The sequence below is a fragment of the Ambystoma mexicanum genome, chromosome 3q (genome assembly GCF_040938575.1).
Source record: "Ambystoma mexicanum isolate Mex_15411 chromosome 3q, UKY_AmexF1_1, whole genome shotgun sequence".
NCBI lineage: Eukaryota > Metazoa > Chordata > Amphibia > Caudata > Ambystomatidae > Ambystoma > Ambystoma mexicanum.
Window position 1 is genome coordinate 504,918,465 of NC_090926.1, and position 72,089 is coordinate 504,990,553.

Consider the following 72,089-nt stretch of genomic DNA (forward strand, 5'->3'; position numbering starts at 1 on the left):
CTTAATGCCTGCAAAAACAAGGCGTTAAGGAAGGATCCGCAAAGGGAACTCGTAGTAGGAAGGTAAGGGATTACCGGCACCGGTGACCTTACCGGTGCCGGTAATCCCTTACCTCCCACCTCGTAATGAGGCCCTATGTCTTCTTTTTGGTTTTTACTCTAAGCCATCCCCCAAAAGAGGTTGCATCAGTACTTACGTAATAGTTAATTGAAAAGTATGCAATACTTTTAAGCTAAAATGTAAGTTTACTTTCATCTGTATTGTTGCTCTTCTTGGAGCCGTTTTCACCTAATATTTTAATAATATGCTTGCCTCTCCTGAAGTTGTCTGACACTGGTTGGTAAGTTAATACTTTTCCGATCAGTAGGCCTCAAAACAGGGACAGTAAAAGAAATAGATAGCTAAGAGAGGTGAATAATAGAACACATGTCCAAGATGTATTTTTCACATACTTACAGACCTTCTAAATTGTATCTTGCATCAACATGAGTTCATGCAGGGAGAACTGTTGATGTTTTATCAGGTTAACCATGTGGACCAACTCATGTATCTTTCTCACATAATCAAACTAATCATCAAGTAGGTCGATTTGCTATCTACCCAATATTGCAGTTCCACCAACTTCTTCATTAATAGATAATATTGATACCAGGGACTTGTTGCATTTTATTGTTCTGTTGCATTAGTGAATGGGTGTCAATAGCAGCAAATATAGAGATATCCCCACTCTGGGAGGCTGACAGGACATGTAGCTACAAGATCACTAGAGTCTGGTAGGCCTTAGAGCAGTTGGGGACTGTACAAGCCCTGTAACTCCCATTATAGGGTGTATCATTATTAACACCGAAGGTGGCTTCCAGCAAGTGGCTAACAAACAAAAAAAGCTGCCCACTCTTGTGGCAGATAGGAAAGGGAGTCAATGTAATACTTTCATGATAGGAGGTTAAGTCGGTGCAGGATTGGGGCTGGGGGAGAGGAGCAGGTAAGTAGTACTGGTGAAGAAGAGTTGGGCCTGAAGGGAAATATGGGAAGAATAGGAGGAGGCCAGGGAGGTTGGAATCGTTTTTCCTCAGCCTCAGATGTCTTAAATATGCTGATAAGTGTTTGATTCACTCTCTCGATGAACCAACGTGAGGATGGTATGTGGGAAATGATTTCACTTCACAACTAAGATATCCCACATTGTTGTAATCACTGTGCTAGTGAAATGGCTGCCTCTGTCTGATTCATTTCTTTGTTCTAAACCAAATCTTTAGGAAATCTGAAGTACAAACAACATTTCAGCCATTTCTGAGCTGCAATTGGGAGCCGGGATACATTCAATCTATTTCGTTATCATGCAGACTACCATCAGCATTCATCTATTTCCACTTGCTGATATTTGCACAGAACCATTTACATCCATATGGAGAACAGAACAAGTTAATGCCAGTCCTCTTTTAAGTAGTGGCACTCTACGCACTGGTGAACTAGGTTGGTATTGGGCACATACCAAACATCTTCTCTTATACAAGTGGTTATCTTGTGACATGTGTGGCCAGAATGCACATTCCATCAAAATGTCAAAAGTCTTTGCTCTCCCCTATGCCCGGCAGTAATGGCATCATCTGCATAATGCTTCACCAACCATCCAAATGACATGGGTACAGCTCATCAAGTAAATCCTGACATTGGTCTTGCAAATTAAATAGTTTCCTGGTTTTCATAATTACTCATAACTCTTCTTTTCCTGTGCAATCTGCTATTGAAATAGTATTATTCTCAGGATGTTAAACAAAATCCTAGCATATGCTTAGTATGGGAACTTCTCTTTGGGTGATTATTACATTTTAAGATTGAGTATCACAATTCCATCGCGCCACAGGCAGTTGGTTTTTCATTTAGTCTGTGACTGTGTAACAACTGATATATGTACTTCTAATAAAATATGAATTACAATAAAGTCTGCTTTTGGAACTACTTCGTTAGCCAATTGGTCAGCTAGATCATTAGCTTACTTGCTGAGGACTGCTATTTTGGAATCTCCCTTGATTTTCCCCCAGTATACAGTCATTCCAATTTCAGTGCCCAATTGATCAATTGTGTGAATCAATTGCCTGTGCTTCAAAGGTTCAGTGTAATATGTTAACATTCCACTGGCCTTCGATATTCCACAACATTGTTTCTAGCATCGTCTGAATGTATGAATGCTACTCATTATTGTATCTGATTCTGTGCTGATGTGCATAGAGGCTTACACAGAGCAAGCAGTTCAGCCATTTGACTACTTTTAGGACGAACATTGTGTCTAACAGTTTGAATCTGGTCATTACTGACTCAGATATGTCCTATAGCCGCAAATCATTATGTTTTCTTAGTCCTCGTTTATATGCAATGCACAGCCATCCACATACACAATGGGCAAGTTTTTGCACATTTCTTCATCGAAGGATGTGTGAAGGGATTTCAGGTACTTGTCAAGGCTATCAGCACACTCTTATTCTTTAACATCCTCCATTAGTGTAAGATCATGCATCTCTGTAAATCCTTGAGCAATTGGACTCTTTTTTTTGTGCTCTTAATTGACTTCTACTGAAAACCCCTGCACTGATAAAATCCAAGAGGTAATTCCAGAATTGGATAGATTTCTTAACCACATTTTCTTCTTATGAAGCTATTGTAAAGGCTAGTGTGTATGGCCAATTGTCACCCTTTCAACTTGGATGAATAGATACAAATGTTGTAGCGCTTTTATGATCATCCACAATTCATGCTCTTATTCTGGGAAACACCACTCATTTCGGGACAAGGATTTACTAGCAAAGACTTTCACATTTGTGGTTTTTTTGTGTCCTTTTTATGTAATGTTGACCGCGCATGCACACTCTATCATCAGACTTTAGTCATGTTGTTTCGATGCTTATGTCTGAGAACTTGGATTACGTTTTTCATGTGCTTTGTAACATGTTGGGAAACTGCTACATATGCACGTGTACCTGGACTATTTTATTCAGATACCATTGCATGCGTGTGTGCTATGTTACCTTGATATCAAGACAATAGACACATTACAGAACAAATGCATGATATGTGGGTGAAGACCCTTATATCACACACAGTACCCTGATGTGGCATCTTGAGCATTGGGTTGTCTGCAAATAAATGTGATGAAAGCAGAAGAGAGCATCACAGAGTCTCAGTAGGAGCATGTGTGTGCTTATTGTAGCCATGTGTGAATCTCGATGTATATTTTGGAACTCCTGGAATAATTGGAAATAGGAAACTGTCATATGAGTGAGGCATATAATTACAGGTGTATATTTTATTGGATTTATGATGCACTCAGTTGTATATGAAATGAAGTTTCACAATTGCGATGTCGAGATGCACACTGTACTCAATAGGTTCTCACCTGCCAACCCTTGTTTATGAATTGTGCATCTAAAGTCACCTATATAAAGGAAAACCGATGCCACCCAATTCGGCTTAGTACATTTATATTCTTTAAAGGTCCTTCTTCTGCTAAATTAGAGGCATCTAAAACACATCCCACTATCAGCTACGATGAACTGCGTTCTGCTTGATGTCCGATCACGGTAAATAATCGGTTCTCTATTCACAATTCGATTTTAGAAGAGGACTAAAATATGTTGTGCTCCACCAAGACAAGGCTAACACCCCTGCATTTCCGATTTAGTCCCCCCAATATCGAATCAGGATGCAGTCTCACTCCAAAAGACCTGGCTGGGGGAGAGAGAGTCACAAATTGCATATAAACAAAGGAACACGAATAGCTCAAACCAATCTCCCAGATACAAATGCTCTTTGGTAGGTTAATATACTATTGATACATATGCTCCTTAAATCTGAAAAGTAATTTGTGCAGATTTTAGCTGTGACTGCAGCAGCCATTCGTGTATCTAAACCCATGCGATATATTAGGGGATATGAAATTCTTGTGTGACAATGGCACTGATTCCAAAACCATGCACCTCCTTGAATGAATAACATCTCTGTAGCACATACAGGTATCTTCATCTAGGTTTATTTATGAAGTATGTTTGCTTTCATAAAATGGTTCTCCAATACGACTGGCATATCTTCAAACTATGAAATGAGAATGTATGCATGTTTACTCATGCTAAGACATTAGCACACGCCCATTTTTTTAAGAATGAATGCACATTTAAAGTCGAGAGTCTGTTTTTTATGTGTTATCTGAAGGTGCAACAATGGTGTTCACCGCCACCACATTTCAACTGTTTGCTGAGAAAATCCTGTTATTAGGTGGTTGAACGATGAAATGACTGGCTATCTCAGCTATAACAGATTTTTGTATTTGTCTCATGAAATATGTTGCTGAAATGTATATGAGGGACTATATGATACCATTGCCTGACATTGTTTATTACAATTCCAGAAAAAGTACCATTAAACTAAAAAAACATATTTCAAATTCATAATAGAGTGTGGGGGCCCTTCTAATGAGAACAAACATGAGTCAAATACCCTGTTCTATGGACTTTCTTCCACTCAGGAGGGTCTACAACCATGCGTTAGCTCACTGCACCCTTTACAGAGCAGAATATCCATTCACATATTAGTGTTTGTCCCAACCGCAAGGGTAGTCCAGTACCGAAATGCTAGGCAATTGTCCTCTGAACAGACACGTGTTTCGGCCTTGTTGGGCATACTCTGTATTTCTTCTCTGTTAAAGGTACAGTGAGCTAAAATGTGGTGGGAACCTACCCAGAGAACAGGGTATTTGGTTGTGTTTTTTCTCGGTAGAGGGGCTCCAGACCTTTTGTATATTTGTTATGGACTTGGGGTTTCACCCTAAGTTATCCAGGGTAAACCAGAGTTGAACCCATTGCTCACTGTGCTTAGAGAGGCACACCTTCACCTCACGAATGATGCCCGACTAGACTAACAGTGGCATGTTTTCTGGGTATTTTTTGCTCATGATGAAATTCAGTCTGTGGCCCTACTAGATTATGATAGATTATGGTTTAGTGCTGCAAATAGCAGCATTGACACTTATCAGACAAATAATGAAATCAGTTATCCTATAATTTCATCGTTCAACACTTTCATGTGTTTTTTTTTTATGTTGGTGTGGCTATGTCTTTTTTTTTTTAAAATGTTAATTACTTTTTAACCAAATACTCTCTCAAGATGATGAAACATACGTACATGCATTCTTTGGATTTTAAAGCTGTACCAGTTGAATCCAAGAACCATTTCATAAATGGACAATTACTTTGTAAATAAAAGTATTTGGAGAAATCACACTGCAGTGCCACCATGTGGTTTTTTTAAACTGTTTCTTTAAAACGTTAATGAGGGGCTGGCAGTGGAGGGTGTGTAACACAATTTCCGAGTGGATCATTTTTTCGGCACCCCTCCACCGGGAATATTTACGTGAGATAGTTCTTCCAACTGGGGTTAAATGCCCAACTCATCAGAGGAGAAAGCGTTCCACCATATATTCTCTTTAATCATGGATACAATAATGTGTAAGTCTTCTGTGACTCTATGGTATGACCATTATAGTATCCCATTCACTATGTATTTGGGGAAACTGACAGAACGTCTTTTTTTAGAATCCATCAAAGCTTATTCATAGTGATAAGTTACAATGGATACCATCAGGCTAAATACAAGATAATTGGATTTCTGTGATCAGAGCCCATTGTCATTTTGGATTCCCTACATCAGTGATCCTGAGAAATTAAAGATTGTCTTGCACCTCTTCAAAATGCGCAGCCGTAAATGCAGTAGACATGTATGTTTGTTGCAAGTTTTTAACTACAAGAATCCTGGAAACACAATGGAAGTATTCAATTAAATATTAACTAGGGGCACACACAGTTGTTATAGTTTAAGCTAAAGAGAATATTTTGAAAGCAGGAGCATCCTGCCTCTGATACTTCCAATGAGCTGTTTACAGCCATCAAGGATCTTGTGATACCTCACCCTGTCCTTAGCCGCTTTGATCACATCATCACAGGGGTTTGTTAATGTTCCTGCAGGCTACTTTCTTTTCAAAATTGAAAAGATTAGATCAGACCATACATGTTTATTTATGTATTTATTTTTATGTATTGCATTTGTTTTACACCCAAACCTTTGGGTATCACGGCGTAGGTTACAGATGGCTTTGCATTTCTGGTTACAATGGGATAAAGGTTACACAATAAAAGCAGGTGGATGATAAAAATATGAAGACAGTAAATGTTTGGACCATAACCAATGAGTATTTGCAGCAGGTTGTTTGTGCAGTCAAGAACAGTTTTTTCCTACTCTTTCTCAAGAGCCAGGTCTTTAGGGCTTTTTTAAATCTTGGGTGTGATGATTTGTTTCTCAGGGTTGCTGGGAGGGAGTTGCAGGTTTTTGGGGCTAGGACCTGAAAGCTCCTCCCTTCCACTCTTGTGAGTGTGAACCGTGGGATGTAGAGTTGGGAGCTGAAGTTAGATCTCAGTGATCTTGTTGATGTGTTGGGCGTAACTGTGTTGGTGAGGTATATGGACGCTGTTTTAGCAATACATTTGCGTGTGATGCAGAGCACTTTGTACAGAATTCTGGCCTTGATGGGTAGCCAATGAGCTTCCCTTCTGATCTTTGAGATATGGTTGTGTTTTTGATGCCGAGTGCCGCTCTCAGGGCTTTATTTTGTAGGAGCTGTAGTTTATCAAGGTTGGCATTGGTTATGCCTAGAAGTAGCACGTTGCGGTACACTAGTTTGGACAAGATTAATGCACGGGCAAGAGTAATGCAATTTTGAGGGGTCAGGAATTTTCGACTTAGCGCAATTAACTTAGCAGTGTATGCAGTGGTTGTAGAGAGTTTGTTGATATGCTTCGTTATGGTTAAGTTTGAGTCAAGGTAAACTCTCAAGGTTTTGACCTGATTGAGAATGGGGATGGGTGTGCCATCAATAGTGATAGAGGAGTAGTCTCAATGGAGCGATTTGATTTTGGAGGATGCTCCCACTATGAGGATCTCCATCTTCTCTTCATTGAGGCAGAGGTTATTGACTGCCATCCAATTCTGGATGATGGTGTAGATTGTATTTATTAAGATTGTGTCTTGCTCGTGGTTTCCTGAAATGGGTATCAGGATCTGGGTGTCATCCCCAAACGTAGAATAGATGACACCCGTAGCATCGAGGGCAGCAAGAGGAGCTTAGTATAGGCATTATACAGTGTGGGTGAGAGGCATGACCCTTTTTTTACGTACTCCAATGGGTACTGTAATAGGGTCTGCTGTTGCCTTGCCTCAAGTGACTCTGGAAGTTTGGCCTGCTAAGAAGGATTTCACCCAAAGCGTAGCATCCTGGGAGAGATTGAAATGTTCTGCCAATGTGGTGCATAACTTATCATTGTCCACCAAATCAAACGCAGCAAAAGGAGTAAGATACAGAGGTTACCTGAACCTTTAATGGAATCCATTTGGATTTTTAAGTCTAGCAGGGACGTTTCCGTACTATGACTAGCCCGGAAGCCTGATTGTCTAGTTCCTAGCAGTTTATTTGATTCTAGATGGGCTTGAATTTGGGAGTAGGCAATTTTATCTATTATTTTTTTGAGGAAAGGGACTGTGGTAATGGGACGGTAGTTGGTGGGGTCTGCGGTTTCCGGTGATATTTCTTTTCAGAAGTGGTGTGACCCATGCTTCTTAGATACTGGTGGGGACTGTATTTGTTCTGAAGGAGGCGTAGGGGAGAGTGTTGGTGCGCACAGTTTGATTAGTATGGCGGGAAACCAGTCTGATTTGCAGTTTGGAGGTTTGAGACCAGCTATAATCTCCTGGACTTGTTTTTGTTTACCTGTGTGAAGTTCAACTGTAATTCTGAATTGGCTAACTTTGTATACTGGGATGTCTTTGCTGGGCATTTTGTGGCAAGTCTTTTTTGTTTGGCTGTGATTTTATCTTGGAGCTTTGCTATTTTGGCAGCGAGTGCGTTCTAGATGGTCGTACACCATACTTTCCTAGCAGGCATAGTGTTAGTGATGGGGGTGGGGTTTTCTAATTCCCGTAGTATGGTGAAGAGTTTTTTCGAGTTGGATGCTGCGTTGTCGATACAAGAGTTAAGGGCGTTGGCTTTGTGTTTGATGACAGTCTTTTTGTAGTTTTTAATCACATCCTGAAGAGGGCTTTCGTCAGTGCAGGTGAGAAGCTCTCAAGTGTAAGGTTGCGGGTGTTTCTAGTTGAAATGGGGTTATTAAGGCTTGATGTTTCCCTGTTGTAGATAAAGTGAATCTGATTAGGTGGTGATCTGACCAGTTCATTGCTGATATGGAGTCAAGGGATAGGCAGACATTCAATGTCAGTATCCAATCCAATCTCCCTTTATCGTGGGTGGGTTCAGTCACCAATTGGGTGAAGTTCATGTCATACATTGCAGTACAGAAAGAACTTGCTTTCTCCATAGTGTCTCCATGGTGTCAAACCTTGGTTTCAAATTTGGATACAGCACTTACTTTTGTCCCTCAGATCACTCATATCTCATCTTCCTGCTGGTGTTATCTTGGCCTTTTCCGACAGATTATTTTCTTTCCCATGCTGCCTATATTTCATCGTCTTTGGAATTCTATATTCACATTTAGAGTATTGTGCATCGTTCTACGTTGGCCTGGATCACAGCTGCAGTGATTTCAAATTCTTCAAAAGTCAGTTGCCTGTCTTGATTTCGATCTTTGCCACTCTGCTTAGATCACTAACTCTCTTATTTATCTAAACTGGCTGCTGATTAAGTAAGAGGTGGGTTTCACAACTCTGCATACTGTAAATTGTTACCTATATAATGCTGATACTTACTTTGTTTCTAACAGATCAGTTAGAAAACCAGCCGTCTTTAGAGGGAGCTGCTAAGGGACCAGGGAGCTAATAACGGGCCCGGCAGGCGTGAGCCGGCCCACAACAAGGCGCACACTAAGGCGCCTGTTCTGTGCCTGAGCCATTGAGGCAGCTGCGTCCACAGGAGCAGGAGCTCCTTTCTCCTGGCTGCCGGAGCAGCCCACAGACAACTTCCTGCAGCCCCGTTCACAGAGGTGAGCGGGAGATCCTTCACCTCCGCTACCTACGAGGGTGGCCCCCACTCTTCAATCCTTTGCCATCCGCACTGCTGAGTGCATGATTCCCCTCTGCCTGCATGGCTGAGCATTTTTCTGCCGCTTGGTGTGTACGAAGAGTACACAACCAAAAGATGGCCGCCTGATCGCACCCTCGGCCCGGATACTGAACGCCAATCTGATTGGCCCACCCCGCCCAGCCTATCCACTACACCGATCCTGGGGCACCGGCAGGCGTGAGCCGGCCCACAACAAGGCGCACACTAAGGCGCCTGTCCTGTGCCTGAGCCATTGAGGCAGCTGCGTCCACAGGAGCAGGAGCTCCTTTCTCCTGGCTGCCGGAGCAGCCCACAGACAACTTCCTGCAGCCCCGTTCATGGAGGTGAGCGGGAGATCCTTCACCTCTGCTACCTACGAGGGTGGCCCCCACTCTTCAATCCTTTGCCATCCGCACTGCTGAGTGCATGATTCCCCTCTGCCTGCACGGCTGAGCATTTTTCTGCCGCTTGGTGTGTACGAAGAGTACACAACCAAAAGATGGCCGCCTGATCGCACCCTCGGCCCGGATACTGAACGCCAATCTGATTGGCCCACCCCGCCCAGCCTATCCACTACACCGATCCTGGGGCACCGGCAGGCGTGAGTCGGCCCACAACAAGGCGCACACTAAGGCGCCTGTCCTGTGCCTGTCCGTTGCCGTACGGGCCGTCAGCCAGAAACGCTGCCCAAAACAACTACTGTACACTAGTATGTAAGTGTGTCCCCCTGACTTATTTTTGTGCAACTCTCGCTGCCTTAACGCCTGCCCGCACTCACACTAACTGTGTTCCTCTGCCAGCCTATAGGGGCCCTGCCACTGTGTTACCATGCCATTGTGTTCCTTTGCAAGCCTATAGGGGCCATGCCACTGTGTTACCATTGTGTTCCTCTGCCAGCCTATAGGGGCCCTGCCACTGTGTTGCCATTTTGTTCCTCTGCCAGCCTATAGGGGCCCTGTCACTGTGTTGCCATTGTGTTCCTCTGCCAGCCCATAGGGGCCCTGCCACTGTGTTGCCATGCCTTTGTGTTCCTCTGCCAGCCTATAGGGGCCCTGCCACTGTGTTGCCATGCCTTTGTGTTCCTTTGCTAGCCTATAGGGGCCCTGCCACTGTGTTGCCATTGTGTTCCTCTGCCAGCCTATAGGGGCCCTGCCACTGTGTTGCCATGCCATTGTGTTCCTCTGCCAGCCTATAGGGGCCCTGCCACTGTGTTGCCATTGTGTTCCTCTGCCAGCCTATAGGGGCCCTGCCACTGTGTTGCCATGCCTTTGTGTTCCTCTGCCAGCATATAGGGGCCCTGCCACTGTGTTGCCATGCCATTGTGTTCCTTTGCCAGCCTATAGGGGCCCTGCCACAGTGTTGCCGTGCCAGCTTTACCGGCCCTGCCACTACGAGCGCCACCACGAGCCCCTAGCTGCCCTGCCAGACCTACAACTGCCTCTGCACATGCCTCGACCTACCCCTAGTGCCAGCCCTGTACCGCACAACACCACCCAGCTCAGTGCTCTAATGCATCCCCCTGCCACCCACCTCACAGCGCCCACACCCCTCCTCTCCTTCTCCTCTATCTCGCTCATTACTCTCTCTCTTTGGGCCATCTACAGCTTGCTCCCTGCATACCCAGACCTCCCTCCACCGCCCTCCATCATGCCTCACTCCTCCCCACCCGCATCACCACACACCACTCTCAACCACTGCATTATCAACCCTCCTGAACACCTTCTTAGGCGCTACAGACTAAGAACCCGCACCAAACCCTCATTTGTGTTCCGCAGCTCTCCACCATCTACCTTCAGTAGGAACCAAAAGCTCAGCTATCGCACCCACACAACATCTTTACGCTCACACCCTCCAGCCCACGCACATACCCTCCACCCCCATGCGCTCATACATGCACCCCTCCCTCCTTCACTCACAAGTGCTCCCACCACTTCGCTCTCACCGAACACCAGCGCTCAGGACCCACCACCTACCAACCGCTTCCTTAAATGCGCCCTCATTAATGCACGCTCCATCCATGCCCATGTCATAGAGATCAATGACCTCATCACCACCCACAAACTAGACATGTTAGCAGTATCCGAAACTTGGCTCCATGAGGCATCTAACCCATCCCTACACCTTGCCCTCCCACAGGACTACACCATCCTCAGGCAGGACCGCAAAATCTTTAAAGGTGGGGGCGTTGCCCTCATCTATAGAAACTCACTTGCCATTAGGCAGTGTAACCAACAGTGGGACAACAACGCTGACCTTCTCCACGCCAAACTAGCTCTCTCCCCTAATTGCACCATCAAGCTCTTAGTCACATACATACCTCCAGGCTCTCCTCCGGACGTCCAAAAGCATCTCCTCCAAATCATTAGCAACAACCTGAAAAGCTCCACCAAAACCATTCTACTTGGTGACCTTAACCTTGGCTTAGATGACCCCAAGGACAAATCTGCCACACACCTGGCCAACGATCTTTCCAACATGGGGTTCATCCACAAAATCACCAAACCTACTCACTGCAAAGGCCGGTCCATCGACTGGGTAGCAGATCATAACTGTTCATCATCCATCACCTCCATCTCAGCCGTCCCCTGGACAGATCACCATCTCATCCAATTCTTCATCCCCACCACACCCACTCGTAAAATCCTTACTCATGCACCCCCCGCCAAAGTCAGAAGCTCCAAAAAGATCACAGCGACCAATCTCGCTCCTCTTCTTGATATCCCTGAACTCAAGCATCCCTTTATCCAAGATCCCACCTCTCTTGCTAACATCTACAACAACGCCCTCACCCAAGCCATTGACTCTATTGCCCCGCTGGAAGACAAAAAAGGAAAAAAATCCATGCACTCCAACTCTTGGTTCTCAGAAGAACTATCTGTCTTGCGCACCATGAAGCGCAAAGCCTTATCCAACTGGCAGTCTACGCCCAACCAATCCTCTCTCAACGAGTTCAAAGAAATCTCACAGACCTACAAAATTGCCATCTCCGAAGCTAAATCTGAATCATACAATCAAAGAATAACCAAATCCAGTTCCAAAACCAGAGAAATATTCTCTATTTTCAAAGAACTCACCACTCCCGAGTCCAGCCCAGACGAAATCATCAAGGATGAAGCTTGGTGCACAGGCATCCAGACAGCCCTCCTAAATAAAGTCAAAACGCTTCAAGGCAAAATTGCATCCCAACGTAAAGCACTCAATACCTCTGCCACGCCTCCTTCTCTCCCCCCTCACACCACTCACCCGCAAACACCCCTCTTTGCCTTTAGAGAAGTTACAGAACTAGAAACCTCTGCTCTACTCAAAAACATAAAACCTTCCATTTGCAAGGGAGACATATGCCCTCCCACTATCATCAAAGAGTGCTCAGAAGCCCTCACCCCCATCATCACAGCTTTCATCAATGCCTCCTTCTCCTCAGGAACCGTACCTCATTGCCTGAAAGAGGCTTGGGTTCGCCCACTCTTAAAAAAACCCTCCTTAGATCCCACCTCCCCCAGCAACTATCGCCCCATCACCACCGTCCCCTTCCTCCTCAAAATCCTTGATAAAGCAGCCCACAACCAAATTCAGCAGTACATAGAGACCCACTCTATCCTAGGCAGAAGACAATCGGGCTTTCGCAAAGGCCGTGGGACCGAAACTGCCCTACTAGATTTAAAAAATGAAATCACCAAAATAATGGACACAGGCAAACCTGCTCTCCTCCTGCTACTCGACCCCTCTGCGGCATTTGACTTAGTGGACCATGGCATCCTCACATTTCACCTTTTTAATGCAGCCCACTTCTCCCTTAAAGCAACCTCTTGGATCACCTCCTTTCTAGAAGGCCGAGCCATGAAGGTGTACTCCGACCAGGCCAATGCTCCTCCGACCACCATAAATTGTGGAGTCCCACAAGGGTCATGCACCGCACTGACCCTATATAACCTATTCACTAAACCCCTCTTCGACCTACTGGACTCTCTCGGCTTAGCTTATACCAACTATGCCGATGACACACAAGTCCTCCTCCCCCTCACTGGAGACTATGCCCAAGACACAGAAGCCCTCCTTAACATTTACTCCACGATCCAAGCATGGATGGCGATCAACGGCCTCTGTTTTAACGGAGACAAAACAGAGATCATCATCCTGGCCCCCAGCGAAATCCTCTCCAAGCTCAGCCAAGACTATTCACACATAACCATCGTCAACACCAACATACCCGTCTCCACTGCTGTGAAGACCCTAGGAGTTTATTTAGACGCTACTCTCTCCATGACAAGACAGGTCAACGCCATCTCCTCCTCCTCCGCACTGACCACCAAACTCATCTTCGCAATAAAACCCTATTTTACCACTCCCAACTGCCTCTCCATTGCTAGAGCCACCATAGGAGCCAGGCTATACTATCGCAACGCCCTCTTAGCTGGCACTTCAACCAAAAACCTAAATAAACTCCAAACAGTGCAAAACAATGCGCTCCGCGCTGCCCTGCACATCCCCAAATTCGACCATGTGTCGCAGGCCAGAAGAAATGCTCACTGGCTCCCAGTTAAAGAAAGAATTAACTTCAAAGTACTCTCCCTCACACACAAATGTATCAATCATGCCGCTCCCTCCTACCTAGCAGAAACCATCACCAGGAAATCCTCCCTTCGTCCTATAAGAACCCCCCATGACAACCAACTCCGAGTTCCCACCATAAGAAGAGCTAAAGCTGGAGGCATTGGCTTCCCACACATAGCACCTAAGCTCTGGAACAACCTCCCTAACTCTCTTAGAGCGGAACCTTCACTGTTTTCCTTTCGGAAATCCCTCAAAACCCTGCTCTTCACATAATCACCTCCTACCCTCCCCTCCGACATGAACGACATATTTTTAAACGCCATGATGTCTGCACTGCTAAGTTTGTAACTAAAACATGATACTGTAAATCTAATGCCTTGTAAACGTATATATCTAAAACATGATACCGTAACTCAAAATGCCTGTAAACTTTAACAACCTTCCTTCTTTAACCAGCCAATTGCTTATATGTAACAGCGCCACGATGCCTACGGGCTGAGCGTGCGCTTTAAAAATATGAATAAATAAATAAATAAATCAGCTCCCTCCGCACTCCCGCTGAGCTCTATGGGGGCTCCAATGGGAATGGGTATTTTGAATGGGGATTTACCGGGTCCTCCAAGGTTGGAATGACCCGGTAAGTCTCCATTCAGGGAACCGGGACACGACTTTGGAGGCAGCCATGGCGCTAATAGCACTATGGCTACCTCCAAACTCGTAATGACCCCCATTGTGTTTGCCCCAACCTTTGTTTTCAAGGATTTTACCATGTAACCCTGTAACTTCAGCACAAGCCTGCACCACTTACGGCCAAGGAACCAGTTTGCCTGGAATAAATCACTAACCGTAGCACTGAGCTTTCCTTTTGCGCTAGTGGGTGTCAATTTGGTGAAACAGAGAGAAAACATATGGAAGAAAATACGCAATTCTGCCAAATTCAAATATTCTGTGTCAACTGCTTTGCAGCAATCACGTGTTTCAGTGTTTTATTTATTTATATTTATATAGTGCATAAGACGGGCCCATGGCCATGGTAGCACTAGACAAAAGTAACAAAGACATAAAAACACACGCGAATATAACGAAAAAGCAATCAGTCCGTGTCCATGGCAATCAATTAATTAAACATTAGGATTTTCAGTCTTTGCTGGACTAGCTCCATACAGGCATTTGTGTATGATACACTGAGTGCAAACAAATAGTAAGCCGGCAATAGTAAGCCAGTTCAATGCTCTTCTTGCTTGTGAGATTTGATCCTTCCTGGTCAATCCCTCTTCAACCCTAACAGAATTATTCTCGGCAATCTGGATACACATTATTTCCCCTTTGTTTATGCCTTGTAGCAGACTAGATCCAATGATCATCAGTGCAATTGATGCGCAATGTTCCCAGGACAGGAAGAGCCTCAGCTGAGCAAGCAATTTTAAATAATAGAATGTTGGTGAGACCAAGTAGCTTACAAGAGCCTTGATGCTAAGATCCTAATTAATCACCATACCCAGTGTTTTGACTTTGGGAAGAGTAGTAATGGAACAGCCAGCAATAAGACATTTCTTGCAGTTTGGGCTCAGTTTCCTCAGATGTGGGGCTGCGCCCACAATCATAGTCTCTGTTTTAGCATCGTTAAGTTTGAGGCCATTGTCCATGATCCAGTTCTGTATAACGAAATATACTGTGTTGATAGCCTCTGTGTCTCTGGTGTAATCCCGTAACTGGAGGATAAGACACTGTCATCAGCATGGTGTGTATGCAACACCCCTTTGGCGTCCAATAGCTCAAAAAATGACATGGTGAAAATATTAAAGTGGGCTGGTGACAAACACGACCCCTTTGGGACACCAGAGGATAATTCCTCCTTGTCAGCTTTGTACTCATCCACAAAGACTCTGGGTGTACGACCTGCAACAAAGGAGTCCACCCAGCTTGCTGCTATAGATGGAAAATTGACAGAGTGCATGAGTCTGGTGACCAACATCCTATGGTCAACCAAGTAAAAGGCTGCCGAAAGGTCGATAAGCATTAGCAGCGCTGTATGTCTACCATTCACTATTTCCAACATATTAGCCTTAAGGTCTAACAAGGCAGACTCCGCTGCAACTAAACCAAGACTTTCTCTGGCCAAGTATCTGATGTTCACCAAATGATTTTGAACTTGTAAGTAGGCAGCCTGGTCTACGATCTTAATAAAGAATGGAACATCAGAAATATGCCTGTAGTTAGAAACCAAGCCACGGTTGATGGATGGCTTCTTCAGTAAGGGTGAGACCCAAGTCTGCTTCATATTAGAAAGCACAAGACCTTCCTTAAATGAGGAGTTTATAATTTTGGTAATTATGGGTGTCAGCTGTTCCTCAAAGACTTGCACCACCTTAGATGGGCAGACATCCCCTTTCCATAAAGTAGGTTTAAGTTGGCATACTCACTTTCGGTAACCACAGAAAACTCAAACAATGTAATAGTCACGCTATCATCCTTGGGGGGGGGGGGGGGGGTCATTGCTTTTGCAACATCTTTCGTAATCATAACTTTTTGCTTAACACGGATAGCTTCCTGGATCTTGCTAATTTTATTTTTCATGGCTTCCTGGATGGAGTGGAACCACATTTTATCCTTATTAAACAGTGGGATTGAGGAATAAGGATCACCCAATTCTCTTAGCATCTCAAAGAGTACTTTAGTATTTGAATGTGAACTCTTAATCCTCTGGTCATAAGTAATGTAAGTTAGAGTTTAAAATGCACTTTGTGCTCCTTTGCTGCTATTGTGTATTTTAGTCTATTAACTTCAAGTTTTGTTGGCTTTTCAACATTCATATGCTTTACGCTTAGCCACTTTCATTTTTTGAATGTCATCTGTATACCAGCATTTTGTCTAATTATTCAATACATTTTTTTTTTGGTGCAAATAAATCTAGTGCCATTACAAACATGTCTTAGTATGTATTGGTTATCCTTTCAGCAGAGTCAAGATTTGGTAGATCTTCCGGTGTAGCTTCCAAAGCTAGCTTTTACTCTTGTGACAAAACCTCCTTTATCGGACAAGGCACAGTCACACTGTGTGGTCTTAAAGGCCCATGCTATCCCTCGTAGACAGGAGTAGCTGGGTCAAGAAACCTCCATAGAGTGGAGCTCCCTCCAGGTGACCAACCAGTGCAGAGGTACATTTATTTTCTTCCTTTAAGGGAACACAATTGCCAAATAATGAGTACAGGGACAATGGGAATGTTTGCATCTGTCCATCCAGCAATGCAACTAGTGGAATTATTTGTTACAATTTGTGGGTCCCGTTTCACTGACTGAAGAACCCCCTTTGAAGCAAAGGGGTTAGTCATGTTCTTTTGGACATGTGAGCACCCTGTTAACCTCTTCCTCATATTATATCTGTACCTTCAGATCTATTATCCTGACTCCTTGTTTTGTTGAGTTGCCAAACATTTGTATCCCTAACAATAGTTTAAGTGTTGTCTTTTATAGAACCTTTACACTTCAATTTCTGTGTCTGAATTTCATTTCTGGCAGCACAGTGATGGGCCATCACACGGTGAAAGCAAGCATTGACAATGCCAATAGTTTTGGGATTTATTGCTGTTTTTTGAAATTTGTATTTATAGGCACTAGGGTGGAAGGATGAGAGTGCAACATGCCAAAGGAGGAAACAATGAGTGCTGTGGGTGTGCAAGCGAATGAAAAGGAAGGAGAATATATCAAGAGAGTAAACGATTGAGAGGGGGTGCCTTTGATTAAGCGCAGAAGGAAATATGATTGAGAATGGTTGAGAGTGAAAGGGTAAGAAATTAAGCAAGTGTGTGAGAGGATGGATGAGAGGGGGTAGAGAGTTTGGTTGAAGTGGGTGAATGGGTTGTAGAGAGAGTTGGATGGGTGGGTGGATGTAGAGAGAGTGGGGAGGTTGTGTAGGCCAGAGAGAGTAGGGGTAGGTGCGGCAGAGGTAGAGAATGGCAGTATGTGAGTGGATGGGCTAGAGAGAGTGGAGGTAGGGTGGTTGGGTGTGGGTAGGGAAGGTGGGGGTGGAGATGGTGGGGATAGAGAGAGACGGGGTAGGGTGGGGTATAGAGTTGTGGTATGGTGGATGGTTGAGGAAAGAGAGAGTAGGGGTCGGGTGGGTTGGTGGGGTAGAGAGTGGGTGATGGGTGAGTGGGGGAAGAGGGAGGGGGCAGAGTGGGTGCTAGGGAGAATTCTCAATCTATGGCTAATTTCCCTTACCTATAGAGTCCCCCAGCAGCTTTGCTGGATTTGAAGGGTTTGTTTTGTTCTCCTTCTAAGAGTGTCACTCTTATTCCCACTCTTAGGACTCTTAGGCATATTTGCTATGTGTGTTCTAAGCTATTTTTTGTGTTTATTGTCTATGGGGTTTATCTCACCCCCATAGGAACCATCTTTATCCACATGTGTTACACAGCACCCTCCGTGCAGTGACACAGGGGTATCGTAGCGACCCCCAAACATAGACTCCATACCCTGGGACTGACTACTGTCTCCCAGGGCATGTAAAGTCCCCATTGACTTTACTAGTCAATCTTTATGAACAAAACCAGTACAACCCATCTTACTATGGAGGTACTGGCAAGGGTTAATAGTTTTTCCCTCATGTTCATTTTCGAGAGGGTACCATACAGTTCCTCTCTCAAAAGTTTCTGGCTGATGGCAGTGGTTACTATCAAAAATATTCGACCGTGAATATTTCCCTATGGGATTTTCCAGGCTACCACATTTACTGACAGCTTCTAACATACCGCCAGTTTATTTTTATATTAACCTTACTCCGGTAGGTTTTATTTGCCAGAACTTTGATATAAATTCTTTCTCGTGTCTTTCTCTAAACTCCTAACCCAGGTTGGGGATCCTTTGTTCATCCTTTTGGCGGGCTTCTGCCAAGAAGCTCTCCTTTCAGCGCCACTGAGTCTGGGGTGGATCCATTGTGTGGACAGGGTTGCCTCAGCAACCCATGTCGCACTCTACCCTGATGGGCTGGAGGGTCTCCACTGTGTGAGTGACAGATAGGCCGTATGAATGGGGATCTTTTTGCATAAAAGCAGGGTCCTGAGGACTGGAAGAGCAAGACGTCGCCACTGGAACTAAGAAGCCGAAGAGGAGAGAAGCCAAAGACATCTGTAATGACTGAACCACCGGTGAAGCCCTGCTGCAGCGTCTCACCACTTTTCTCCACACGATGAGAGAAGATCTTCATCTGCAAGAGCCTTCTTGCCTTGAGCTGGTGGGGCCAACCAGTTTGCCAATCGCCTTCCTGGACCTGCCTTGGTCGAATCGCCAGTACCCTGTACTCAGAGACCGGATAGCCAGGCACCCATCCACCTGGACTGCGATTTAAAGGAGCGTACCTGTTATTCGTTGGGCAGCACCGCGGCTGGTTTCATCCCTGGGCAGTGCAGTAACTCGAACCTTCCTCCACAACGAGAGTCTCTCTTCCTCTGCTGGATCACCGGAACTGCAGGAACTGTCAGGAACAACCGCCACCGCAGGAGCCTCTTCTACATTTCAAGGTACATTGTTCCGCCAGGCAGCCCTTTTTCGTGTGGTAGTGCTAAAGGTGTTTTAAATCCTTTTCCTATCTGTTGGGTTGGCCGCCCCTATCCTCTAACACCGTTTGTCACCTTCTGCATCCACATTTTTGAATCGTTAACCAAAGACTTGACTGCAGCTACAAGAATATTTTGCTCCTGGGCCCTTTGCCCTGTACCACTGACTCTGGCACAGGCCTATTGACTCTGGCTAAATTTTTTAGAACTGCCTTCTCTAGATTGCTTCTCAACTAGAACTGTGTTGGTGCACCTACTTCTTATAACCACCTTTTTCTTCCCATTTTTAAAACTTGTGAAATGCCATTTTGCTCGGTTTTCATTTAAGCATTATACAAACTAAAGTGTTGCCTTGCCTAAACTTGTTCACAAACTTATGGGAAGTGTTGCTAGGGTGTGGAAGAAGGAATTCCTGTATAACTTGTGCTTTCCCTCCCTTGTGAGAAATTGCTAGAGTGCCATTTGTGTTTGGTTTTCACTGTGCAGTTTTGCTCAGTTTTCACTCTTGCTCAAACTTGTCTACAATTTAATGATGGAGTTGTGTATACTTTTCTTGACTGATTTTAACTTGCTTTAATAACTCTGATTAATGTGTTGAACTAGAAGTGTGTGATATATATATATATATATATATATATATATTATTTTTGATACAAAGATTTGGTCAGTGTTTCCTTGTACCCTAGTATTGTAGTCCTGTTGTGTAAACCCTGAATACTGCTCATCTCCCTCTTGAGATAAGTCTGACTTCTTAGCCACAGCTACCAACCAAATCTTTGTGGTACAGACTGATACCAAAGGGGATTTATTGCTCATACCTTTAGTCTTAATCTTCTGTAGTGCTCCCTAGGGAAACTGCACAGGATTCTGCCTAACTGTGGGCAAGGGTATTGCGTGGGGTATTGTGGGTGGGGGTAGAGAGTGGAGGTAAGATGGGTGGGGGTAGAGCGAGTGGAGGTAGCGTGGGTGGGGTTGAGAGAGGAGGTAGGGTGGGTGGTTAGAGAGAATAGGGTATTGGTTTTAGAATGGGTGTTGAGTAGGGATATAGAGAACAGGGTTAGGATGGGTAAGGGAGAGAGAGTTAGGTTATTGTGGCGGTGTGTATGGGGAGTGAGGGTAGGGTTGTTGGGTGGGGTACAGAGGATGGGGTTGCATCATTAGTTGAGTAGAGAGAGTGTGGGAAGGGTTCTTGGGGGTACAGAAAGGGGGGTGCAGTAGGGTTTGATGGGGTAGGGAGGTTGTGGAAGGTGGTTGTGGGTAGAAAGGGCATGGGTTGGGAGGTGATAGACATGGTTGAGTGGTGCTAGACAGGGGAGGGCGGGTTTATAGGGGTAAAGATAGTGGGGCGTGGGTGGGTGTTGGTAGAGACAGTGGGGATAGGGTGGGTGGGGGTAGACATAGTGGGGATAGGGTGGGCAGGGTACTGGGAGTGGGGATAGAGTGGGTGGGTTATGGTAGATATGGTAGGGTTATTGGCAAACAGGGGTGGAGTTAGAGCAGGCAAAGGTATAGAGGGTGTGGATTGTGTGGTTGGGGTAGGGGTGGGTAAGTGGTTGGGTTTAGAGAAGGTGGGGGTGGTGGTTGATGGTAGTTGGTTGGGGCAAAAAACATGTAGAAAAGTAGACTCGTAGGACTCAAAGTATCCCAAAATAGCCCAATCAAAACCCAACCAGCACATATAATCTGAGTGGGGTGAGTTGGAAAGCTGCACTTGCTGAAGCCCTCGAGGTTGTCATCTCCCTTGGTTTATATAGAAGTTTGCTTATCACTGTGTTGCCTTTTAAAATAGGGTTCACCATATCAGACTGTTAATAACAAAGAAGTATTTATACCTTTTCAGGGGGTATTTAGTGTTTCAGCTCCCTCTGGCAGCCGTCTTCTGATAATCGGCGGCTATTAAGACTGTGGTTTTCCACTATAAGAAAAGTGGGCCCCTAACCATCATGTTGAAATTGGATCCTACGAGCCAATGACACATCTTCAGCCAGGCCTGGGTAAGACTGTTGTCAAATGGCACCTACTGTGAAATGAAGCGAACAATGAAGTGCTATGACGGAGGGCAGGCATACATGCTCTGCTTTCCAGCAGTTAAGAGTTTCTTCTTTGTTTCACTGGATTGCAGTGTTGCTGAATTATTTTTACAGAAGGCCGATTTCTTTTTTTTTTTTTGGTCTTCATTTATCACTGTCACCCTGACATATTCCTTGTTCCTGGAAGTTTTGGCTTCTGCTTTCATCTTGACGGTGAAAGTCATCTGGGTGACATTTGTCATTGACTGAGGGTCAAGCTAATCTAGGGTTTGTGCTGCTTCATGGTGGCAGGGGTATAATAGGAGCACGAGCACAGCCTAAGAGAATGATTTTCCTCTCTGGCCTTCAAGAATCAATTTCAAGACCAACTGCAATCAATGTTGTGGGACCTTAGCATGGCTGACATACCTATTCCAGTCGTTCTTCCCTGCAAGGGGTAAATAACTGCCAGTGAGGCCCTCATCTTAAGTGTTTCTAAGCACCCGCACAAACAAACTGCAAAGTCCCCCCCAAGATTGCAAGCTCCATAATGCTTTGGTTTATAAAATGAATGCCTATGGCTGGAAAAAGTTATCTGAGCCCCACTCTTTTTCCTAGACCGTATCTCTGTGACTGATCGGGTATTTGCCTTCTGCACTTCACATAATCAGAACAATAAATTAGAAATCCGGACAGCATGATACATTTGGAAAAACTACATTATTGAAGGCCCTGGCAAAGGGTGCACAAGAGTTCCTGGTGGGAAAACAGTGTATTACTTTACACCTGCATCTGTTGCAATGTCTCCCTTGAAGAAAGGCTCCTGCACTTCGGAGCCTGTACTATTAAACGTAATTTAATTTCCCTCATTTCAGTGGGGAGAGGGTGCAAGCTCTGTTTTGAATGTGCTCCCACACAGGACTGGTGCAGTTGTTTTCCTGATAATCCTCTTCACAGACCTTCCCCTTGGAGAGCCTGAATGAGTTTCCAAACATGTGTTTCCTTTCTGTGTCCTGGCTGTGGACTGCCACACTACAGACCAGCAGCAGCCGCAGCCAGGGCAATCAGCATGTGAGTTCTTGGATAGGAGGGCAAAAGCCCCTATAGAGTGATACTGCAGTCACATATTGCAAGACTGTTGCATCCAGGGGTAGCCTGCTTTGCTAGAATGTTCAAATATTAATCGCTTGCAGATTTCCAATATTTGTTCACCTTTTTTCTGCATGGCAAATGTCGGCCTAAGATGATGCCATTGTTCATTACTGCAGTCTATGTGCCGTGCCTGCCATTGTACCATACAAAATGCTACTAACACCCTCCTCAAAAAGGGCACAGCATTCATCACTGTCACTTCCTTCTTTGAGTTCAAAGAACTCTGATTTCATTTCTCCCATTAACTTCTGGTTTTACAAGTCTTCCCGGTAGTAGCATGCACTTTCTTTCTGCATCACCAGCCAGACCTATTGCAATCGTGTCCCAGGCATCAGCCATATTAGTTTCAGGCTCCGCTCTCCCACATTTATGCTGGGTACCTTTCCCACAGATGACTTGGTAACCGATTGGGTTGGAGCTACGTGTGACAACTGGAAATTTTGCAGTGGTTTTGTCTCAAACAGCTGGCTGCACTCAGATTTGGGTTGGTAAGGATTTACATAGTTGTGCCACCCACCCACATCTAAGCACTGAGTGGCAAAGTAATCAGAAACAGAACAGGTTGATATTGGATTTTGGAAATGTCAGCAGGTTGTTGTTATCCTGGGTATGCTTGAGAAGCTCATTCTACAACCTGAAAGTCACAAACTGATCTGCCTATTGCCCCAAAATGCTTATCTGCAGGGCGTAGCATCCAATAAGGCAATATCAACTCCATCCTGCTGCACCTACAGCACTTCTGACACATGATCGTTTCTTACCCCACAGTGAGGGCCAGCCCCAGGCGATATCCTCAGCATCACGTTCTTACCCTCAGCTGCCCTGCAGAAGCAAAGAGTGGAAGCCACCTCCTCCAAACAAGAAAAGCAGCAGAAGCTTGATGGGATTAAGTCTTGGTGCACCTTTGTGCTTATCCAGGTCCATGTTGTGCAACAATGGAGGACTGTGAGGCAGGGATGTGGAGGAAGGGATTACAGATGGCCTAATGGAAGTTAACACACATGAGGGAAAGATGCTTGCACACCAAGTGCACAAGTTAAAATAAATAAAAGCACACAAAATAGCATATGCTGCCCAAAATATGCTCACCCACTGCAGGACCAAGTTTGAGTGGCCACATTAACCAAAGACCTGAAACAGATCATTTCATCACACACAACAAACAGCCTTTCCTCTCTCTTGCAACGAAAATGGCTGTCTTGTTTTGGGGAAACACATTTTCCAGAGCCAATCACATCCTACTGACATTACTAACATACAGCATATCCAATCAGGTGATACAGCCGCAAAGGCTACACCAACAAACACAAGCAAGTACATGGACATTGTTAGAGACATTTTGGAACAAAACCTATCTATAACAGTAAACTGTTTATATTTCATACAAATTAAATAAAATATATTAAACTCACTTCTTTTTTTTAAAGCAAAAAACAAGTAAAATATCATTTTAGAAACATTAACCCATAGAGTCCACAATTTTGGAAGTAGAAATCTCTGCCAAATTCAGCACACAATACAAATGCAGGTGAAGAGTGCAAAAGGGGTGTGGTTTTTGGGGGCAATGTTTGGGAATCGGTAGGAAATTAAATAGATTTCACTCAGAAATGGGTGTTTAATGGGTGGACACATAGCCAATCAACATGTATCTATCCTCGTATGTCATCTCCATTCACAAGCATTACAGACCCTCATTCAAAGCCCCTATTTGATGCTCTTCAAAGCAAAACAAAATCATGTTAAAGCTCTTATTTTAATGACAATAATTTCAGCTTAACGGTAGCACTTTCAGCGCCACCTAATAGCCAGAACTAAAAAATGGATGCTACTATTTATTGTCATTAGGCATGTGCTATCATTATTTCTAAAAACTGTACTGTTGCATAGATATTGTCCTTTGTATTTGCTCTATGACAATTTGTTTTCTTCAGGGTTGAATAGGAAAGATCTCACAACTGGAAAAAAAGAGAACCATAGTGGCTACGGTAGAACCAAGCCAACTCATAATACTTCATTATTTTCAATTGCACAGAGCAAATCCCTTATACTTCTATTTAATGGTTCTTCAAAACCACTTCCTTCTTTTTCTCCAATGTAAGCCTGGGCATTTCCATTGAATGTACTGTGATATAATGATTTACACAAGGCAGAAAAAAAAACGTTTTAGAGTGAGAGGACAATTTCCTTCACTGAGATATTTGTGCCATTTAAAAATTGCTCCCGTCTTGTTATGAAGTCAGTTTTCCTTGCACAAAGCAGAGCAAAACATTTGACCTTACTTATAAAATGTTAACTTGTTCTCCATATGCTACAAAGGTTGGAGGGTAACGTGGTACAAATTTGGTGGTGAAGAAATTCTGTAATGGACTCAAATGCTGAATGGAAGATGCTGGAAGAGAGGGTATTTACATTCAGTAACGGCTGCATAGAGAACTCCCACAATGAGTTATCCAAGGCCATTAACTGGGAGTGACACCTTGTGAGTGGGTGAGCGTCTGTGGTGAGGTATTTGTACTGTTGGGTGTGGGGACTATTTCTAGGCATCACGTACTGCAGGGCTGCATCAACATTAGTTGTTGCAGTAGAAAGAGGCACATACTATAGGAAGGATGTCAAGTCAATGAAAATACATTTATATTGGCCTTAGGCAGACTTTGGAGGTTGCTATGTGTGCCTCAATAGCAAAATAATGCATTTGAGCAACAATTCACTAATCAGTTAATAGCCTCGCACTGTGTTAGGACATATCACCAGCAATGAAAGGCCAATGGTACAATCCCTATTACCACATTCCCTTTTGCAGCTTTACAAGTGAGCGACAAGTAAGGTAGGGATTAGGAGGGCACAGGGGAACACCTCTGTTAGAAAACTAGCAAAGTTTGTGGGAATGTTGCCACTGGCATTATTACATGCAGCATTCTACTGCCCTCAATATAACCTAGAACCCATGGTAACATATACATTGATGCTGTTTATGCTATGACAACATTATGATGATGCGTTTTCCTCAGTAGCCTAATCATGGAGTGATTTTAACTGAATAACCTTCAACACTAAACATACGTTCAGATTTGTTTAACATATGGTAAGTACACTTATAGTGGGTTCGGGTGAAGGTTTGAAGTTAAGGTGGTGGGGGAAGATGGACGAGTCCCAGGATTGAATGGGATGATTGCAAAGCGTTAGATGGAATTGGTTAAGAGCGACGATTAAGGTGAAAAGTGGTGAAGGGTAGTAGTTGAAGAGGTTTAAGTGAAGGGTTAGGAGGGAAAGGCTTAGGGGCAACAGGTGTTTGGTGGTCAACGCATTAGAAACAAATGCAACTCTTGTGGGGAGGGTGTATAGGTCACATACGTGAAATCATTTGCAGGGAACATTTCAAAAATATGTAGCGGAGGATAACCGCCAAGGATCCTCCTCGCCTAACATCCCCATTTCCCCAAAACGTTACTTTGCTCGCTCACTTGCTCGCTGAGCTTAAGAATCGGGAGTCCCATATTCAACCAACAGACATATTGCAGCCTTAAGCTTAACTAAAAACTCTGTACTACTACCAATAATGATGAACTGTATTTGTGTATGTGCACATCCTGGAGATGTTCATGAAAAATAAAGATTAGATGAGTTATCTTTTCTAAGTTCAGAAATGGTGCTCTTTTCAATATTATCTTTCGTTGTAATTTATTTGCATATTCACATGATTTTTTTTCGATCACGGTTGCATTATTGGGGGTGGGGTGATGGGCTTAAGGATGTTTACACATCTCAGCTAGTGCCTAGTACGTCTTTTCCAAACCCACCTTGTGCTCCAGCGGCGCTCTCCATCTCAAGAAACTGAGCTGCATAAACGGAAACGGCAACGAACAGAGAAAAAATGAAAAGCTGCTTCTATGAACATTAATATGTCTTCGGGGAAAGCGTATTATTTGTCGTGTCCGCCAGTTTTGAACTTCATGGCTCTTTTTAGTATTTGACGCTAAACTGCATCGAACAGGCTGAGAAAATGGTACGTTGTCATGCGAACGCCAGTAGTGTTGCAATCCTGATGGAGTAAACATGCCACTTTACATGTCATCATTTAACGTCAGATTCCAGTGGATAGAAACCACTTCAGCCTGCCGAGGTTAACACAAGGCCACTAGAAGACAGTTAATGCCAGAGGAGTTATCGGTTTTATGCTGGTGTTCAAAGGTAGTAACCTTTCAAAATGTGAACGCCGGGCCCGCATGCCTTTATAACTAAAGAACGAACCTTCGAGGGCAAAATAATTAACATTATATTTTACCAGAGCAAGCAATTTGTAATCACTAGTGAAGAAGCCTAATGAGGACAAACACTGTGCATTCCTTGTACTCATTCTGATAATGGTAGAAACCGACTGGTGTTCATTTTTGTTATGAAAAAAAAGAATGACCACTGTTTGGGTGGATTATGTGCAAAGCACACACATTTCTACTTCATGTTCCAGAAAACCTAATGATGCCTCTCCATATATGAATACATATGCTTCAGAAGATGCGTACATTATAGACTATTCAAAAAGATTGGGTGATAGGGGGCAGATTACAGAAACTTTGCACCAGTGCAAGCGTAAAGCTGTACAGTATTGACACTAGGGCAAGGTTTTGCCTGTTTCTAAAAACACTATGAATTAATAGAAAACCATTGAACCTTGACTAGTGCAGTTTGGCATGGTATAGGCACCAGGGAAACAATTGCTCCAGTGCAAAAAAGATACATTTACAGTGCAAAGATGCAATGAACATGACAATTGTAGTAGTATTTACCTTAGACTCCCAAAACATCTCATACACATTCTGCAGCTGATCCAAAATATGGCTGTGTAACGACTGGAGGGGTAGCTGTACTTCTGCCATCTTATACGATTGTGGTAGAGGTACAGAGCACCCCAGCCAAGGTTCTCTATATATCTTTGTGAGGGGGGGCAACATGTTTATCATGGAAGCAAGACAAGCCAGCACAACACAGGTTTGAATCCCGATTCCGTGATCAGAAACCAATCTCTGGTATTAAAAGTGCATTATAAAAGAACTATTATAAAATTATAATTATATGATAGCAATGGGTCAGCAACCAAGACTTAAGCTCTCAGGAAGTGATGCAGGCTGGTTCTGAAGTACAGTGAACTCCCAACCCACGACACAGGAATGTCCACAAACTACGTTAGGTCATACTGCAGCTTCATTATATAAAATAAGATACAGATAAATACATGCATATAAACAATACACTTTGCACTCAGGCAACATGATTTGAATAATGGCAACAATATATATATACTCGATGGGGCCGATTCATGGAATTTATTGCACAGAAAACAGACTACTTGCGCCCAGTCTGCGCGTGCAACTTTGTTCATCGATTCATGGAATCGGATGTGCAGCACTTTTCCTGGACTTTCGTGGTTTTCGCATTGGCCTGGCATGCCTGTGTGAGACATTGAAGGCCTTGTACGAGAATCCAGGCAGAGGGTGGGCGTGGACTGCGCAGAGTGCTGGGAAGGGGGCGGAACACATGAAAAGGGGAATAACCTGCGAAGAAGTGGGTGTTCCGAGGGATGGCCTGCAGGCAGTCCCTCGCATGCCCACTATTGCGTGGCATGAGACGTATTCATGTAATCGATCGTGAAACGTCTTGGTTGGAGAATGCCCACACAAGTCCTTCATAGGATCTGCCACCTGAAGGCTGGCATAAGTACACTTGCACATAGGATTTTCAGCATGCAGGTGGGATCACAAGTCAGATTTCGGGATACGTGTACTCAATCAGGGTTCAGATGTTATGTAGGGTTGCACATAACCTGTGTAGTGGGGATCAGGAACGTTTCACGTGGCTCCGCATGCACATTTACTGAGTTATTGGCGATTTTTCATACGCATGTTGTCAGGGTGTAGGATATAGTTATGGGGGACCCCGAGCAGGCTCCCCGAATCACAGGCCCGCCTGCGGGGCACCCCACGCACTGGTCAAAGCGTGCGTGTATTCGCAGCTGCAGAAGCCTGCAAAGGTAGCTGATCTGACAGTTTCCTACTTTGCGTGTGGGTGTGTCGGGAGCATTCCAGTCGTGACTAGCGAATACGGTTACTTTGCACAAACAATTTCTTGAATACGCATTGCACACAGATTTTCATAATCACGCAGGCTCGCATAGTGACCTCTTTGGCACTTCCCTTGTGCGATTTTTGTGCGTAATCCCATGTTTTAGGGCCTATGTGGCACCGCACAATACTTATATTCATTAATAATGCACCAACTGCTGACTCTTTTTAAAAAGCAAAAGATTTACTAAGCAACGTATAACTGCATAGATCAAGGAAGAAATGCAAATTAGTTTCAGAACATAGGCAATATACTTTCTTTAGACTTAAATAGTAATAGTGTGTGAGGATCCCCCAACCTGGGCGACCTGTAAAGGAAAAGTGAAGGTGTACTTTCTCTTGTCTATTAGAAACCAGTCCAAATAAGATCAATAATGTTCTGCTTTTCTTTTTATAGGTTCCAATACCCCAAAGTACTTGAGATGTCACAGGAGAACAGGATACACGATGGATCTGGATCCCCTGGATCATTCTTGAGGTTGGAAAATGTTCTTCCTTGTCACAGGCGAAGTGGTGGAGTATCTTGGCTTTACTCAACGGGACCCTTTTGAAGATGACCCCCCTATGCAAGCAAGAGTAGCTGAGGTGTGGAGGCCAAGAGAAAAGGTGGAACCAGACAGTGTCAAAAAGTCAGTACTTTTGATCTTTGCTGTGGTATCCTTTGATGGGATACCACAGATTTCACAAAGGTGAAACTTCCTGTGGACTCCGAAAAGGCCTGACTGAAAAATATAGGACCACAAAAAACAAATAGGACCCTAAACGGGCCTGTGCATCGAGTTAACTGGTGCAACAGAATACAGGAGACTTTAGCACTCTGTACCAGATAAATGCAACAGTCAACCTAAAGACTGTGTCCACAACCCCCTTTTAAACTAAATGCATCATTTAGTGGTGCAAGCAAGAATCTATATGAAGCAGAATTCAATGTGATGTGACTGCACTATTATACTATTAATGGAACATGATGGAGGGTTGTGGCATGCATTTGCTAACCCTATGGAAGTCTGTAAGTGACTCTAGGTAAAAATAGTGATGATATATATTGGGTCCTGATGAAAGTGGAAGACAAGTATTGAATTACCAGCCGGTCAACTATTGCAACAAGGGATGCCTAGTCAATCATGATGACACTCAGATTTTTTTGATTTTTTTTAATTGGTAACTTTTCACAAATTAGCAGGTATACAGGTGGAAATACATTTATTGTAACTTCCTGCTGTGCTTACATCCCATACCAGATGTATTACTCTGTAGAACTTGCCATAGTGGTGTTCAACTGAGTCTGATCTATCTGGGTTTAGAAAGGATTTTAGAGTCAGTTTTCTCTTACTATACCCTCACCCTGTATAAGCGGCACACCACAGGATGCTAGGGTTAGTAACATCATAAGGGATAGTTAGTGAATGTTGTATGGTGAGATTAGTGAGATTGATTCACTAGAATTGGATAAGGTAAGTATCATAACATGAACTTCCTTGTGTGATAAAGAAATAAGATAAGACCCGCGGGACCTTGGATACCTTTCGATGGCGATCTATGTAATGGCAGAAGTAGGTGTCAGGTTTCAGGATTTTGTGGTTTACCGACTTTTGGTTTTTCAGTGCTGCAGCCGCAAAACACTGACCTGTGGATGACTTTTGGTGACCTGGACTCAAGCACTTGACTGGACTATAGAACCTCACCAAGGCTGTACAGTCGGGACATCTTCTTTGTTTTTTGGTGGTGGGAAACCCCCCAGCGGACCTTCATCTGCACACTCTGAACTGGGATCTTCAGCGGGGAAAAAGTGGTGAGATGTTGTATCAAGGATGTCCCTTGAAAGATTCTTTGATCAGGTGGAACTTTGGCAGCTCTGGGTATCAAGCAGCACTATGCCAATGTACACCCCCTTCTGGGCGATACAAAGCAGTCTGGCTTCCAGTGGTCACAAACACTCCTCCGGACCCTGGGCATCACAACCAAACTTCTTTGGATCAAGATGTCCAAGCACTCCTCTTCTGAACTCATGAAGACCCATTCTTCAGATGGCTGGCCCACAGGACTGGCTTCCAGGGTACTTCTAATGATGAGCAGAAGGTGCAAAATGGTTCCTCTTAGCTCGGGAAGAGGTCGCCTATCAAGGTCCTCTCTTGATTCCATCCTTTGGTCAGCTCAGCAGTCTTTAAATTCCTTGAAGAAATGCAGCTGCAGAATCCTACCTCTGACTGGACCCAGGATTCTAGCTTCAGGTTTCAGTTTCAGAACAAACTGATGAGTGAGGGGTCAATAGATATACACATATGTTCCTCATTCACTCAAGCAGAGCCAAGCTCAGTCAACCAATCATTCACAAGTGCACTCATGCAGGCAGTCAGCCAATCAGGCTCACAGGCATTCAGGCCATTCACCCAAGTCAGACACTGATAACACAGAATGTGGTTTGGAGTGAACACCCAGCCTTTCAGAACACTACACTGTATTCACTCTAGTTTCAGTCAGGGCTGGCCCAGGTATTGTATCACACAAACCAAAACCAAGACATCCACAACACAGAAAGTGAGTTGACTTCAGACTCCAGTCAGACAGGTCCCAACCCAAGGGTGTAGCCACAACACACAGCCCTATGGGAAGGCTTTAAGTCAATCTGACAGGAGGCCGCCCCAGAGCCATATATGATTCTTCCACCCAACAGCCAGTCAGGATGAAGGGACGGAGTCCTGGCTTCCAAAGACCTTGGCAATCAAGGTGCAAAGGCCAGTGCAACAGATAAGTATCATAACCTGCTGATACTCATACTTATGATACTCATAACCTAATAAAGTATCATAAGCATCGATGGTACCTCCATCAAAGTGGCCAAGGACACCAAGACATTAGGTATTTATCTTGATTCCACCCTCTCCCTATCCAGACAAACAAATGCAGTCCCCTCTGCCACATCTTACACATGCAAGCTTATCACAGCTTGCCACCCTTTTCTGTCTCCTGCCAATTGCACCTTAAATCAGAGGCTAACTTCTCGGAGAAAGCCACAGCTTGGATTACATAATTCCTGGACAATAGATCTATGAGGGTCTTCTCCCCCTCTGCCACTGCTGAACCTTCCCCTGTCACATGTGGTGTCCCCCAAGAGTCATATGTGTCCCCGACACTCTACAACATTTTCACAAAACCTCTGTTTGACATACTGGACCGTATGGGCGCCACGTACACCAACTACGCTGACGATACCCAAATACTTATTCCCATCATGGGTGACCACAAAATTGACTCCCTAGCTATCAACGCCATTTATCTAGTCATCCAGGCCTGGATGGTGCAGCATGAACTGTGTTTAAATGACAAGAAGACTGAGCTCCTCATCTTAGGTTCACCCCAAAAACTCAGTAAACTTGACTCCTCATTCAAGTCCTTCAGCATCAATGGTAACTCCATCAAAGTGGCCAAGGACACCAAGACATTAGGTATTTATCTTGATTTCACCCTCTCCCTATCCAGACAAACAAATGCAGTCTCCTCAGCCGCATCTTACACATGCAAGTTTATCACAGCTTGCAGCCCTTTTCTGTCTCCTGCCAATTGCACAACTCTAGCCAGGACTCTTGTCCTCTCCAAAAATCGATTACTGCAATGCCCTCTATCTGGGCACTAACCAATGCAATATCAGAAAACTTCAAATCATCCAAAACAATGCTATTAGAGCGGCCCTGAACATTCCTAGAACTGCACATATCTCTGAATACAGACGGAGCCTTCGCTGGCTCTCAGTTACCCAAAGAGTCTCTCTTAAAGCCTTTTCACTCACACATAAAAGTATTGCTAACCTAGCCCCCAGCTACTTTTCCAACAGGTTCACCTCACACTCAGCTGGGAGACCTCTCAGAAGCGCACACACTAATTGCCTTGTCATTCCACGGTTCAACCTCCAAAAATCTGGAGGCCGCAGTTTCCCTGTCCTAGCAGCCAGGCTGTGGAACACACTACCCAACCCACTCAAAGCTGAACCTTCCTTCACTGCCTTCAAGCGTAATGGCAAAGCTTGGCTGTCCACCCTCGACTAAGGATGACTATCGACTGTAACAATATTCTATGACACCACAGGCTATTTTTATGTCTCTGCCATTGCATTCTGCCCTATCCTGTAAATTGTACACCTTCATTTATGTCACTTGTATATTGTAAATCGTATACCTTTGATTATGTCACATGTATATTTTGTATATCCTAAATGTAAATACTTCTATGTAAGCTGACTGTAACTAAATAATGCACCCGGTTGCCCTCGGGCCTTGTGCGCTATACAAATAAACAAAATACAAAATACAAATAAGATTTTGAAGTGGGATTATTTTAGTCCATATTTTTTAAATTTGAGAGTAAAATGATTTTTTAGGGAGTAAAAATTGTCATTCCAATTCTGTTGGGAAGGAAATAAACCTTTACCATTCCTCAATGTGCTTTATAATGAGGTGAGTCCTATAGATGGATGTGCAATGTACCACGGGGAGAGGGCCGTGCTAAGAAACCCTGCATGCACACAATATCGCAAGATTTATAGACTTAGTGTGTGCATATAAAGATATACCATTTTGTAGTTATGGTAGACACATTCCTGCATGGCCGCATTGTAAACGTAGGCTCGATGGAGTAACCTCAACAGGCCGAAGCGCTGATGGTAGAAGGACCTGCACTGCTAATTCCCATTGAAGCTTCTGTTTGTTCCTTAACTGTTGCAATTACTTGTTATCCCTAAAAGGAATGTGCCCTGCAATGCCACGAGACAGCACCAGGCTCCTCGCTGCACACATTCATCACAGCCAGGCCACCAGAAGACCTCCAACCCCCACCCAGCCCAGCAGGGTAGTGGTGCACACAAATAACCCAGTCCAAGACCCCTGAATTCTGTGACCATAAAACCAGTGGTCATAAAAGATCTGAACAAACACAACCATTTCACCTTAGCACATTTTGTAATACGAGGTACAGGGAGGAATACATTATAGTCCAAAGCGATGGTGGAAGCCTTGATTGCGGAGAGTGTACTATGAACTAAGCAAAGAATGTGTGGGTCAGTATGAACGTGTTCCTCCCCCTCTGCCAGTCCTTGAGTTTCCCAGGTGCATGCCATAATGATAAAGTAGCATTATCTTGCAATAGTAACTATGTAACAGCAACATGCGAGGATCATGACCTTCAGCCCCTGGAGAGATGAGCGCAGCTGACCCTACGTGATGGAAACAAATGGACAAGGCTGGGACCAATCGGAGCCTTGCATCCCCTACTGAGCAGGCCCATGTATAGGGTTTCACCAACCAGCCATACAGGTTTTTTTTCTGTGAATTGATGATGATGTGCTGCCTTATAAGCTTCTGCTTATACTAATTTTTGGCAGCATGTTCTCGAGCAGCAGAGTTCTTTGCCTGCATCCTTATTTTTGTGTGATTAAAACGTGTTATCCTGGCAAGAAATCTCTTGGCCTTTGTTCCCTAGTGGGTTGTATTTTCTCTGGCGTGAATGTACAGGGGTGTGCCATCAATTGGTGACGCCGACATGATCCCAGCGCCCCCAGTACCTGCATAGTTGTCCAGGCAGCCTCTCGGGAAGGGTTGCACCCACCTACAGTCACCAGCCCCAAAATTCAGTACTTTCCACTGTACGTATAGGAGCCGCCTTTGCAAAATCCTGTCTACTCTATGGAGCGGGGTGAAGCCCCAAGGAGAAGTGCAGGCCAGTGTTGTTGGAACCCTGTCAATGCAGGAATTCTGATGAATGCATGCATGTGAGTAGAGCCTTGCAAAGGATAACAAGTAGGGGACAGATGTATGGGGAAGTGTGAACAGTGTGAACATGCAGCAATTGGACTGTGGCTTGTTTTGTTTTTTGTTTTTATTAATTTTTTAAGGAGAATAATAAGGAAAGGAAAATGGAAAGATAGGGAGCCTTCCCGAGTGAGGGGAGAAGTTGGTGCCACAAACATTGTTTTACAACGAAGAAAAGAGGAAAATACATAGGAGCCCTGTATAATTAGAGGGTTTGGGCATAGTATTGATTGTTATTTTAGCTTGTTATTTTAGTTTGTTTATTTGTGTATTTTATTATGTAGGGAAGGAGGTCCATAAGGGGTGTTGTGAGGAATGTAGTGTGTGAAGAATGTGGTTTTTGCGAGTAAGAGACTGAAAGGAAGAATGGGGTAGGGAAAATTATTTTTATTGAGGGAGGGGGTCAAATGTTAATGCCTTTTTGACAATACATAACACTGTGTAGCGCATTAGCACAGTCGTAGTACCACCAGTAAGCACTCGACAGACGTGACCATGGGGTGAGAAACGGCCATGGAATACATGTATAAGGCCCTGCCATTGTACTGCAACAGGATCAAGAAATATCGCAACCAGTGACTGACCAAGACTAGGGGAGGGGAGATGCCCCACTCATGGCCACAGCAGGGCTCCTATGACAGAAGTGTGATGTACCTCTTTCTGACAGCAAAGTACAAAGGGAAACAATTACAAAACAGAAGGGAAATATTGAACCTCTGGAAGATGTTCGGGGATACAGAGGAGTGAGGCAAAGGGAGGGGCGTGCAACAATAGCAAAAACGCGTGCCCCAGCAAAGATGGAAAGGCATTGATGGGACATAAGGGAATCTATCCTTTAGCAGCCGGTCCCGCAGCAGGATACACAAACCCAGGGTATGTATCAACAAGCTCCAATGTATCAGCCCCAGTGACAGCCCCGCCGCACCCATATATGCCGCCAGATGTTGCAGCGGATGCAGTCGTTAATCCAAGAGACCTAGAAGTAGCACTGGCATTGACACGCACAGAGTTAGCCAGACTGTCGGTGGCATGTGACTTAACTAAGACAGACACGTCAGTGAAGCAGGGGACAAATGAGTGGAAGTCAGGAGATTTTTCATTCAGGATAGACAACACACCCATGGGAACCGTACATGTAGAGCTTGACGGTGATGCAGACACCCTGGGTTACAAAAATGTTGGTTCCTGAAAGGGAGATGAAGATGAGTGGAGCACATTCAATGAGGTTGAGAATGATGAGGATGGGAAGACAGAGCAAGCGCCTCAACGCACCCCTAGAGTAGAGAGCTTGTGGGACGGCAAGTTGAGAGAGAGGTTTGGCCGGATCGCCGTAGCTAGGATAAAGGGAAGTTTGATGAAGGCTGAGAGGAGCAAACTGAAAATGCAAATGCCCCTAATACACAAGGGGACAGGTAGACCCAATATGTGTAGTGGGCACAGATGGACAAAAACAACCTAATAAAGGCACTTCCGGCCCTTACGCCAGGTGCAGGGAAATGGAAATACACTTTTGAAAAGCAAAGGACGGGATTACCACTAGCAGTTGGGTACATGAAGAGCTTATTGGCGGCTGCTGTCAGGGATCAGGCTGCCAATTTGTGGGTTAAGGTGGGTTACCCAGGAGTAACCCTGAGCAATTATGCTCATGATGGAGCATCCTTCAATAAGATTAGATCAAAATTGTGGGATGCGCTTCAGCGAGCATTCCCAGACACGCCAGATTTGCATTCCATTATGCAATGTACAATGGGTGATGATAATGATGCCACTCAATTAATTCTCAAAGTATAAGAGATGTGGAGAGCAGAAGCTAGAAAGCAGAAACTGAGAACACATAGGACCATTCAAAACCCTTTTTCTCTTTTATAGTAAAACAAGGCCTGCCCAAAGAGCTGCAAAATGCGCTAGACAAAATTGTGAGGGTCAAGGTGGAGGGGTGGCCTGAAATTCAATTCATAATAATGCATCATTGTAGAAGAATAAAAGATTGTGAGAAGGAAATGCTTCAGAGGCGACAGGCTGAGGAAGCAAAACTGGTACAAAACAAATTAGCTAAAGTAGCTGTGGTGGCATTGGAGCCAACACCCATGCAGGTAGAACAGGATGACTACACCCCTACCTTTACAAATGCCTGAATAGCTCCAGTGTGGGCTGAAGGAAGACAAGGACAGTGGGGCGGAAACCTACAATACCCTGAGCTGCAGTGTCAAGGAGGACAACAAGAGGTGGATTCAGAGGATCCAGGGGAGGAGGGTTAGGAGGAATGAGACGCAGAGGAGGAGACATGGGGCAGTGTTGGAACTGTGGGGGTGGGGGCATTTCTCAAAGGTTTGCAGGAGCAGACAAGGAATGGGATATCGTTATGGCCAACACAACTATGGCGCACCACCCCAAGGAGCACCTCAAGGGTTGACTCCCAGAATGACTTCAATTCCGTTTGAAATACACCACGCTTACACTCAGTTGCCCCGCAGATCCAAACCCCTCCTTTGCTACACACCCCTAACAGGTGTTGCAACAGCACCCACCGCACAACAACTCCCAGCAGACAGGGACCCCGAATGCCTTTGGCGGTGCACCCAATGGCACAGTGGCCACGTTCCAAGGCGCTGCAGTGGTGGGGAAACCCTTTAAAATTCCTGGGGACAGACACATATCCTGACTAGGACAGCCCACAGAGAGCACTTGCATGTCCAGTCCTGTCAATGACCCTCAGCCCAGAAGAGGAATATTTGGTGGGGGCAGAGATAGGAAACAAACAATTCATCTTTATAGTAGATTCAGGCACTGAGAAATCGTCATCAGTGAAGCTGACTTCCTGCTATCTGGCAAACTCTTGACATGCAGGGAATCTCTGGGGACATTTTAACAGTTTCATATACAAATGACATAGATGTAAAGGTGGGAAGAAGGGTAGTACGTGCTCCCCTATTGTATTCTGAGAGCTCTCCTGTCAACTTGCTCAGCAGGGATTTGCTTAGCAAGCTGAACATGAGGATCTCATTAACGGACAACGGCATTGCCTGCACCACACCAGGTATGTGTACAATGAGGGTGATGCTCATAATACATGGCATGTGACATAGCGGTGCAGGGCATTCCCATTGACCCAGATATGTTCATCTATGGCATAACAGTGCTTGTGCAAGCAGTGCTGCCAATCACCAAAGCCTGTTGGAGAATGCCAACTGATTTCATTTTTTCACCTGGTAGTGTCCCAGAGTTAGTAGCAGGCATCATACTGTCCTCAGATATGCCAAAATAATTGTTGTTCCTGGCACAGACAGCTAGGGATGCCAGTGGCACACTGTATTGTGCATTGATCTACCCATACCCCTCAAAGCATTGACAAATGCAGAACATTTTGAAGACAATGGGGGTCATTACAAGGTGGGCGGTAGGGGATTACCGGAACTGTTAAGGAGACCGGTTCCGGTAATCCTCTACCAGCCAATTCCAAGGTCCCTTAGCGGGAACCATAAGGGACGTGTTGTCTGATCACACGTCCCTTACGGGTCCCGCTAAGGGACCAGGGCGCTAATAACGCAAACATGTTAACAGTAGCATATTAACAAAGAGATGTACATTGTGCCATGATAAAATAAGAAGGCAAGCACCTAGGCCCTAATGCGTTGCATACCATGGCCTAGACCTGGATGCTATTCAAGACATAAGACATCCCTAGCATTCAAATACCTGGTATGCTGACATGAGTGCGCCATGGACACAAACAAAAAACTCTAGCTCTTATGTATGTTCATTGATACTGCACACATCAGGGGCACCCAATGTTTTAGTTCCAATTATAAAGGCACAATGCTGGTTCATCTTGCGTTATTTAGACTAAAAAGCACCTTCCAAGGACACAGCATGCGACTAGAGCTTGTCGATCCAGATGACCTGAGATGCAAAAACAACCCGAATAACCTTAACTGCTTACAACAGCCATATTTGGTGAATGACAGAGTGACATATGTGAACAACAAGTGGCAGGAAACAACCGTCACTTGCTGAGCTGAAGGCTTCCTGGAATACGAAGAGAAAACCGTGGCGTTCATGGGAATAACATGTGCACAAACATGGTCAGATCACGTCACAAAACTGACATGGATTGCAGCAATGGAAAAGCCAGTGAAAGTGCACTGAGAAGAGAACTATGAACTGTGCTTCCACAGCAGAGGAACTGTCTTTGTCATTGCTGATTCCAGACTTGAAGAGAGGTACACCAGCCCTGATGGACTACCATTGGGTGTGTGGCCATCAAGCATACGTGCACCTCCCACCTTCATGGAGGTGCTACTGTTCACTGGCTACACTACTCTCAGCACTATTGATAGTCCCAGAACAACATGTGGAAGGCGGTCCCATACCTCATACAATATCGACAGTTCTCCAGCAGTTGAAGAATGAAACCCACTGCTACTGCCAGAATTTCATGTCTCACCCGGGAAGAGCAAACATGATAAGCTGCAGAGAAAGAAGAGGGCCTCTAACTATGTGTCAAAAGACTCAACAGCACTGCTTGAGGAGATACATGACGAGGACTGGCTATTCAACTCGGCTGAAAAGTTTTTTGCATCCCTCTTGCTATCCCGCATACAAGCCAGAGCTAATGCTAAGTGGTTCCAGATCTTACATTGGGAACTGCTCCAGCGGGCGAATGACACATAGCAAGTGTTCAACATCAATAAGGTTGAGCTGCGTGCCCTAAGGCTAATGATGATGCAAAACTGTTGCATCCTGGATATGCTGACGGCATAGGAAGGAGGCATGTGCAAAAAGATTTGGGATTCATGTTGTACATTTAAAACCGATTGGATCTTAAGTGTCATTTTAGACCGTGCTGTCATGAAGAACGACTAAGGGACCAATTGGTTATCAAGTGTGCGGATGATAAATTGAGAGAGGAACTCTGGAAGAAAAAGGATCCCACGCTTGACAGAACCATAGGAATAGCGAAAGATGTGGAACATACAGCTTCATGCATCAAGGACCTAGTAAAGGAATTAGATCATGCCAGAAATGGACTAGAGCAAGCTGAATCTAGTGTAGTGAAGAGAGACAAACCAGGAAGTAGAATTGCAGTGAAAGGAGAGATGATATATTATAAATCCAATGATTGGGATACAGGATCAGAGACAGAAACAGAGGAAGAGGGAGAGAAAGAGGGTCTCCAAGCATCAGAAGAGAAGTGTCATTTAGGGGCTGCTTTTGCAAGAGATAGTTAGTGTACCGCACAGAGGGCCTTATTACGAGTATGGAGGTAGCCATGGTGCTATTAGCGCCATGGCTGCCTCCATACCAGGCTCCAATACCAGGTTAGTTCAATGGGGAATAACTGGGTCATTCCAACATTGGAGGACCCGGTAATTCCTCCTTGAAGGAACCATTCCCCATTCCCATTTGAGCCCCCATAGGGCTTAATGGGGAGGGAGCTAATAATGGGCACGTTAATAACGGCCCGTTATTAGCACCCTGTTCCCCTCGTGGGACCCAGAAAGGATGTCTGGTTTTACCAGACGTCTGTTCCGGGTCCCTCAAAGGGAAACTCATAATACGCGCTCCCGTAATGAAGGGAGCCGCTCCCGTACCGGCACCCTTCATTACGGGCCCGCCAGGGTTGTAATGAGGCCCAGTATGTTGAATTTAGGCAATGTGAAAAAAGGGGACACTTATCCAAATGTTGTAGTTTTGGAGTGGGTATGTAGGAATGATTGAAGATGATAGTGATGATTGCGATTATGTGCATGAAGTGTTAGGTGAAGATCAAAAAACCGAAGATGCTTATTGGAGTAAATTGCACACCCACTAAGATGCAGGTTGACAGTGGTGTTGACTACACTGGGATTAGCAGGAAATCCTGGGAATAGGGTTTAAATAATGTACATTGAAGGAGGCCAGGGTGAAAGCCAATGCATATGAGGTAAATCACAATAATTGGTGAGTTGGATGCATAATTATCATTTAAGAATGAGGTCACCACCAGCAAGATATATGTGACCAGTGAAGGGGAAATTTGTTATCAACGAGCTGCCAGGATGTACTCAAAATAAAGCTAGATCTAAATAGCAAGTAACAGGTCCATAATGGCTTCAATGCAGTCTTGACCTCACCTGAGTGAGTTAAAAAAAGTGTATGATGAGTTGTGTGTGGATGAGGTAGCTAAGATGTCTTCTAATGTTTTCAGACCATATGTTGGGTGTGTAAAAGGGTTTATTCACACAATCATGCTTAGAAAGGATGCCGTTCCATGTGTTGCTAAGCTTAGGCCTGTTCCCATAGAATGGAAGAGGGGGGATGTGGTGGAGATTGAGAGAATGTTGAAGGAAGGAGTCATTGAGAGGGCAGAGGCATCAGAATGGGTTAGTCCCATAGTGGTTGTAAAGAAGCCTAATGGATCCATAAGGTTATGCATTGATCTCACACAAGTCAATAAAGGTGTTGTGACAGAGAGGTTCCCTTGCACTAGATCAACAAGATGATCACAGATTTAAGAGGGGCCAAAGTGTTCTCTCTATTGGATCTAAAATCTGAATATTATCAGATTAGGATACATCCCAACTCTCATGACATCCTTCCCTTCATTATACATGTGGGACTATTTAAATGTGTCAGAATGCCGTTTGGCTTGATTTCAGCAGCTGGTTTTTCCAACATGTAATACACAATATCTTAGGAGGTATGGATGGTGTGAAATTTTACCAAGATGATATTTTGGTCTGGGAATGAATAGGTGTGAACATGACAATAGGTCACGAGGAGTGCTGAAGAAATTGGAAGAAGCTGGGGTGACTCCGACCCTTGAGATATGTAAATTTGGGGCTCCACAGGGAGACTATTTGGGGTACAGCTTGTCTAGGGATGGTGTTCGACCCAAAATTAGAACTGTGAGAGCCTTACTGGAAATACACTCACCCAGGAACAAAGAAGAAGTATCATCTTTCTTGGGGATGATTAAATATTATGCCAAATTTGTTAAAAATCTTGCCAGCAAAACAGCGAGCATGAAGAGGCTGACCAGAAAAGGTGTGATTTTTGAATGGAACGTGAGATGTCAAGAAGAGTTTGAGAGGGTCAAAGAGGACATTACAAAGGCTCCAGTCTTGCAGGGTTTCTGGGAAAATTCACACACAGTTGTGTTCACTGATTCTTCTGAACTAGCATTAGGGAGTGTACTCATGCAGGAAGATAGAAATGGCTTACATACCATAGCATATGCCTCTAGGGCACTCAAGGAGGTCGGAAAGCGATATTATGTGATAAAGGAGGAGGCCCTTGCTGTTTTGTAGGTGATAAACAAGTTCAGAGTTTTGCTATATGAAAAAAGGGTTCACCATGAGAACGGATCACAAACCTTTGCTTGCCATTTTTAACAGGAAAGGACTGGATGGAGATTTTGAGACACATTTCCAAGTGTATGACGTGATTGCTCGGTATGGAATTTGCGGATTAGCATGTCAATAGGAAGGTTAATTCGGTGGTGGATACATAGTTTGGGAATCCCATTTGTGAAAATTGTGAATTTGATTTCCTGTCCAATGAAGGAATAAAAGATATATTTGTGGTGGAAGAGTCATTGGGCCTCATTACGAGATCTGCGGTGAAAACCAAACCTTACTGGCATGGAGGCAATACAGCATCCGAGTAGCACTGATGCCGCTAAGAGCGGCCAATTACGAAAATGCGTGCACGCATGTAGCGGCATGCCGGTATCGTCTGTACCGTCATGCCGTAAAAGACCCTAAAATCCCCAGTAGTGACATCATGGAAAGCACTGACACCTCCTCCGCCTTTGTCCACCCTTAAATAACAGGCACTGGCAATAAAGGGTCCAAAAATACCAGGCCCGGCAATACCGGAACCGGAAGTAACGTCATCGCGCCGGAACGTGAAATGCTACGGTGGCCATCTTGAAAAACACAATCCATTGCAATCCTCGAGACACAGGACCTGGAGCCACACACCGCAAGCTACATCTGCAGCAACACCTCGAGCACAATGCCATAGACCATTAAAAAAGGAGCATCCCGCTAGCAAAAGGAGCGCTTCTCTGAGGACGAGTTAAACATGCTGGCAGACACTCTCGCCAGAATGGAATTGTGGTGTTTGCGTCAGACCTCAGTAGAGGTGCCCAGCTGAAAAAGAAATAAGTATGGGACCAAGTGGCCCAGAAGGTCAGTGCGGTTCACACCACCCCGCGCACTGTCAAGGATGTAAAAAAAAGGTGGGATGACCTCTGCCTCTGTGTGCCCAATATGCTCTCTGCAAATCGAAGCGAGGGTCTGGCTACAGGCGGCGGGTCCAACTCCCCGATAAAACTCACCCGATGGGAAAAAACCTATGCCAGCACCATTGGCATGGAGGCCATAGAGGGAGTGGGTGACATGGAGCATGGAGTGCCGTCATCGGCTGATGGAGGTGAGTGTCCACACAAACCACTTGAATGCAAAGTATGATGATGGGCCACAAATATGACAGCGACATGAGCCAATTCATGGGCCATCACGCACACATTGACACATCCCTGCCTAGATGCTGTCCACAGCACCGTCACATCTTCATGCATGCAGCATGCCAATGCCATACCTGAAACACACCCCACAAACAACGAAACGGCATGTATCACACTGCACGCAGTCCACAACACAAAGGCATGTCACCCAGCATGCACCACCTTACACATGTGTGAACCAGACGTATGCCTGAATAATCCCCTCATATAGCAAGCAACCTGTTTGTCACAACCCCAAGACAGCATATCCTCAAATGTGTACAACTGCACTAATACCAATGTATGCATGATGCATGTACAACCATCACTGATGCCGTCCCTCTCTTGGTCCCCCACAGGCTCAGATTCCGACAGCGATGCTCAGGACACAGCTGCACAGGCCATGACTCCATCTAAGAAGGCCAGGGGCAGGGAAGACAGCAACCGGCCTTCCATGTCTAAGGGCCCAGCAAAGCAACATCAGCCACTGAAGGCAAAGCCGACACAGGATGGCAAGGCACAGGGGCGGCAAAGGACAGCCGCATTACCAACAGTGGCTATATCTGTGAAACCCACTGAACTAGCGGATGGGACCCTGTCTGCTGCAAACAGCTCCGTAGGGGAGGCAGCAGCAACAGCGCCCCAGAGTGGCGATGAAGGACAGTGCCAAGACGAGGTATGTGTCCCTGAGGATGACAACCTGTCAATGGAAGTTGTAGGCACACCCAGCCCTGGCCAAACACCCCAGCACAACCCAATTAGCTGCCCCAATAGCACCACGTTCAACAAGTCTGGAACAGAGGCAACACCAGAGGCCTGGAGCCCCACAGAGGACCCACATGCATTGGGCCCCTTGCCAGATGTCCCATCCACCTCTACAGGGGTCTGGGACAGGGAGTGGCGAATGGCACAGATGGAGGGGCGCCAGCAGGAACTGACATGGCTTGTGAAACAGTACGTTTTGGATGGTGACCTGACAAAGAAGGAGGCCCGTGAGAATACTGCGGCCATGAAAGGGGCCATTGAGTCTAGCACCATACGCAAATGTGAGGAGCTGTCGGCAGTGAGGCAGGGCCTGGCCAGGATTGCTGATGCCTTGGAGGCTCAGCGTCCTGCCCCGTCAGTGGTGCATGTGGGCACAGGATCATCATCCAGCTCCACCCAGATGAGCCCCCTGCGCAGGTCATCGCGCGCCACGCAGTGCTCTGACATGCCAACCCATGGAGGCCGACATAGGACACAAGTAGCAGGGGCAGCCTGCATGTGTGGACTAATGTAAACTCATGTAGCATACCACTGCACACCATGTTTGGGGGAGTTTGTTCATATTACCTGTTCAATACACCCGTTGTGTACCAAAAAATCACATGACTGGACATTGCTTATTGAATATGTGTGCTTTATTGGTTTACAGTGCACAGTGCCCATGTACCCCCACACCCAGTGCCCTGAGTCCCACATCCATGGCAACATCTGCAGCCATGTGTCTTAGAAATATTGGCCTATTTTTTTTTTTATTATTTGTTTATGGTTTATTTAACCTTTACAAAAATCACATTCTAATATGAGTTGCAATTTAAAATATCTACAAATCCTTTGCAATCCCGTTAAATCATTAACCTAAAATCGAAAATGTCATACATTTAACATTTCAGCAGGAATATTGAGCACCCGCATATTACCACAGTATCATAAATCCAAAGTAGTGACAGTACCAGACAATACATACATTACACCAACTGATCGTTTTTCCCGGCTAATTCCCGTTCAATGATAACAAGGAAGTTTGTTAAACAGATGATAAGTGGTATACTTCTTCCCCACATACATCGTTGCCAAAGCGATTCCCTACTCATACTCGTCTCAGTATAGAGGTGGGTGGTAAAGCATTGTTTTCGCTCCACTTCGAAATACCTGCAATATACAGTAAGGTGCTTCAAGGATTCAACTATATCCGGTAATTGGCAGAATCTACATAATCCTCTCAATGCATTATTTTTATACTTTTGCCAAGACATAATCTTTTCATTAGTAAGCATCTGATTCAGACGAAATCTTAGGTAGATCCTTCTTACAATATTGCATGGAAACACGATCTGATACCTTGGGCGAAATCCCCATTGTCCTATAAATTTTGCGTATTCAATGTAAGTTTGATACCCCTGAATCTTTTCAGTCAACAGACACCAGTGGTATCTGCAGTATTTAGTCTTACATGATGGTAACCCCAATACCAACTCCTCATGTGAAATCATAGCATCTGAAAGGAATTGTTCCATCCTATTCTTAATTATCAAGATCGACCGAGGATGCCCCTTCTCAGTCATTATTGCAAGCTCTTCATACAATGAATTCTTAGGAGGAGCCAGCATTTTCCCATAGTTGGTTAGCATTCGCCAATGCCATTTAACTGATAGTGGTAGGATTCCCAACTCATGGCAAACAATAGCATTTGGTATGGACATTGCAAGACCCAGAACCTTTTTTAACATTTTCCCCTGGATAGTATCCACAATATCATCCATCTTGTATAAACAAAGATCCAATGCATATAACAAGATTGGTTCGATCTTTTGTAGGTAAAAAGTAAGCATTGGTATCATTGAAAATTTCCCAAAGCGATTGTACACCAGTTTAAGCTGTGCAGTCAACGATTGGGCTTTTTTGGTTAAGACCAACTTGCAGTTCTCACAGGAATTACTACATGCCAGATGATAACCCAAATAACGCATGGATGGGGCCCTCGGAATCGCACAGCAATCAATCGACCATGTAAAATTTTTAATTTTTTGACGTCCTTCATTGAATGTAATAATAAAGGATTTCTCCGTATTAATCGTTAAATTATGTTTACATGCAAAGGTATGGAAAAGGTTCAATTTAGTCTGTAATCCATAGGGGGTCCTATCGAAAAACAGTAAATCATCCACAAAACTTAGCCAGTTCAATGCAATAATACCCAATTTTGCAGGAAAAATCACTGCCTCTTGCCATTGATCGTCTAAATCCAATAAGTAGAGGTTGAACAGGACTGCAGCAAGATTGCAGCCCTGTTTCAGTCCGATCTCAGTCGGAATGGGTTCGGTGAGTACACCAGCCTTGGTAAGTCGGATCCGATATGTTGTATGGTGGTGCAGAGCCGCTATGATTGAAACTAACTGGGATGAGAAACCAAATTTAATCAATTTATTCCAAAGTAGCTCTCTGATTACTGAATCAAACGTAGCAGTAAGGTCCAAGGCCGCCATGTAAACACAACCGGCCTTGTCTAATTTGGTTTGCTGGTACAAAAGGGCAATAATAGTTGCGTTGAGCTGGCAGCCCATGAATCGTCGAAAGCCAGTTTGGAATTTGGATAGTAGGTTAGACTGATTAATATATTGGTTAATGGCTTGTAATAGGAGATTTGTAAAGATCTTAGCCGAGGCATCCATAAGAGCAATCGGCCTGAAGTTCCCAGGGTCAGTCATTGGCCTCTTTTCATAAATTGGGATAATTATCGCAGAGCACCAGGAGGCGGGGATGTGCCCAAGATAATAAATAGCGTCAAATTTGATTTTAAATAATGCCGCCCACATTTCCGGATTAAGCTTGATAAGACATGGCGGAATGCCATCTGGTCCTGGTGCTCGCGACCCCTTAGATTTTGTGATGGCCAGGTGTATTTCCTCATTAGACCAAGGACAACCCTGGAAAATGGGACGAAATGACGATCTCTCCTCTAATATAAATTGACTAGGCATAGCAAATTTTACTCTGATATGATTTACCCAGGAAACAGCGGAGATAGCTGATTCCTCAATCTGCTCGGCTGTGCCAAATAGGGTGCGCATAGTCACCCATAAATTCCTAGCGTTTTTAGAAATTAAAACAGCCATGAGGTTCTGATTCTTAATATTGAACAGCTCATATTTCAGCCGTTTTATTTGGGATTTATAGCATTTATTAATCTCCGCCTTAGTCTCCGCATAATCACTGTCAATCTGTTTGCAGAAACCTAATTTTCTGATTCGATACCGTTTTTCTTTCCTTAGATCGACAATTTTTTGACTATATTGGTGTAGGTGTTTAGGTGAATGCCTGCACTCAGACGCTGCCTTCAAGTTTGACATATGCACCGCTATTCTAATGGAATTCTGGACCTCTTGCCACACACACATAACACCTTTACTCTCAACACTCACTTTAATCAACGGGTCCTCTAGAATTGCAGCACTAAATGATTGACATCTTCTAGAGGTCCACTTGATTGATAACCCAGCCCGATCATGGGCAATAGCCCTTAAGTTGGGCTCCACATCAAGACATAATGTTTCCAACATCAATTTAGTTTTCAGGGCTAAATGATCCCCTTTAAGAAGATTAACAATCAAAATTGGATCAACTAGATGTAACCATCCTGTGGAGACAAAGAAATAGTCAATCGTTGAAGTATAGAGACCTCGTGCCCATGTATGATGATAAGGTCCTGCCTTGAACGGAATCAACTGAATGTCCCAAAGCATAAGAAACTCCACCCACCTTACACCATTCGCATATGATTTCTTTCTAGAGTCAGATTTACAATGAGTATCTGCCGTAAGATCATCTATACAAGTGGCATTAAAGTCACCCCCTATAATCACATTCAAATTTGCTTTGGTCCTAATGATCTCTTCAAAAAGGGAATTTATGCGATCTGTTAGGGTTTCAAAGGAAGTCACCACCTGATTCCAATACAAATTAATAACAATAAAATCTTGAAATCGGGATTCCGTGCTTCACATTTCCACAACCAGTAAAGCCTCATCAGCCCACAGCAGATGGGAGATCACTTTCAGCTTTTTATCAATCAGGATCGCCAGACCCCCAGCTGGACGTCCTAGTTGCCCCCTTGATGCCGGCTGATAATAGGAGACAAACCCTTCCAGAACTACCTCACCCATAATCATAGTTTCTTGGACCAAGCAGATCCCTGGACGAGAATCACAATCAAGTGCACTATTCCACGCCCTTAGATTAGAGCTCCCACACGAGTTCCATGACAACAGGGACAAACCACGCTCATCCTCCTATTTTTTACCCATCGCTATTGACGGTTTAGGAGAAGTTGATGACCCCTTCCCCATCATCCCCGATATTGAGGCAGCAAGATTCATAAATTGCTTCAATACCTCTTCACTGATCTGCGGTATCGATCCTTCCACACTCATGGTCTTTGGTTGCTCCGGGATAGTTGCAATGTAAATTTCTGCAGATTCCTCAGAATTAAATAGACATGGAAATAGCCCAAGTAATTCTAGGTCCTCCCTTTGTGCCCAAATTAATCGTGCAATGATGTGAGAGTGATAACCACAAATCATCCTCGTGGGGTTATTATGGGACAATCGAACCCATTCAATATCGTTGCTTCTGATAGTGCATAGAGCTGGGATCGCTTGAAAAGCCTTCAGCATAGCTGATCTATTCAAACTTATTCTGGCAGAGGGTGGTTGCTTAGTTTCCCAACCCATAATGGGTGGCATATCTACGGTTAGGGAGAGTATCTTATCAGACAGTGCCTGTTCATATACATCGGAGAAGGTTGTATTCTCTATCAACTCTCTTTCTGAGGGCAGTCTGTCTCTAGCCCTACATTTATTGCTGTTACCCGATGAAGAATCACAACTGCCATTCTCATAATTTCCAGTAATTGCTTTCAGCACAGCTGCTTTTATCTGTGCGTTTGCTAGCAACTCCTGATGTTGATCATTTTTAGATAATTTACCCTCCTGCTTTTTTTCTCCACTTAACAGTAACTCAGTGGGTTTAGTTGGTATTTTAATCATCTCCCCTGATTTTTTCAGGGGTTTCTTAGAGACTGCTTCCTTAATTTTCTTCGATGCCTTTTTCATGTAAAGCGCAGGGAAGAAGCTAAGGAGCTCAGTTTGCTTATGGTTAGATAAAGACACCTCCTCTATCCGATCAGGGGGATCTAGGTCATTAGGCATTATTTGTTTCTCCTTCCCATTACACTTCTCAACCATACTCTGGTTGTTTTCAATATTCAATAGCGCCCTAGACTCAGAATCAAGTTGCAATAAATCTATCTTTTCCTCGTCCATAGATGTTTCTTTTATCTTAATCTTAAACGAGTCAAGAATAGAGTTTGTCGCAAGATGATTGGTAGACTTCTTTAGGTTTTTTGCTTGTTTAATTTTACGTTTTGAAGCTCTCAATAGCAATCTCTTCTGCTTTCTTGAAAGTACCGGTTCATGGCATAAGTCTTCAGCCTTCTCTCCATCTAAGACATGATGGGCATTCTGTTCATCGTCTTCGAGATCAATTAAGTTGGTCAAAGCTGACAGACTATCCAAAGACTCTACTCTTGTGGAGTTAGACCGCGGTCCTATGGAGTCATCCATCATTACAGTCGGACCATATTGACCATTTACTGGTTGCTGAGTAGAATTTATCTTTTGGATCGTAGTTAGAATCTGTTTGATGGCCCCGGCATTAGCCGTTCCCAGCTCTAACAGCTGATTCAGGGCAGGATTAACAGCCTCATTACTCTTTCTTACATCAGAGGCCATAGCTTCAGCAAAAGTGGGAAATGGTTGGAGCCCTATTCTTATATCAGGCGATGTTTGTGAAGCTTTAGTACATACCGTCAGCGCATTACCCACTTTTAGTGCACTATTTAACTCGCCTATGGTTTGTGACGCTTTTGAACTCATTTTAGGGACATCCCCTTGTTTGCCCTTAGTCAGGGCCGCCACCACCTCACAGGTAAACAAGAGCCCCTCAATTCTATTGATTTTAGCCGATAAGTCAATAATAACATCATGCGTATGCATCAATTGCACATGAGTATATTCATGTACTTTATCAAGCAAATTGAGTATTCTGGATAGAACTGGGAACTCAACCCCAATATCTGATATCTCCATTAGGTTGCGTTCCACTTCCACTTCTAGTTGAGATAAGCTCGTTTTAGGGTCGTCATGATGTAACGACCCTGATATGTCTCCAACTAATACATTGGTGATTGAATGTCTACCAGGAGAACTAGTGTCTTGACTAAAGACCTCCTTATCATTTTCTAAATTTGCTGAGAAATCGTCGAAGCAGGCATGTACCAAGGCTTGCGTCCCAGGTACATAGCCTGGATCCGCGTGAACATGTCATCTTCCATGCAGTAATTGTGGGCTTTGACCGGGGTTGATGGGCCTCTTGAGAAGCGCATTCGCTTATCCAAAAGTGCCTCAATAGCCGGGCAATGATAGACACGTCAGTGAATCTTGGTTTAGTTGGTTTTATCCCCATTGTGGCTAACAAGATCTTTTTGGGCGGAAGCCCCAGGCCCTCACTCAGCCCTTCATTCTCATCATCATGATTCATTTCAGTTAGCTTATAAGTATCTGATAGAAGGGGGGCATTCGGCGAGGGAATTAAAGGCAGAATGACCCCCTCCTTCATTGAAAGCATTATTTTTTCCCCGACATCCTAGGGTACATGCTCACCCGCATATCCCAACACTTCTTCACATTTAGATGTTCCTACCTCATTTGAGCAGTATAATTCCTCATCATCTACAATGGGGGTCCCAGACATATTCGAGTGGTTACCCAATCATTGGTTTAGATCCTTGCTCTTCTCACCACGTATCTTCCTCCCACTACGCAGCCCATTCACCATTGTCACTGCGTCTAATAATGGTAAACCAATCCCGCCCGCCCGCCACCTGCGAGCAGTGAACAGTAAACAGTACTTTAAGTACTTTACAGTGTGCGCGCGCGAGTGCGCGGGCACAAGGCTTTAAGTAGGAAGTGAGGCGGGCGTGAGTCACACTCGAGGGAGGGACCCAGGGAGGAGGCCTAAGTGAGATAAAGAGAGAAAAAGAAAAGCAAGAGGCGACTTTCAGTAATCCCACAAACTCTTTGTTGCGCAGCACCAATGGCGCACGTTGCCTACGTAACGCTAGACGCTACACACTCAACGCTAGACGCCAGACGCTAGACACTTATCACAGTAGGCAGTCCAGCTCATTAGAGCATTTCAGTCACCTTGATTTAGCAGGAAGCCAGGCAACCTTGGGGTTACAGATTAAGACGTCCTCCAGGCGTTTCTTGTGCAGCCACGCTTCTTCCAGCAGCTCCAAGGAAAAAAAAAAAAAAGTTTCGTTTTTAAATAGAAACAGGAGCAGGGGCAGCACTGCAGCAGACCAGCACGGCAAGCCAGTAAACAGTACTTTAAGTACTTTACACGGTGCGCGTGGCCTATCACAGACTGGCACACAGCACGTCCCTCCTGTGCATCGCCACCTGGATGATGTGCAACCCCTTCTTCTTAATCATCCTCATCCTCACCTGGTGGTTGCTGTTCAATGTCAGGGGGCAGAGGCACGTTCTGTCGGATGCACATGTTGTGCAGCATGGCACATGCCATGATGATCTTGGCCACCTTCTCATGCCTGCACAGGAGTTCCCCACCCGACCTGCTGAGGCAGCGAAACCGTGCCTTCAACAAGCAAAAGGTCTGCTCGATCACCACACGGTATAGGTATGGGCCCGATTGTAGTCCTCTTCATGCCTGTTCTGCAGGTTCCGGACAGGAGTGAGGAGCCACGGCTTCAAGGGATAGCCAGCATCACCTGCATGGGTGCAAAATAAGGTATGTGTGAGTCAATTCCTAACATGACACCTGTACTTATCACTCACATGCTTGCAGATTTATGTTGGTCACATGCACATGTCCCTGGATGTATGCACACATTTTAACTTGCCACAATGTATGCTGTCCCATGGTCTGCAGGTGTGGGTTGCTTCTTCCAGAGGATGCAGGGTGTCCACTTCATTGCTGGTGTTCATGCACTGTGGATGCCTACCACTGTATTTGCTATCATCTATATGATGTGGATGGATTTGTATGTTTTTGTACTAGCAGCATTGGCACAAGTCTCATCATGATTTCTCATTCAGCGCTCATTATTCCATGGTGACATGCAGCGCTACTGTGGTGGTGGGCCAGTGACAGGCAGTGTATTCCCTTGGTGGAATTGATTTGTGCGCACTCATGGATGCATGTCCTGTGCCGTGTTTTGCTGTAGTCATTTACATTGTGCATACTCACAACATGTTGCTGCATTGTGTTACATAGGGTAAGGTCTGATTATGTGCAGTGGACGTGTTGTGGGATGTGGGCTGGTTGCAAGTCAGGCATAATGTCATTGGTGTGCAGCTTGCATCATTACTATGAGGTTTAGGTGTCATGTTCAGTTTGGGATGCTTTGGGGCACAGTTTTTTACAGTATGGGCATTGTCCAGTCTCCACCCCAATCACACCTGGGTGGTGTGTGCAGCCCCCCTCCCCATTACCCTGCCATGTGCCTGTCATACAACTTACCAAGCAGCCAGGCACGTCATCCTGCACGTCGCACCATGTAGCGTGGTAGCGTGGAGTTCCGCAGGACCATTGACTCATGAGTTGATCCGGGATATTGGGCACAACAATGTGTGATGAACTTGCTGGAGTCACATACCATCTCCACAGTGACACAGTGATATAGCTTACAATTGAGCTACGCCACCTCCATGGCATGTGGGACCACCAATTCAACATGGGTGCAGTCGAGGGCACCGATACAATTTGGCATGCCTGCCAGTGCATGGAAACCAATTTTTGTGTCAAATATCTCCTGGGCAGTCCATGGTAGGGATATGTAGTCACCTGAGTGCTTCAGGAGGACATCAAGCACTTGGTTCAGCATGCGTGAAAAAAAAAGGTTGTGATATGCCATGCATCTGCCCCACTGTGTGCTGGTAGGTGCCTATAGCCAGGAAGTGGAGTGCAGACTACCTTCAGTAGAGGGGGGATGGTAGTGTGTATTTCAATCAGGCTGACAATGTCGTTGTGTATCATGTCCACAATGGTGGTGATGGTGTCACGGTCCAGGCGGTACAGGGTGTGGATCTGCTGAGGGGTTAGGTTGAAAGAACTGGCTCTGATGTGAGGGATTGGAGGCTGCCTGCGTGTTACCACTGGCTGCATTGGTGGGACTTGCTCCGCCTGTCTCACGCTCATTCTCCTTTTGCGCCTCCTCTGTTGTGCCTGTTGTAGTTGTTGCTCATGGTGTTGCAATGCAAGCATGTCCTCCAGCCCCAATATTGCAACTGGGATCATTTTGGTGTGGGAAGGGGTGTGGTGTGTGGGTGTGCTCCTTTTGTGCTGGTCCAGACTCCATTGCCTCCACCTGCGCTGATTGTCTGCACCAGAGGCAGTTGGGAACACTGCACATTGCTGTTAGAAGGTTATTTGCAATGCGAGTGATGCCGGCATCACGGTATCCCTTATTACTGCCTTTGTGATGCTGGTAGTTGCATGTCCGTGTGACTTTTGATGTCCTCCTGTTATAAGCATCCCGGTATTGCCAGCCCAGAGGGCCGCGCGCCTGCCGGTATGGGGAGCCCGGTTTCAGCGTTGGTGCTGATACTGGGTTGTCGACTCGTAGTCGGCCGGAGCGGTATGCTGTTCCGGTATTCCCTTACCGTCATCGTTTTTCCATTACCGCGAATCTCGTAATGAGGCCCATTTAATGAGAAAGTCTGGCATGAGGCATGTAGCGAAGATGAGCTATATCAAAAGGTCAAGGGGTTGATAGAAGCCAGTTGGAGTTTGAACAGTGATCATGATTTCAGTGATCAGCTCAAGGAGTCCAGGAGGGTGATGGAAGAATTGAGTGTTTCAGATGGTCTGGTGTGTAGGGGTCAGAGATTGCTAGTCCCAATGGGGATGCAAGAGAAGATAGTGAACACTGGTCACAGTGCCCATATCAGAAGGTACAGGAAGAGAGCCCTCATAAGGATGGACTTTTGATGGCCTGGCATGGATACATTTGTTGAAATGAGAATCAAGTAGTGGGTGGAGTGGAAGGAAAGCGACACAGTGTTAGTGACAAAGACCCGACCCATGGTGGTACTGGATGCTCCTAAAGTTCTGTGGGATGCCATTGCCATTGATTTACTCAGTTACATTTTCTATGGAGTAGAGACTCTTATATCATTATAGTTATGAATTTGCTCAGTAGGTGGCCAGAAGTAGGAGCGATTAAGGATATCACGTAATAACGTAATAGCGTGATGACGTAATAGAATGTAATAACATTTTTGGAGGGTATATTTTGAAGAGAGGGTTGGCCAAACCGCTTGGTCAGTGACAATGGACCTCAATTTGTATCAAGATACTGGTGTCAAGCATAAGCAGACATTCTTGTATCACCTGCAGAGGAATGGTTGTGTGGAATGCTTTAAGAGAACCGTGGATGGTATCCGCCTGTCAGTGTGATCTGGTGCTGACTGGCAGAAGGAATTACTTTGGCGGGTATTACAGTACAGATGCACACTTCATCCGGTGAGTTGTGTCTCTCCATTTGAATTAATGAGGGGGCCCAAGCTGAATACCTGGTACTGGGATGGATCGGTCACTCCAAATTGGTGGATCTGGATGTGGATCTGATTCACGAGAGAATAAGATTGGGTGGAGAGAAATCTAAGGAGGGTTTTGATTTGAAGAAAGGATGTCAGTTGGTGTTATTCAGGAGATGTGATGAAGTATGGATTAGACTTCTAAGGTTGACAAGAATGGAATGTATTGCCAATGCCAAACAATCATAACAAGGTGCGTATTGCCAATGCCAAAAAATCATAACTTCCGGAACAAGTACAGCTGCAACTGTGGATGTTGTTTAATAACTGTTGCTTTGTTGTGATTTGCTGTTATTTTATTTTTTATGTTATACAAACAACTTGCTGTTTTGAAGGGAGGGAAGTTAGTTATACAGAGTATAAAGTTAAAGGGTCATTCTTGTCTATAGTTTCTTTCCCATGTGGAGAATTCTACATCACCTGTTGATATCACAGAGAGGTTCAGAATGGCCAAGAGTTCAATGAATGCTGTGTTTTAAATGTGAGAATTGGAAACTGCTGGGTGAGGAGGAATGGCTGCAGCCCTGTAGCTCTGAAATCAATAAAGACTCCCTCACACCTTCATGTCCTGAGTTGGTGTTTACTTCACATTGCCCGCAAGAACACTTTGTGGTGCTTGCATAGACATATAATATGATATGTTGAGTCATTTATAACGTGCCTGTACACAAGTGTTTCTAGGCACGACAAGACAAGGTAGGGAGACATAGGGAGGACAAACAAACAATCGTTCTAGTCCTTGTGTCATTCATATTGTGCAAATACAGGGGGGAGAGGGAAAGGAAAAGTGCCAAGGGGAAGAAAGGGAGCAAGTGTGGTCAGGGCAGCATTGCTCTGAGTAAGTGCAAGATGTGAATCCAGCTCAGCGTAGTGCAAGGATGATGGGACTGTAGAGTTACAGATACGACCCCTATGTGCGTGGAGGCCCAGAGGCAGTGCAGGTGCTTTTGGGTCATAGGAGAAGCCTGGACCAATTCTGGGTGGTAGGCAGTCGACCGGTTAGTGCAGCAGATAGGTGGGTAAGCAAGGGAGAGAATGAGAAAAAGCAGAAGTGAAAAGGTTCCAGAACTTTAGGCTGTCCTGCTTGAGTTTGAGAGGGGGCAGGAAGGGCATTCCAGTGGAAGGACCCTTCAAAGGAGAGAGCTCTACCTCCAATTCTCTGCCTGGAGAAGCAGCTGGCCATCAGAGAGTTAGAGGTAGCTGAGAGAAGGGCTTGAGAAGGAAGATTGTAAGGTAGAGAGAGTTGGATGTAGTGCAGGCCCCGGACACAGAAAGAATTGTGAACAATGCAGAGGGTCTTGAAAGTGATCCTTGCATCCACTGGGAGCCAGAGGAGAGATTTCAGGGCTGGAGAGATATGATCCCTGGGCTTGAGGCAAAGGACATGTATCGCAGTCCTGTTCAGGATTAGTTGTAGAGGGCGGGGAATAGAGGAAGGAAGGTTGAGAAATAGGCTGTTGCAGTTATCCAGCCTAGAGAGAACCAGGGCTCTGGAGATGTTGAGCTTCTGGGGGAAAGTGAGAAAAGGAAGAATACCTCTAAGAGGTGCAGCTGGTAGTGTGACTTCTTCAAGAGGTCCTTGCTGTGAGGAGAGAAGGAGAGAGTGGAATCAAAGATAAACCCCATGGTTCTTTGTCTCACTGGAACATGCAGAGAGAGGGCCCAAGAAAGGTGGCAACAGGGAAAGAGGGAAAGCGGAAGCAACAGTCCGAATGAGGAGGATCTCTTGCTGGCACTCGGGTAGAGATTTTTGGAGGTGCACCATTTCTGAATCGCGGATAGATAGTCAGGAATGAGTGACAGAGGAGTGGAGGCAGAGATGAGCCTGAAGGAGAGCAGAGTGTCGACTGCATAGCACTGAAGGTTTGAGGAGAAGGTAATGTTGAGGTGTGCCAAAGGGGCCATGTAGACATTGAAAAGCCAGGATAAGAGTTTGGAGCCCTGTGGAACGCCACATGTGGAGAGAGAAGTGGTGGAGAGAAAGGACTGCAGGTGCAGAAGGCTAGGTCAAAATTAGTGAGTAGGACTTCATTGGTGTTCAGGAAAGTAGTTTCTGTGCCTCTGGCTGCTCTGAAGCCAGACTGATGGTCATGGAGACACCCAACAGATTCAGCCTGGAGAGTAACCTGGGAGATGGCCAGCTTTTCCAAAGGGTTACCCAAGAAAGTAGTTATAAAGATTGGGTGGAAGTTTGCCAGACAGGAAAGATCACTGGACGGTTTATTCAATGTCAGAAAGTATACAAACAGGACGGCCATGAGGAGTCATGCATGGGACAGGGAAACCTGACAGCCATGGCCTACACAGTGGCACACAAATGTGGGGCCACAACTGACCCAACCTGGCCCATGCCATTGACGCCCCAGGGCTGTACCCTCCCGAGAGTTCTAAGGACCCTGACTACATTATGGAGCCCCAATAGCCCTTCTATCGGAAGTCTACCAGAGCACATGTCCCGCCTGGCCCTTGAACTGTCACTCACAAAGCAGTCATGCCTCTAGTAACACACCTGCTCTGGAGCCCCAGGACCATCACAGAGATGCCCTTCAAGCCCCATTGCCACATGTCCGCCACACAGGAAGACACATACCACAGACAACAATGCATGCACTAAGTAGGGTCGATGAAGCTTTGCTGAAGACAAATGTAGGACCCAGATAGGCCAGCTGTGACTGGAATCTGGTGGGCCAGACCCGGCTACATGGGCAGTTAGGCCTGGCTGAAGGAACTGGTTGAAGGAACAGATTAACATGGGGCCATGAGGCAGGGTCACCCATAAGGGCACCATCTAGGGTCTGGCTTGAGCCACCGATATTGTGCCATTTCCTGCTTTTGGCATAACACTGTTTGGTCAGCTCCATCAAAATGAGGTATAGCTTGGCCAGGACTCCCTAGCAGTCACCCCTATTATTCAGAGAGAACTCTTGGGTCCATAAACGACTCCCAGTCACAAGAACGGGAGACTCAGCCATGTGGCAAAGTTGACTTTCTTTTATAAGCCAAACAAAAAGGACATGGATCACAACAGAAAAAAACAGATAATCCCCGGAGCCCTCAACTTCTAATTTTGTGTCAGCCGGTTTTATCCCGGTGTGACATCACAAATTAAGGTTTCAACCCAAAAAACCTATCAGCCGATTACATCGGTCAGTTCGAGCAGGTTACATGTAGAGAATATATTGGTTATTCCTATGGTTGAATAGCCGTTTCTTAGAGTCCCTCCAAAGACCACTCTGACTATTATCAGTGTACAATGTTACAGAGTCGCAGAGAGACCATTGGCCCTTGCAACAAATTGTCCACACGTGAAAGAAGAATCTGGATTGGTCAGAGAGTGTCCCCCCATCCCTGGCACCCTGAACAGTTACCAGACTGAGTGTACCTTTTCAGGGCAATACACATTAACATGGAGGTGCAAAGTGTTCCTTAATGTTGCCATTCTCTTTTCACCTAAGCCTGTAAGAGTGTATTCAGTTGAAAACCCAGATACAACACTTGTAGCTTCTCCTCCCTTGGTTGATGGGAATGGCTCTCCTTGTCTACCTTGTTTAAATGGGCATTTGAATGGGCATTGCCCTGCTCAGCTTGGTCATGTGTGTTGAGACCCCAAAATAAATGCCTCTCACCTGTAACTTTCTGCAGGTGGTTATTGTCTTGGTAACTGGAATGTTGCTGTCTCCACTTGTCCTTGGCTTTGTTTCTGCTCACCTCTCGTTGCAGTGATTGGGTCAGCTCCTCCTGTGTGCTCGAAGCCTGACTCTCCTGTGCCATCCATTCTCACAGACCTATAGTTTCTATATCATTCCAAATGGCTTCTCCATGTTAATAGCAGTTAAACATGTGCAAGCTAAATATATGAACGCTTTGCATCTTGCAGTTTTAGCTTTAGCGAAAGATATGAGCATGACAATATGTATGTGTATTTGTCCTCTTACCTAAATTGGTCATAAGCATGTGCTTTTGGCCAATATGCAATAAACTAGTCCATGTTCCTGTAACTTCATGAATGGATGAATATGTACTTCATATCTAATGTTGTGATGTCAGTGATGACGTAATTGATTTCTGGCCTTGCAGTCAGTCGACTTGTTCGATCAATGTCGTTTCCATATCGTCAGTTCTTCGAATGGATATGTTCTGAATGGTTGTCAAAGTGAATAGCGCTTCTCACACCTGCATTACATTGAATTTTGTTGTGATGGGCCTAGAAGTAAGGCACATCTGTAATTTCTCTGCCTTCATGCTGAGGATTGTGTGTGGGGTATGACAGTTTGATTTGGCCCCATATCTACAATCCCCCCTCAGGTCGATCTGTCAACCACACTCTTCATACCATTCTCTTGGTTCATCAGTAGTTTTGGGAACCAGACCTTTGTTATCCCTCCAAGATGTCCATAGTTATTTTCATAGTCATCTAAACTCGATGTCACATAGCTGCATTCACTGTCAAGGTTGCAGTAAACCCATTTTTCCCAAAAGTCACAGGTATTGTAAGGATACTGAAATATTGTTACTTTCGGGAAATGGTGACACTGCATCAGTTGCATTTTCAGTGCATTACATGTCTTTGTTTCTTCACCTTCTTCAGTCTCTATGTCTATTAGCACTTTCATCCCTAAAGTTATCTCAGTTGTCTTTTTACACTGCCTAACTGCTATCTTGATGAAACAAACTGTCAGCAGCACTTATATCAATGACGCTGCCAGTTCTTTGAGTCCATTGGCCATCCATGTCGGTATCCATGAGAATATAGAAGACAGCCCACCTTCATCTTTCCCAACATTTTTCATTTCCTCCATCTTCATTTGAAGTGCAGAGAGCTTGGTGATAGCCTCTGTCATTGTCCTGTTGCCTTCGTCATTGGCCGGAACGAATTTAAGCAAAAAGACCCGATCTTGGTACAAACGCCTCCTTCTATGGCTGTGAGGAGAACTAGAACATATCTGTTCCGGAGGACCAATAGTCCAACTGGTACACAGTGAGGAACTTTTGAAGGATATCAACTCGAGAACCCCGGCAACCGAATTTATATTTTGTTTCTGTTAAGAAAATGTCACATTGTTGTGGGAAGCTAAGGAGACATATGTAAACACTGGTAGGGGGTGTCTGTACTTCCGCTCTCTATATGGTAGAGGAGAGGCACAGCGGACCCCAGCCAAGATTCTCTATGTGGTAGCAATGGACGAGCAATCAAGGCCTAGCTTCTCAGGAGGTGATGCGGGCTGGTTCTTAAGTACAGTGTAGTCCCCGAACCCCCACAAAGGAATGTCCACACGCTGTATTACTGAAAACACAGTCTTTATATAATTAATATTCAAAGGTATGTAAACGATCACAATAAAGCACTTTGTACACAGAAGTTAATAATGATAAATATATACAATTCTAAAGTGGTACCACTAATGTTATCGAATCTCATTAAAGTGTATCAACTGTATGGTTAAAATGTCACATAGATTAACAACATGGAAACCAGCAATAGAGATAGGCAGGAACGTAAGATGGTTGAAACAATAGCAGAATGCTGGCCCCGTTACCTAGACACATTTCTGTGTGGAGATCCCTCCACCTGGGCAACCTGTAAAATAAGGATATATCGCACAAGCCCAGCCATATGTTCAATAGTCTCACTTCTTCCTATTAAGGTTTTACCCCCCCAATGTACCTGGTGGAGTAGAGCTCTCCGACGATGCATCGACCAATCCTTTTTGGGTGCCTCCCTTTCAGGCGGGAGCCACGGATTGTCGAGAGGTGTCGGGGAACTTGGCGTTCGGTGTTGGGGAATCGACGGCCCTTCTTGCGTGCCCTCCCTTTAAGGCAGGAGTCACAGGTCGTTGAACGTCCGACGGTGAACAGGGTGGACTACGACAGGGAAGTGGCAGCTTCGTTCCTACCGGTGCTCGTCGACGACAGAGCGTTGGCGTCCTGCAAGGAAGAGGCGTGCGGGGCACCTCAGTGACGATAGTTCTGGACCACAAAGAGATGATGAAGAACAGTGGCCCACCAAGGGCGTCGAGTCGTCGGCGTCTCTGTGGTCCTTGGGTGGTGGAAAACCCACCAGTGGATGCTCCTCGGCGTGTCGACAGTCAGGCCTTCTGCAGCGGGAGACAAGCGGGTGACGATGCAGACAAGAGCGTCCGATGATCAATTGAAGTTCTTAGGCAAACGGGAGCACGGCGGCTCCGGTCAACGATGGCGGTCGTTGACAGTGGTGGACAACAGTCCGAGTGCTTCTCCTTGGAGTTCCGCAGCAGTCCCCATATCGGGTCGGCAGCCTGTCGAAGGTCTGTCTACCAGGGAGCGTTGGCAAAGATCAACTGTGCACGATGGTCCCACGTAGCTCGGGAAGAGGGCGCCTTACCAGGTTCTCTCTGGGTCAGTCCTTGGAGGCACAGCCGCTTTCAGATTGTGAAGGAGAGCAACAGCAATTCTTCTCGTCCAGCAGGGCTTCAAGGTCAAGCGTCAGTTACTCCAGTTACTCGTCGTAGTGGACTTCAGCTTCTGAACACGATTCCTAGCAGTGAGAGGTCCCCAGATATACTGTTGATCTCCCATTCATTCCGCTGGGTCACACTCAAGCATCCAAACACAACTACGGGCATTCATGCAGGCAGGCAGCCAATCAGGCACACAAGGTATTCAGGCCATTCACTTCTCTCCAGACACTCACAACAAGTTATGTGTATTGGGACAAGTACCGAGCCATTCAACACTCCAAGCTGCATTCATACCAGTTTCGGGCAGGGTTGTCTCAGTCATTGTGTCAACCACCAGATACTAGACACCCACAACACAGAATGCATATTCGTCACACACTCTATTCACCCAGGTCCCACCCACAGGAGGTACCCACAACATACATCACCCGGAAGGCGCCAGCCAGTCTGGCCGGGCCTTCACAACAACACCATATATGGCACTTCCACCCAACAGTCAGTCAGGGGGAAGGGACAGAGTCAGGGCTTCCCAGGACTTTGGGAATACAAGGTAATGGGAAATAGAAAGCAAGAGGCCACAGGCGCCATCTTGTTTTCCATCAGGAATCAACAGATCCCAATGGCAGGCCCGGGGTATCCCAAAATGGAGGATACTCCGCGCACCTGTCACTTTCAGCATGGAGCTGCCACCAGCCCATACCCTGGTCTCCGGGCCACCCACAGATGCCCAAAAATATACACTAGGGGCACAGGGTTGTACCCCCGCCCATGGGTGCAATAAGGGTATCCCACGGGTCCGTTCACCAAACCAAAAGAGAGAGAGCTGCACCACCAGGAGTCCCACATGAACTCCGGTGCGGAAAACACGACAGAACACATGATAAAAAGCAGTCAAGGACAAGGATACGGAGGCCCTGTCCCTCCGATGCATGTCCAGCATCACAGTCGCCCCCACGAGACTGAGGTGGAGGGTGCCTAATCTCCCACGGGATAGACACCCTCATCCAGACGGTCAACATACCTTCTGGAAAGGCCATCTGCATTATCGTGACTCTTCCCTGGTCTGTGCTCTATGGTGAAGTCTTGCCCTTGCAGGCTAATGGACCACCTGAGCAGTTTTGGGTTTTCATCCTTCATCTGCATAAGCCACTTCAAGGACTTATGATCTGTTTGGACCTTGAAGGTTGACCCCATAAGGTAGGGCCTAAAACGCCTAAGGCTCCAAACTATACTAAAACATTCCGTTTCAACAGTAGCCCACCTAAGTTCTCTACCCTTGAGTTGTATACTGATGAATATGACAGGATCTTCTCTTCCTTTGTCATCTAACTGGGACAATACAGCTCCAATTCCGGTGTCGCAGGCATCCGTCTGGACGATAAAGGGTCGGCTGTAGCCAGGCGCACACAACACGGGTGCCCGACACAGACTTTCTTTCAAGCCATCAAATTCCCCCTGACAGTCTTCAGTCCAATTAACCTTCCTAGCATGTTTGGGTGAAGTCAGAGCTATCAGTGGTGCAGCTTTGGTTCCATAGTCCGCCATGAAATTGCGATAATACCCGGTGAGGCCCAAAAAGGCTCTCACCTGGGTTTGAGTAGTGGGTGTCTCCCAGTCCTGTACATCCTGTACCTTACTGGGGAGAGGTTGGATTTGACCCCCTCCTACCTCATGACCAAGATACGTGACTTGCCCCTGAGCTATCTGGCACTTGGTGGCCTTGATAGTGAGGTTAGCCCTTTTTAAGGCCTGCAACACTCTACCCAGATGTGTCAAGTGCTCTTCCCAAGTGGAACTGTAGACGGCAATGTCGTCTAAATAAACCACAAAAAAGGCTTCCATCCCACTGAGAGCATGATTGACCAATCTCTGGAAGGTGGCAGGGGCATTCTTCAACCCAAAAGGCAGAATCCCTCTGGTGTTGAGAACACCGTCTTTTCCTTGGCATGGTCCGTCAGAGCTATTTGCTAATAGCCTGAGTTGAGGTCAAAGGTGCTCACAAATTTGGCAGCACCTATGATGTCCACGAGCTCATCAGCCCTGGGCAATGGGTGCGCGTCAATTTTGGTGACGGCATTGAATCTTCGGTATTTGTTCAATTCCTGGCTGGCCTTGAGATTCGCTGTTGCTTGACCCATCATTTGTGTCATCCTCCGCCTGAAGCCTAACACATAGTATCCCACTTGCTTGGCGGGACCGGGAGGGGTGGCTTCCAAACCTTCTCTTATTAAGGCAAGGGGCTCCCTCACGGGATGTCCAAAGAGTAACTCAAAGGGGCTGAAACCAACACCCTCTTGAGGTACCTCTCTGTAAGCAAACAGCAGGCATGGCAGGAGGAGATCCCATTTCCTCCTTAGGGGCTCTTCCAAAGCACCTAGCATGCCCTTGAGAGTTTTATTAAATCTCTCAACCAGACCATTGGTCTGGGGGTGGTAAGAAGTGGAGAACTTGTAGGTTACCCCACACTCTTTCCACATGGTCTTCATGTAGCTAGACAAGAAGTTGGATCCACGATCAGAGACAACCTCCTTGGGGAATCCAACATGGGTGAAAATGCCCAGGAGGGCCTGGGCAACCACCTTGGCAGTAACAGTCCGAAGCGGTATAGCCTCAGGGTAGCTGGTGGCATGATCTACCAAAACCAGGATGAACCGATGTCCACCTGACGTGGGAGGGTCAAGGGGACCGACGATGTCAATGCCCACCCTCTCAAACGGTGTGCCAACCACTGGCAATGGCTGCAGTGGGGCAATGACACTGCCTCCAGTCTTGCCAGACAACTGACAAGTTGGGCAGGTCCTGCAGTGGGACTCCACTTCTACTCCCATCCGAGGCCAGTAGAAATGGACAGAGAGACTCTGCTTAGTCTTCTTGGTACCAAGATAACCAGCCAAGGGCACCTCATGCGGCAACTGCAGTAGGAAGGGCCTGTAAACCTGGGGTACCACCTACCTCTTGAGGGCACAGGTTCAGGCTTAGTGGGCTCACTAACAAGGAGCTCACCCTCTCAATAAATCCAGAAAGTCCTAGGCACTTTTCCTTGTGCCTGGGACAGGGCCTGTTTCCTCAGACCCTCGAGAGAGTGACACTCTCTCTGTCCTTTACAGAAGTCTGCCCGGGAGGGTCCCCCTTCAGCTAATAAGCATTGACGATTGGGATGATCCTCCGGGTTGAGAACCTCTCCCACAGGAGAGTCTTCTGGCTCTTCTCCCACAGGAGTTGAGATAGGGTTTACCACTGGACCCAGCCCGTCCGGAGCATGGATCCCAATGGGGGCTGTAGGAACAGCAGGAAGAGAAGGGGCTCCCTCCACCGAGGTGGCCTTCTTGCTCTTCCTTCGTCGTGCCTTAGGCCGCGCCTTTGGCTCAGGTACCTGACTCACAGCCAGACCCGGTGACACCTGTGACCTAGTGACCGCAACAGCAGTCATGGGAAGACCATCCACGATCAATCCCAACTCAACTAGATGGTTACCTAACAGAATGTTAGCAGGGACGTTGTCCTGAACCAGGACAGGAAGCTTTGCTGTCTTGTCTCCAATTACGAGTGTGACTCGGGCTACAGGCGATAATTTGGGAGGCCCACCAGCTAACCTGGTGGTTCTCAGAGGAGCATCTACATAGTCCTCTGGCTTGAGCAGGGTCCTGTCCACCACTGTCATGCTTGCCCCAGTGTCTCTCAAACCAGTAGAAGGCTGGCCATTCAGGAGGACACTTCTCAAAAATCTACGGGTGTTCTGTGCGATAGTCGCCATTACTTCCGCGTACTGGTCCCAGGCTCCAAGGGACACTAAGGAAATCTCTACGGGAGCACCAAAAGTGATTCCGGTAGAGGAGGGGAGGACAGTGGCCTCCACCTCAAACATGGGGTAAGGGTAGGTTAGGCTGACAGCCTGTGCTCCGAGTGCCTTACCTTTACACTTGGAGTCACCCCTTTTGTGATCCAGAGCCCCACAGTCCCAACAAGTGCCGGGAATGCGGGGTACAGTACTGGAACCACAGGGAGCCTGCTTTGCAGCAGGTGGACCACTACTCTTATTCCCACCCACAGATGACTTATCCCCACTAGATTTTTGGGTCTTAGGAGAAGAGGGTTTAGGTTTATTCGACTGTGACTGCTTTTGGGACTCCTCAGCTTTCTGAGAGGCCCCCTTTTCTTTGTCCTTGTCCTTCCCACTGGAGTCCTTAGGGGACCCCTGGTGGGAGACCCACTTGTCAGCCAACCTTGCCAGCTTAAAGGGATCCAAAATGTTCTGGTCAGCAACATACTGTCGCAGCTCTGGTGAACGGCTTCCAAAAAATTATCAAAAAACAACAGGTGGGACAATTAAACAAAAGTTTTCACCTTGTAACCATCAATCCACCCCATCATATTCATGTGCGCAGCACTCACCCAGTCTTGAGATTTGCTGTCGCCTGACCCATCATCTGTGTCATCCTCTGTTTAAGGCCTAACACATATTCCCCACTTGCTTGGCAGGACCTGGAGGGCTGGCTTCCAAGCCTTCTCTGATCAAGGCAGGGGGCCCCCTCACTGGATGGCCAAAGAGTAACTCAAAGGGGCTGAAACCAACACCCTCTTGAGGTACCGGAGAACCAGAAAGTCAAGAGACAACACCTGAAACCACATCAGAACCAAATGGAGAAGTAGTGAAGACACATTCTCTCTTTTCTTAAAATCCCTGAACCTTTTAAGGTATTGGGTAGGCGTCTTGCCAAACTTGGCAATCAAAGCAGATTTCATACACTCATACTGATCCCTTTCTTCCACACTCAGCTTCAGAATACAGTCATATCCAGTTTGAGGCACTCTGCTTAGCAAACTCTTAGCCCAATCTCTTTTGTCAACATCATGAATTGCACAAGCCATTTCAAACGCTTCAATCCATTGGAGGATATCAGAACCCTCCGAAAACACACCAACCAAATCCTTCATAAATTTAGTTGCCGGGGACCTGACACTCTCACTGGGTTTCGCTGAAGTCTCCACTCAAGCTTTCTCTAGCTGGATTCTCTGACATTCAGTGTCCTTGTCTTTGAGTTCTAGATCCCTATTTTGAATTCAGGATCCCTATTCTTGAGCTCTACTTGTTGAGCCAACTCCTCTTTCTTACGTTAAGCATCTATTTCCAACTTGCGATATTCAAAGGCCAATTTCATCCCTAATAACTCAAGTTCCAAGGTATTGCTGGGGTTCGGAACAGAGGCAGCAGGAATGGCGGCATTCCCAGAAACAGATTCAGTAGAAACCCCAGGGGCGGAGTCCTCATTGGTTGCATTCCCCCCTTCATCAAGAGTTTCACCATCGGTCTGGTAGTCCACCAGGGCAGCTATCAGCTCAGCCCTAGACTTATCTACAAAGTCTAACTCCCTGGCTTCACAAGCACTCTGGAGAGCCTCTAAGCTCATCCGAGTCAATTTACGATTCGCAATAAACTCCATTGCTTGTAATGCAGTTATTTTGTACACACCCAAACCTTAATCTGTGCAGATATTTTGTAAGTGGCACGGTTATACACTGATTCTTAAAACCATAAGCATCCCACCGCTGCCACCAGTGTAAAGACTGGTAGGGGGTGTCTGTACTTCCGCTCTCTATATGGTAGAGGAGAGGCACAGCGGACCCCAGCCAAGATTCTCTATGTGGTAGCAATGGACAAGCAATCAAGGCCTAGCTTCTCAGGAGGTGATGCGGGCTGGTTCTTAAGTACAGTGTAGTCCCCGAGCCCCCACAAAGGAATGTCCACACACTGTATTACTGAAAACACAGTCTTTATATAATTAATATTCAAAGGTATGTACAGGATCACAATAACACACTTTGTACTCGGAAGTCAATAATGATAAATACATACAATTCTAAAGTGGTACCACTAATGTTATCGAATCTCATTAAAGTGCATCAACTGTACGGTTAAAATGTCACACAGATTAATAACGAGGAAACTAGCAATAGAGATAGGCAGGAACGTAAGATGGTTGAAACAATAGGCAGAATACTGGCCCCGTTACCTAGACACAGTTCTGTGTGGAGATCCCCCCACCTGGGCAACCTGTAAAATAAGGATATATCGCACAAGCCCGGTCCATATGTTCAATAGTCTCACTTCTTCCTATTAAGGTTTTACCCCCCAATGTACCTGCTGGAGTAGGGCTCTCCGACGATATGTCGACCAATCCTTCTTGAGTGCCTCACTTTCAGGCGGGAGCCATGGATCGTCGAGAGGTGTCGGGGAACTTGGCGTTCAGTGTCGGGGAATCGACAGCCGTTCTTGAGTGCCCTCCGTTTAAGGCAGGAGTCACGGGTCGTCGAACGTCCGACGGTGAACAGGGTGAACTACGGCAGGGAAGTGGCAGCTTCGTTCCTACCGGTGCTCGTCGATGACAGAGCGTTGGCGTGCTTCAAGGAAGAGGCGTGCGGTGCACCTCAGTGATGATAGTTCTGGACCGCAAAGAGATGATGAAGAACCATGGCCCAGCAAGGGCGTCGAGTCGTCGGCGTCTCTGTGGTCCCTAGGTGGCGGGAAACCAACCGGTGGATGCTCCTCGATGCATCGACGGTCAGGCCTTCTCCAGCGGGAGACAAGCGGGTGACGATGCAAACAAGAGCGTCCGATGATCAATTGAAGTTCTTAGGCAAACGGAAGCACGGCGGCTCCAGTCGGCGACGGCGGTCATCGACAGTGGCGGACAACAGTCCGAGTCCTTCTCCTTGGAGTTCTGCAGCAGTCCCCATATCGGGTCGGCAGCCTGTCGAAGGTCTGTCTTCCAGGGAGCGTTGGCAAAGATCAGCTGTGCACGATGGTCCCTCGTAGCTCGGGAAGAGGGCGCCTTACCAGGTCCTCTCTGGGTCAGTCCTTGGAGGCACAGACGCTTTCAGATTGTGAAGGAGAGCCACAGCAATTCTTCTCGTCCAGCAGGGCTTCAAGGTCAACCGTCAGTTACTCCAGTTACTCGTCGTAGTGGACTTCAGCTTCTGAACACGATTCCTAGCATTGAGAGGTCCCCAGATATACGGTTGATCTCCCATTCATTCCGCTGGGTCACACTCAAGCATTCAATCACGACTACGGGCATTCATGCAGGCAGGCAGCCAATCAGGCACACGAGGTATTCAGGCCATTCACTTCTCTGCAGACACTCACAACAAGTTATGTGTATTGGGACAAGTACCGAGCCATTCAACACTCCAAGCTGCATTCATACCAGTTTCGGGCAGGGTTGTCTCAGTCATTGTATGAACCACCAGATACTAGACACCCACAACACAGAATGCATATTCGTCACACACTCTATTCACCCAGGTCCCACCCACAGGAGGTACCCACAACATACATCACCGAGAAGGCTCCAGCCAGTCTGGCCGGGCCTTCACAACAACACCATATATGGCACTTCCACCCAACAGTCAGTCAGGGCTTCCCAGGACTTTGGGAAAACAAGGTAATGGGGAATAGAAAACAAGAGGCCACAGGGGCCATCTTGTTTTCCATCAGGAATCAACGGATCCCAATGGCAGGGCCGGGGTATCCCAAAATGGAGGATACTCCGCGCACCTGCCAATTTCAGCATGGAGCTGCAACCAGCCCATACCCTGCTCTGCGGGACACCCACGGGTGCCCAAAATCATACACTAGGGGCACAGGGTTGTAACCCCGCCCATGGGTGCCATAAGGGTATCCCACGGGTCCGTTCACCAAACCAAAAGAGAGAGAGCTGCACTGCCAGGAGTCCCACATGAACTCCTGTGCGGAAAACACGACAGAACACACGATAAAAGCAGTAAAGGACAAGAATACGGAGGCCCTGTCCCTCCGATGCATTTCCAGCATCACAACATAGAGTTCCTCAACTCTGTTGCGGACGATTGGTTAACATAAGTTTCTTACACACCATTTACTGCACCATAGGTCATACATTAAAACACACTCATCTGCTGTGGTGGTTTAACAAGATTTTAATTGTGGCCCTTTTGTGATGACACGTGTTTCGAAAATACTGTGTCCTTTTCAAATCAGGTCATATCTATGGATTTATTCATCCAACAAAAATATATATCCATAATGCAAAAAATCTAAATGGCAGATAAAAGAAGTGGATATTAAAAATAATAGAAAAAATAAAAATTATAAAGGACAAAATACCATTAGAATATAACCACCATTCATAGATGCAATTTTGTATATTGTCACATGTGAAATGATAAATAAATCATAGTAAATTGGAGAAAACATAAATTGAATGCTCAACAATAGTAGGTAGAAAAACCACATAGATTGAGGTGGCGGATCAGGGAGGGTCAGTGGGGTTTAGTAAAAACGTATGAAGAGAGAAGAGAAATAAAAGAGAGATTGTTTAAGACGATTGTTACCATTCGCCAATATGATATTTCTGCAATATTACAATTTCTGCCAAAGTTGTGTAAGTAGCAGTTAATTGTTTCTGTAGGTGCCAATGGTAAAATACAAACGTGTCTGTCCTTTAAAAGTTCCAATTTAAAATGGTGCGTTAGTTTTAGCAACCTGAGTAAATCTTAAATAGTATGAATAGAAATATGTTTTGCTTCAATAAATAAGGGGTTCTTATCGTTATCTCTATCCAATTAGGTTCATGTTGCTTTTGTTGCTAATCCATGGGTTAAATCCCACCTATGGTTTAACAGACAGTGTGTATTGATTAGTAATAAAACACGATTGCAGTGCACAGTCTGTATTTGAATGTGCTTAAAATATAATATATTAGGTAATCATAGCTTCTATTTTGCAGTATATCTGCATCGTTCATTTCTAAAAGTGTCAATGACTTCAGAGTCATCCTTTATCAGATGGAGACAAAACACTTGTATTATTTGCCCTATTACCCGTCTCTGGGCACGCAATCTTATTCTGTCATTAAAAGTAACTGATGACACAACTCACTGGAACTATTGGCATTATTGCTGACCTGTTGCCATGCGCGTCTGTGGATGCAATCTTATTCCGTGTTTGTGAAGTAACAAATGACTTAGCATATCAACCTGATGCACGCTCTCCTTGTAGTAATGAGAGCGGCCGTATTGTCTAGGCTCCCTGCCTAGTCAAAAGCCTACCCGAAAAAGATGTCTTGTGTCACCTCTCGTGTCAGTTGCTAGGACCAGCACCACTGTTTGTTTCTGTTTAAATGTGTCTCCAAGGAGACACATTAGTCCTACATTGGTTTCTTCTAACTGGAAGCTTGGCGGCCATGTTTTGGTGAACCCTCTGGGTATTCTGTGATTAGAACTTATTAGTGTTGTTAACATTAGAAAGTTGAGAGTTCATTTAGGTGTTCCCTGTAACAAATACAGAGGAGATTGTGTGATTTACACTTAGTAGTTAGTGGCACAATAGTGCTGGGCCAGAGAAGGCTACATGTCAAAAATGTAATGTTATATTAGTATCCATTGCTGATTCAAATGTGTTGACCAAAAAAGCGTACACATTACATCCAATTTGGCCGTGTCTTTTTGGTATGGTCATATAGAGCATTGCATTTTGGATATATTACAAGAACTGCATTAAAGAGAAAAAAAAACATTGGAAAAATAGAATTATCACATTATAAACATTCTAGTCGTTTCATATAAATTTAGTCAAATATAACATTCCACCTTTCATATATTGGAATATTATGCATGCAGATGAGAACCTCATTATGGAAAAGCACTTCTATTTTTAAAGAAAAAATGCCATCTCGTTGTCTGAGTTCAGGCCATGGTCCATTGATTGGAAAAGGGAGATAAGTCTTGTCTCTTCCTGTCGGTTTTCATCTCCTGGTTGCCTACTCTTTGACTTAGGTTGACTCTCTTAATCTCAATAAATCTCAGATCTTTTTTGTCTTGCATTTGATGTTCTTGTTGCCAAAGTTCGGCCAAGGGTAAACTTTTGTCCTGGCTACCAATTCCTGATAGGTGTTCTCGAATTCTTGTTCGTAATTCACAGATTGTACTGCCAATATAGATGAGCTGGCACGTGCATATGATGGCATACATCACATATTTCGATTAACAATTAATTGGTTCATTGATTTGGGTATGGATTCCATTTGAATCTTTAAAGATGACTGTACTATCCATGGCAAACTAGCACATGGAGCAGATTCCGCATTTCCTAAAGTCCCTTTTGTGGGGTTATAGCCACATTGTGTTTGCCTTTTGTTGAATCACTGGTAATAGAAAGGGACACAGGTTGTTCTTAAGTGTTCTTGCTCTGGTATAAATCATAGAAGGGTAGTCTTTAATGAACTGGCCAATGTGAGGGTCCAATTTTAGAAGGTACCAACACTTTCTCAGAATGTTTCTGATCATCTGGTTGTTTGCACAGTATGTGGTGATAAATTTGACTTGGTCATCTTGCTTCTTGCATTCACTGGTTTTAGGTTGAAAAGTAGAGGATTTTGCTGTTTGTTGTACTTTCTTTCTTGCAGATTGTATACATTTGTTGGAGTACCCTCTGGTTGAGAATCTCTTGGATTGTAGGTCACATTCTGCATTGAACTGATCTGTAGCCCCACAATTTCTGCATGCCCTTAAAAATTCCCCTTTCGGGATGTTCCTTATTACAGATTCATAGTGGCAGCTTGCAGAGAAAAGTGTCGTATTGACCTATGTTTCTTTACGGTAGGTGGTAGTCATTAGTTGATTTCTTGATACATAGATGGTTAAATCCAAAAAGTTGATTTTAGTTGGGCTGCTGCTTCCCGGGAATTGTATTCCCGCTTGTTTATTATTCAAACTGTTTCTGAAAGCTTACAGATCCTCGATTGACCCGATCCATATTAGAAAAACATCATCGATGTAACATATCCATTGAATGCCATGCTCTGTGTATACCTTTGTCTTGTATAAGTAAAGATATTTCGAACATGCCCATATGGTGCCAACTGTCATGTCCACAGATGTGCACGGCAACATGCCAGCAATATTGCCAATAGTTCGAGTGAGTTGTGTCATCTGTTACTTTTAATGAGGGAATAAGATTGGACATTTAGAGATGTGTAATAAGGCAAATAATACAAGTGTTTTGTCTCATTCTGATAAAGGATGACTCTGAAGTAATTGACACTTTTAGAAATGAAAGATGCAGATATACTGCAAAATAGAAGCTATGATTAGCTAATATATTATATTTTAACCACATTCAAATACAGACTGTGTGCAGCAATCGTGTTTTGTTACTAAACAATACACACTGTCTATTAAACCATAGGTGGGATTTAACCCATGAATTAGCAACAAAAGCAACATGAACCTAATAGGTTATAGATAACGGTAAGATCCCCCTTAATTATTGAAGTAAAACATATTTCTATTCAAACTACTTTAGATTTACTCGGGTTCTTAAAACTAACGCACCATTTTAAATCAGAACTTTTAAAGGGCAGGCACGCTTATATTTTACCATTGGCACCTACAGAAAGAATTAAAT